At 46.4% G+C, this 71,654-nt stretch overlaps 5 protein-coding genes across 5 annotated transcripts in view; 2 read left to right on the top strand and 3 right to left on the bottom strand.

The window, feature by feature from the left end:
• LOC136514148 (uncharacterized) overlaps nt 1-343 on the bottom strand; it is a 3,099-nt gene extending 2,756 nt beyond the window's left edge. Inside the window, exon 1 of the mRNA XM_066508145.1 lies at nt 1-343. This exon is cut by the window's left edge and continues 66 nt beyond it. Within this exon, the coding sequence (XP_066364242.1) occupies nt 1-289 (289 nt within the window). The 5' untranslated portion in view covers nt 290-343.
• Nucleotides 344-30,484: 30,141 nt separating this feature from the next.
• Nucleotides 30,485-31,882, bottom strand: LOC136510279 (putative cysteine-rich receptor-like protein kinase 9). Its single transcript, XM_066504789.1, has 2 exons — nt 31,803-31,882; nt 30,485-30,815 (listed from the first exon to the last, which is right to left on the bottom strand). The coding sequence occupies exons 1-2, from the start codon at nt 31,880-31,882 to the stop codon at nt 30,485-30,487; spliced, it is 411 nt and encodes a 136-aa protein (XP_066360886.1).
• Nucleotides 31,883-35,566: 3,684 nt separating this feature from the next.
• On the top strand, nt 35,567-39,840 carry LOC136514144 (replication protein A 70 kDa DNA-binding subunit C-like). Its single transcript, XM_066508136.1, has 2 exons — nt 35,567-35,924; nt 37,024-39,840. The coding sequence occupies exons 1-2, from the start codon at nt 35,638-35,640 to the stop codon at nt 39,494-39,496; spliced, it is 2,760 nt and encodes a 919-aa protein (XP_066364233.1). The 5' UTR covers nt 35,567-35,637; the 3' UTR covers nt 39,497-39,840.
• A 271-nt stretch (nt 39,841-40,111) lies between these two features.
• LOC136514147 (uncharacterized) lies at nt 40,112-42,607 on the top strand. The gene is made up of 5 exons (XM_066508144.1): nt 40,112-40,207; nt 40,384-40,424; nt 40,541-40,615; nt 41,955-42,059; nt 42,155-42,607. The coding sequence occupies exons 2-5, from the start codon at nt 40,407-40,409 to the stop codon at nt 42,269-42,271; spliced, it is 315 nt and encodes a 104-aa protein (XP_066364241.1). The 5' UTR covers nt 40,112-40,207; nt 40,384-40,406; the 3' UTR covers nt 42,272-42,607.
• A 1,851-nt stretch (nt 42,608-44,458) lies between these two features.
• LOC136510046 (mitochondrial import inner membrane translocase subunit TIM9-like) lies at nt 44,459-45,158 on the bottom strand. The gene is made up of 2 exons (XM_066504621.1): nt 45,022-45,158; nt 44,459-44,870 (listed from the first exon to the last, which is right to left on the bottom strand). The coding sequence occupies exons 1-2, from the start codon at nt 45,114-45,116 to the stop codon at nt 44,672-44,674; spliced, it is 294 nt and encodes a 97-aa protein (XP_066360718.1). The 5' UTR covers nt 45,117-45,158; the 3' UTR covers nt 44,459-44,671.
• Nucleotides 45,159-71,654: the final 26,496 nt, after the last annotated feature.

A 71,654-nucleotide genomic window follows, 5' to 3' on the forward strand; every position in this document is an offset into this window, starting at 1 on the left:
CCTGCTTGGGATCGTAGTCGAGGATGCGCTCCTTGGCTTCCTTATCACGAGCGGCAAGCGCCGGGCCATACTGAATCTGAAGCTTATCAAGCCTCTGCCGCCACTCCTCCTTCTTATTCACCTCAACAACATCATCATCGTCCTCCTCCTCATCATCAAAATCCTCCTCATCATCGTCATCATCCAGCGCCTCCACAATGATCTGGTGCGCCATCAGCCTCACCCTCAACGCATTTGCCGTTCGCTCAGACTCGGTCTCGCCTAAAGATTTCACGACGGGGTCCGCCATCGATTCGCCGCCGCCGATGGGGGAAGGAAGGTGAGGCTAGGGTTTCGTGAGTGGGGAAATCGATTCGATCGATCCGATCCGCCGGATTCACGACCATTATATAAAGGTTTTTGTTTTTATAAACGCCATTACAATTTTGCAAATTTGAAGATACATAGTTACAATTCACATATTTAAAAAATTATTATTATAATTTCATATCTCTCTTGTTCATGACATTTTTCTACACTTATATCGTATATGGACCCATTGTCATACAGATACGTGTACAACGTTAAGTCCCCGCCTCCTCTCCGTTAGAACAGGCCCACCCGCGGCGGACTGCGCGCAAGCGGAGCGGTGGCCTACGCTATCGCCCGTGGCGGCGTCCCTGTTCCTGTCCCTTCCCTTCGCCCGCGCCATGGCCGGAGCCGATGCCATGGCCGCTTTCTTCGATACCGAGCTCGCACGCGCCATGCCGCAGCCGAGCTTGCCCGGCGGCGTCCCCGTCCTAGCGTTGGAGGACGTGCACACGTCAATGGGGCCAAGGTTGCCGAACGGCAGCTCCCGCGGGTCCCCGGCACGGACGCGGAGCAGCCGTGGAAGACGGTGCCGTAGACGTGGAGCGAGAGCCGCCGCTCCGCCTCGCGCGCAAGCCTGTGTCAACGCTGCTCCCGCTCGACCTCCGCAACGTCCGCGGCGATCCGGAGCGACTGCTAGATGCGCGCGAAGCTGTCGTCAAGCTCGTACATGGAGAAGGCGAACGCCTCCTCATCCGTCCCGCTGCGCCGTAGAGCTCCTCCACAACGCCATCCACGGCCGAATCATGGAAGGTAAACTAGCAAAACGCCCCGTGCCCTATGTTCGTTTCTGTTCCGCGATGAATAGCTGCAGCGTGGCTTCTCTCTGCAGTGAGCTGTGCTTTGCCTTGCGCTCATGGTTTGCTTGCGAGCTAATGGATTGGCCGTCAAGGATGCTCTCCCTTTTCGCAGTTCGTGGTCACCTACTGCCACTGACTGTTGGATTATCCGTTAGACTGGTCTGAATAGTGAATATACATGGGGAGTATTGCTTACTTTGCGTTAAAAACGAAAGAACCAAAAAAATGAATTAATTTTGATAGTCCAATGACATCGAAAAGGAGCAGCAGATTTTTGAGACAAAACAGAGCAAACTGGAAACCTTGTGAAGATCTTGTGCACTGCGCTCCGCTCTGGCTCGTCGCGTGTTGCTGAACTTTAGCGTCAACGACCTCCGGCGACACTGCCCTGTCGTCCGCGAGCACGAGTTACTGCTGCTGGTGCTGCGCGGCGCCGGCGTTCCGCGCCACGAGCTCGGCAAGGCGTCGTTGGACAGGTACCTGTACCACAGTACCACTACGAGCGCTGGACGGCCAACCACACGACGCTGCAGGAAGGTGTTCAAGGGCCTGACCGAGGCGCGTGGTTCTTCTCGCAGGGCCACGACGCCGACGCGAGTTCACGGAGGCAGCTGCTGGCGAGCGCCGCCGCTCCGCCTCGCACGCAGGCCTGCCCGGGCGAGCGCCGCCGCTCCGCCTTGGCCTGGTCGACGTAGGACTCCGACAGCTTTTTGGACTGCACGGCCGCCACCACTACCGGAGACTGTGTAGTTACCGAGTGCCCCGACAATTATCGAGTGTCAAAAGTCGGGGCAGTCGGAAAACAGTACTTACCGAGTGTCAACACTCGGAAAACATAAACACCCGGTAGTCGACCGCTTTACCGAGTCAGCACACTCCGTAAATTCAGACACTCGGTAAAACTACAAGTTTACCGAAGGGGCGCACTCGGTAAAAATAGCCACTCGGTATTGAGGTGACATGTTTACCGAGTGTTATGAGCATACACTCGGCAAACATCACGGTAACAACAGCTCCGCCCATCAAGCGCTCATAGCAAATAAAAAAGACCGAAAATGTTTACCGAGTGTCACACTCGGTAGAAGTATTTGCACTCGGTAATAATAAAGTTTTACCGAGTGTAAGTGCACAACACTCGGTAAACACTATCTTTTACCGAGTGTATTGGCGCAACACTCGTAAAATTCAACCAAATTTCTTGTTTTTCCCTTCATTCTTTTTCCTCTATCCACATATGATATTTAGTACTCCATTCCAAAATATGGTGTTTATTTCGATTTATTTACTATATTTCACAAAATTTTCATTCTTTATGAAAATTAGGTACATATCGTGTAAATTTAATTGTAATAATTAAAATCGAACTCGATAAATCACGAGATTGGAAGAATTAACATTGAAGCATACATCTATGTTATAGAAAATTTTTCATAACGTTTCGGAAGTATTTTTACATTCGTCGCTGCCGAACCGGTACATCTCCCAAAGAGACGCTAAACATTCACAATGACGAGTAGGATTTCTATTAAGAGTGAAATTCAACATTATGATTTGAACTTGGAATTTTTTAGATAGTAAATAGATGACATGAAATAGTTCATGTGAAAGTTTGGTGAATTTTAGGATTAAATTGGCATTTTTTCTTTTTTGTTTTGCATGAAATAATGGATACTTTTACCGAGTGTGACCTCAAACACTCGGTAAAGGTTAGCCACGGCCCACCTGTCTGCCACAGTGGGCTGCCATGCTTCTGTTTACCGAGTGCCGTAGATCTGGGCACTCGGTAAACAGAAGCATTCACCACTTAGCCGTTTCTCCCTCAAATCGTGCACAGACACACACACACCGCACACGCCCACGCATCCCCGCCGCACCGCCGCCGTCCACCGCGCTAGCGCCTCCCCGCCGTCGCCGGCGCCTCCCCGCCGTCCCCCGCACTTGCGCCCGCGCCTCCCCGCGCCCGCGCGCTCCACGCCGTCGCCGGCGCCTCCCCACCGCCACGTCCGCCTCCTCCCCTCCACGCCGTCGCCAGCGCCTCCCCGCTGTCGCCGGCGCCTCCCCACCGTCGCAGCCGCCTCCTCCCCTCCACCACCGCCGCCACCAGGCGGTCCCCCACAGCCGCCGCCACCGGGGGAGGGCGGTCACCCGCCGCCACCGCGGGACTGCATCAGTGAGTACTAGCGCCTCTCCTTACTGAATATTGTACGTCCTGACCATGCAAGGTCCTCAGTTTCCACATGTTTTCTTTCTTATAATCGTCAGACGTATTTATTTTGCTGGTGCTCCAAATTGGTGATTTGCTGGTTCTGATTTCACCGCGGCTGATAGAGTTGCAATCAGTAACATGATTATGCAAACGGGAAACGACTTTGGTGGTGAATTTTGGGGAAAACCTGTTCGCTGGGAGTCAGGGTGTCCTTATGATTTGCTGCTAACATAGTTAAGCATTGTTAAGCATTACGGAGAGCACATGTTTTCAGATGTTTTGCATAGTTAAGCATTAAAAAATTTCAGATGTTTTGCACTCTTACTGTGGTCCCAATGTAAATTAATTTCTAGAATCACTTTAAGTTAAACTATCTAAGTTTAGCTAACTTGATAGAATAGGTGCTTTTTTATTTTCTATAAATTTAGTTAAATTTAAATTACTCTTAACTTAAGATAACTCTAGAAGTTGATTTGATTTGGGAGAGCACATGTTTTCGGTTAATTATTTCCTGATGCCTGATGAAGTGATGATGCTCTCCCCTGTGTACTATAGACCTGCTGAACCTAAAACCGGGCTCGCCTCCCAAAGTTTAGCATTACGGAGGGAGTAGGCCATTGCTTGCACGCCCACTTTCTTGCTTTTACCTCTCAAATCCTCAGCTCCTGGTGTATGTGTGTTTGTGTCAACTCAAATGTGGAGAGATCATGCATGTTTGCAAGAGGAGAGAGAAAGCAGCAAATTAGAGAGAGAGAGAGAGAGAGATGAAGTTAATAAGGAAATAAACAAAGTGAGTTCTTATTTTCTCTTCGATCAGCGTTGCCCGTTGCCCCATTGCAGGGTGCAGCAGCCATGGGTGGGGCCCCTAAAGCAGTCCTCTCTCTCTCTCTACCACTTTAGCATATCCTGCATTATTCATCTCTCTCTGCAGTGCCTGGGCTAGCCGTCCGCTGCCATCTTTTATCAGAGTGGGGAGAGTGGAGAATGTGGAGGCATGCATGGCACAGGACCGGCCTGCTGCAGCTGGTTAGTAGTAGTATGTTTGTGTGTGTCGATGATCCCCGACCGGGCACGGCCAGCTTTGCAAGAATAGCACAGCGGTCTGCTGAACCTGATGAAGTGATTGATCAACTCAAATGGACGGCATTAATTCCCGGCCGGTCTGCAATTTCAGCGCCAAAATTATGTGTGTGCTGGCGCGCCTCACCTCATGATCATGCGTGCATGCATGTCAGATCGAACTGTGTTTGATCAATGCATAGGGCTATATAAGGCAAGCATTCCATTGCCTTTCTCCATCTCATCGAGTCATCCATCTATCCATCCTCCAAACATGGCTGCGGCACTTGGGGGCCTTCTCCCCGGCGTCTGCGCCGTGCTGATGGTAATCGCCGTCGCAAGCGCTGCCTCCAGCGAGGCCTCCTCGGTGGTCGTCGGCCTCGCCAAATGCGCCGACTGCACCAGGAAGAACATGAAGGCCGAGGCGGCAGTGATTCGGTCAGAAGAAGCTAGCTAGCTGCTGCTGCTACTGACTGTCTTCTGATCGATCTCCTCAAAGGAGAAGCGGCAGTTTTTACCCTTTAGTGCTGCGACACCGATAATAATTTTTATAAGCATACATGTTTATATATTGGTTGCCTTTCTGTCCAAAATATATGGAAATTATCCAATCTTTTGTTAATTTTTTCCACATGATCCAGTCCAAGTTTCTCATGCTATCAACAAGTATGTACCTATCCCATCAACATGTATTCCACTTGCTAAATATATCACTCTTGTTGTCCAAAATCTTTGAACAATCTATTCATTAGTAACTAGGGCTTGTCATCGGTGATTTGTTTGTGGTAGTGTCATGCCATGTGACCTATAGTTCTACGACAGAACCTAGCGCCCCTTTGTGTGCTAACCACATGGTTGTGCTGCTAGGCGCGCGCTGGTGCTTGGGTATATGGTTGAGACACGCTACAAAACCTGCTGATGCTCTACCTCAATCTTCGATAAATCTTGCTAGTGATGTTTGTGGCTACAAAAAAATTGGTTCCATGTATTCCTCCATCTACAAGTGACATAGCGGCCTTTCAACCTTAGGTAAAATCTCATCATCCAATCTAGCAAACATCTTTTATGTGAATCGACCAAGAACATGAATGTCTCTTTATCATCTCATATGGTTTTTCTCTAGCACTACTACTCTATTGCTCTAAACTACAATATCGTCTATATGTTAGGATGGATGACCGTCAGTGGATGTACACGGGCTATCAGAAGAGGGGTCAATACACAAATGAATGGATTGAGAAGGCCAATGATTTCATGACGAAGGCATTTGCAAACGGACGGCGACATGCCTGGTGTCCCTGTAGGAAGTGTAAGAACAAGGCAATGAAAACATATGAGGAGATGACTAAAGATCTTGTCAACAATGGATTTGTAGAGAACTATATCCGGTGGACCATGCATGGTGAACGCCATCGTGCGAGAGAAGAGGTCGTGAGACAACGGATCGAGGAGTTTGATTCTGAAGCCAGGGTGGCAGAAATGTTAAATGACCATGACATGGCTTTCGATGAAGGAAGTGCAGAGCAGGAGCCAGAGCAAACTGCAAAGGCGTTTTACGCCATGTTGGATGCGGCACAACAACCCCTTCACGGGCACACCAATGTTTCTAAACTGGATGCCATTGCACGTCTAATGGCTGTGAAGTCCCAGTTTAGCTAGAGTAGAGAATCCTTCGATCAACTGTTGATAGTAGTTGGCACCCTACTTCCGGATGATCACGTTCTGCCAAAGAACACGTATGAGTCAAATAAAATCCTTCGGCGCAAAGATCCTGAGGTACCTTCCTTTCATACCGAGGATCCAACAGCTTTTCATGAGCGAGGAATCCGCAAAACAGATGACGTGGCACAAAACTGGACGCCGATACACTGACAAGATGATACATCCGGTCCGATGGTGAATCATGGAAAAGCTTCGATCGGAAGCATACCGACAAAGCTGACGAGGCTCGTAATGTACGCATTGCACTGGCAACTGATGGGTTCAATCCTTATGGAATGGGTTCTTCACCATACACATGTTGGCCCGTATTCGTCATCCCTCTCAACCTTCCACCTGGCGTCGCCTTTCAACGGCAAAATATTTTCTTGTCACTTATAATTCCAGGACACCCGGGGGCTAATATGAGTGTGTACATGGAGCCTTTGATAGACGATTTGGTCCGTGCATGGGACGAAGGGGTAGTGACATACGACCGATTCACAAAGACAAACTTCAGAATGCATATTTGGTACCATTATTCCATGCATGACTTCCTGGCTTATGGGTTATTTTGTGGCTGGTGTGTTCACACGAAGATGCCATGCCTGATATGCAAGTCAGCTGTGGAGTTCTTTCGGTTGGAGAAGGGGGGCAAGTTTTCTTCGTTTGACAAACATCGACAATTCCTCCCTCTTGACCACCCATTCAGGAGAGACAAGAAGAACTTTCGAAAAGGTGTCATAGTGGAAGACTCTGCACCGGAAATGATGACAGGTGCCTAGGTTCTTGAGATGTTAGATGGTCTTGTGGTCGACAATGAAAAGGGGGGCTTCGTGGGATACGGAAAAGAGCATGCCTGGACACACAAGTCGTGCTTGTGGAAGCTTCCTTACTTTAAGGACCTCCTTCTTCCACATAACATTGATGTAATGCACACTGAAAAGAATTTCGCCGAGGCGGTCCTTCACACAATCATGGACTGGGAAAAGTCAAAGGACAATGTCAAGGCTAGATTGGATCAAGCAACGCTGTGCGATAGACCAAAGCTAAACATGTTGCCTCCCTTACGCGGGAAGTCATGGAAGAAGCCTAAGGCCGACTTCGTCCTAATGAGGGCCCAAAAGAAAGAAGTTCTTCAATGGTTCCAATCGTTGATGTTCTCTGACGGGTATGCAGCGAATTGGAGGAGGGGTGTGAACTTAAGTACCATGCGAATCACAGGGCTCAAGAGTCATGATTACCACATATGGATTGAGTGCCTTCTTCCGGTGATGGTTCGTGGCTATTTCCTTGATCACATCTGGCGAGTGATGGCAGAGTTGAGCATGTTCTTCCGCAAGCTATGTGCTAAGGAGATATCTCGGACCGAGATTGAAGAAATGGAAAGAATGGCCCCGGTGTTGCTCTGCAAGTTGGAGAAGATCTTTCCCCCCGGCTTCTTCAATCCGATGCAACATTTGCTCTTGCACCTACCATATGAGGCAAAAATGGGGGGCCCTATGCATGCCCGTTGGTGCTATCCAATTGAGCGATGCCTAAAGGTTCTTAGAACAAAATGCAAAAATAAATGCAAAATTGAAGCTTCCTGTGCAGAGGCATCCATTGTGGAGGAGGTGTCATACTTCACAACAAGATACTATGCCGACAACCTTCCTAACGTGCATAATCCACCCCCTCGTTACAATGCTGCCGACAATCAGTCGACCCTCAGCCTTTTTCGAGGGCAACTCGGAAGTGCAAGTGAACCTACCTTGAAGATGTTGAGCCTAGAAGAGTGGCGCTCTATCCAGCTGTATGTGTTGCGGAACCATGAAGAGGTTGGCCCGTACATTGCGTAAGTTTTACACAAACTTGTTTCTTTTCTTGTCAATATTTCGCATGCACCCATCCAACCCTCTTGTTAACGGCCGTTACAGCAAATTTGTTCTCCTCTACCATCGTCCATCACGGAGGGAACCCACCGAAGTGGAAGTTGAAACCCTTCTAAGACATGGCGCGGGAGAACGAAATCCCACTTTTATTTGTTGGTTCAAGGAGGAGGTACTGTTCAATTTCATTTGTTGTTTGTACTTAACTCTCAACTCGACAAATATATAATGAATCATCCTACTTGAACTAGCAGGCCAAAACTGACGTGTCTATGAGTGCCGAGTTGAGGCAAGTTGCCAATGGATTTGAATTTAGGGTCAAGTCATTCTCTGTGTACGATGTCAATGGATATCGCTTTCACACAACTCGGCATGAGCAGAGTCGGCCGAATCGAAGAACCACAAATACCGGTGTTTTCACGCCAGGCACAGATGGGTTGGACTACTATGGAATAATTGAAGAAATATACAAACTCAAGTTTCCTGGTTGTGTACCTCTTCGTCCTGTCATATTCAAATGCCATTGGTTTGATCCCAAAGAAGTGATAAAGACCCCTAAGCTTGGGTTAGTCGAAGTTCTAAAGTCATCCGTCTTGCTAGGAGACGACGTGTACATTGTGGCCCAACAGGCCACGCAAGTTTATTATCTCTCATACCCGTGCCAAACCAAAGACCGTCTTAAGGCGTATGATGTTGTGTACAAGGTATCGCCGCATGGTAAAGTACCCGTCCCAAACGATGATGATTATAACATCGATGCAAACACATATGACGGAGAGTTCTTTTAAGAAGAAGGATTAGAAGGGAGTTTTGAGATTGTCTTAGATGTAGATCTCGCAATGGAAGTAGACAATGATACGGTCATTGTTGACGGGGATGATGGAGAGGAGGTTCACAACGCGAAGGACTTGTTATTACTTGAGCAACACCATTCAGGCAGTGTCGCTAGTGATGAGACTTTGAGAGACGATCATAATTACGTCGACAATAGCGATGATGAGATTTTTGGCCCACCTATTGATGATCTTGATGATTATTTCTAGTACATGTAAGATCTGTAGTACTTATGGCAATTTTATACATGTATGATACATTTACTTATTTTGCATCTCTTTTATACATGTATGATACATTTACTTATTTTGCATCTCTTTTTATACATGTATGATACATTTACTTATTTTGCATCTCTTTTATACATGTATGATACATTTACTTTTGTATATGCGTACTGATAGTTTATTCCTTTTGTTGCAGGTGATTGATGGTGGGCGGTGGAATCAGGAAGATTAGGTCGGTTATGACCTTACTGGCTGGTGGCGAGGGGTCCAGCCAGGGTGGAGGAGGAGGGCGTGCACAGACTGAGGGTGGAGGGCATGCCCAGGGAGGAGAAGGAGGACGACGACAAGGGCGTGCCCAGGGAGGTGGAGCCCAGGGTGGAGGAGGAGCCCAGGGTGGAGGAGGAGGGCGGCGACGACGAGGGCGTCGAGAGCCGACACCTCCTCCACAGGACGACGACGACGAGTTCGTAGCGGCCACAGAGGAGGATGAGGAGGAGGAGGAGACCAGGGAGGAGATAGCGGAGGCGGTGGAGGAGGCACGGAGGGAGGATGAGGCCGAGCGGGCTGAGCGCGAGGAGGATGCCGACTTGCTGGTAGAGGAAAATGGGGTGCCTACGGTTTGGCTGCGAGGGTCGTCGCGCCTCCCAGACTTACCCATACAGAGACGGCCAGTGATTTGACCCTCCTGAAGGGTCGAGATGGCGGACTAGAGGGGGGGTGAATAGTCTTTTCTAAAAATAATCGCGTTGGCTAACCGAAATAAGTGAGGAATTAAAACTACCGGTCTAGCCAAGACTACACCCCTCTATCTATGTTCACTAGCACCTTGCAATGATACTAATTAAGCAACAAAGGTGCCGGGCTAGCTAGAGCTCTCCTAAACAATTCTAGGAGCAAGGTCACACAAACCTATGCCACTAGTACTTTAAGCAACAAGAGAGCTCCTACACATGCTAGTAAGCAAAAGCACAAAGCTAACGATGCTCACTAGCAATGCTCAATAACAAGGCAACCAATGCCTAATTAGAGAGCGCAAATACTTAGCTACACAAACTAAGCAATGTGACTAACAAGGTTACTAAAACCAAATTAGCCACGCAAGGGAGCTACTTCTATGCTACACAAGCAAGAAGGTAATTAGCAAGCTACACAAGCTATCTAATTACGAGAGCAACTACACAAGCTTAATATGTATATAAGTAATTGCAAGCTTGTGTAATGGGGATGCAAACCAACGGGAAGAACAAGGTTGACACGATGATTTTTCTCCTGAGGTTCACGTGTTTGCCAACACGCTAGTCCCCGTTGTGTCGACCGCTCACTTGGTAGTTCGGCGGCTAATTAGCATCACCCGCTAAGCCCGCACGTCAGGCGCCGCAAGAACCTACCCCTTGAGTGAGGGTAGCTCAATGACACGCTTTACTAGAGTTGCTCTTCGCGGCTCCCGCGGGGTGAGCACAAGTACCCCTCATAAGCTCTTCTCCGGAGCCCCGCACAAGCTTCTTGCGAACTTTGACGGAGACCACCACCAAGCCGTCTAGGAGGTGGCAACCTCCAAGAGTAACAAGCACCACCGGCTTGCAACTCGATCACCTAGTGCCACTCGATGCAACCTCACGATGCAATCGCACTAGAATCACTCACTCACACAATCGAATGATCACTATCAAGTATATGTGTGATGGAGGGCTTCCAAGCACTCACAAGCATGGACACTAAGTCCCTTGAGGTGCTCAGACCTAGCCATGGCCGAAGGCCACTTCTATTTATAGCCCCAAGGGCTAAACTAGCCGTTACCCCTTCACTGGGCAACGGTCAGGCCGACCGGACGCTCCGGTCGTGTTGACCGGACGCTGGACCTTAGCGTCCGGTCGCCCGCAGACGACCACGTGTCTAGATTCCAACGGTCACTTGACCTGACCGGACGCAGCAGCTTCAACTGACCGGACGCTGGACCCTCAGCGTCCGGTCGTTTCCAGTAAGCTCCCGAGCATGACCGGACGCATCCGGTCGAACGCGATCGGATGCAGCTAGCGTCCGGTCACACTCCAACTACTGCGTCACCGTACGTCAGCCTGACCGGACGCAGCCAGCCAGCGTCCGGTGCTTTCAGACCCAGTGTCCGGTCAGTTGACCGACGCCAGCGTCTTCGCGACCACCAAGCGTACACCATCATGTGTATGTGTGTTAGCATTTTCACAATCATTTCCCAAAGGATGTTAGCCACTCAACTTGCCACACCACTCGATCCTAGCGACAAATGCAAAGTTAGATCACTCGAGTGGCACTAGATGACCAATATGCAAACAAGTTTGCCCCTCTTGATAGTACGGTCATCTATCCTAAACCCGGTCATAAACTTCTCTACACACCTATGATCGGTGAAATGAAATGCCCTAGGTTATACCTTTGCCTTGCGCATTCCATTCCATCTCCTTCGATGTCGATGCAACACATGCACCAACACGATCAATAATGATATGATCCACTTCATATCATCACATGATCATATTGGTTCATCGATCTTGACTCTACTTGCTCTTCACCGTTGCCATCGTCCATCGGCGCCAAGTCTTGCTCAAGCTTCACCGCCACACGGTCCATCACTCCAAAGCCTTCGACTTGCCCTTCACGCTTGCAACCGGTCCATCAAGCTAAGTCTTGTCTTGATCTTCTCCACCTTGATCACATGACTCAATGTCATGTCTCATGTGCATTTAAGCTCCTTCATCATCACATGTGTGAGCTTTGCAACATCTCCAAGCCATTTTCACCTTCATGGCATATGTTGCTCACACACATGTACCTGTGGACTAATCACCTGTGTATCTCACATAAACACAATTAGTCCACCTAGGTTGTCACTCAATTACCAAAACCAAACAAGGACCTTTCACCTCCGGAACTAAGTAAGTAATTTTTGCATGTTAACACTACTTCACAGGTTTTTAAGTTATAACAGAAACTAATATTCAATCTCAATAACTTTGTGCAGGGATTGGGAAATGGTGATCCCAGGGAGTCACTCTCGCCGAGTAAATGGGATCCTGGGTCTTCTGTGCAGGGCAAACTACCCCGGGATGGTGAGGATCGATGGTGTTGTGCAGCCCGCCATGAAGTGGTCCCACTGGCACGCCGCCAGCGATCAGACTGATCGAGCTGGCAGGTGTTATAACAGCAAGGCCGACCAGGTGATGAAAGAGCTATGGGTACGTGTTCATCGCACTATGCTGATAATAACATCACATTAATTGTATATTACTGACTGTATTTGCTTGTAGGATTACTACACCTTGGCGGAGGGAGTATGTAGGGAGGATGCGGATGACGTGGTGAACAGAGTCTGTGTTCACCGAGTGTAGGACCTCTTCTACGAGACAAAGCTCCTGTGTAGAAGAATTTACCATGCCCGTAGAGGACACAGAGTCACCAGAGCGCAGGCATAGCACCTGCCCCTGACTAAGGAGCAATACTTGATGGTAAACATGAGATTACATCGTCTGCGATTAATTGCACTAAAATTGATTTATGATTTGTCATGTGCTCGTGTACGTGCAGGTGCCTCCTGCTTGGTGTGCGGGGATGGACAACTGTTGGGAGGCCATTGTGGACAAGTGGTTGAGTGAGGAGTACGAGCAATATCACGCCGTACGCTCACGTTGCCGTGCGATGATGTAGGGTTCCTCGCACAAACAAGGCCCCACTACCCTCAAGGAATATGCAGCCAGATATGTACGCGGATTTCATTTCGTTGTTGCTATGCTAACTTCTGAATGCATAATATCTTATTGTTGTGCTTCTTCCTGCAGACACGGTTCCACCCCGGCCAGGAGTGCGCCTCGTTCAAGGCATATGCCTTGGCACACAAGGGCAAGGCAAAGGACCCCGACCTCATCTACAACCCGGAGGACCCACCCGAGGCATACAGCAACCCGAGCGTGCACAGGCGCCTCAGCGAGTACACGGCGATGGCGAGAGATATCCATGGGTCAGAATTTGATCCGAGCACCGCTGACCTCGAGGGTGACATCGTCATGAGGTTGGGACCAGGTAAGCCACACGGGCGGTACTATATGGGCAACATCACCATAGACACGGCCAACACTCAGACACTCGCCCAGATTAGAGCCCGGAGCACGAGTTCGAGTCCGGCCATACGCCCACGCTCACAGCCCCAGGTGGTAGCACTCCAGGTTAGTTCTGTTGCATTCGTTGTCCATTCATTTTCTACTCGTTCTTTATTTGCATTCTAACTATGTGATAAATAATTGTAGGCCCAGATTGAAGCCCTGCAGGAGTCACAGCAGGCCTCACAGAGCCAGCTTTAGGCCCTCGAGCTGTCGCACCAGGCCGAGTTGGCACAGGAGAGGGCGCGAGTGCAGGCCCAGCTTGAGGCCTTCGAGCAGGCGCACAAGGACTGGTACGAGTACATGGCCCGTTTTTCTCAGAGCATGGGCCAGCCTCCACCGCCTCCGCCGCCGCCGATGATACCGTTGGTGCCTCCACCTCCGCGCGACGGCACTCCTATGAGTCACTTAGATGCACTCTTCACTTTCGTGTCATATAGAGCTACCTTCGACTTATACCTTAGTTTGACCTACCACAGCTTAGACCTTAGAATTTGCTTTGATCCAGATAACTCACATGTGCAATCTCATTCTAGGGACCTTCTACAGCTAGATCGAACAACGATATGCAGGGTGATCAAGACCTAGACTTGACTCCGTTTCTCCGCAGGCCTCCGACCATGTGACAGGCCATCCGACCTTGTTTGATAGTTTTGTATGTTGAACTGTGGACTTGGTTGAACTTTGTGGACTTTGGACATATGTTGATGGTGTTTGTGGACTTTGCATGGTGCTTGTCGACATATGTTGGTTATTGTGAGTGGATGTGACATTTGTGGACATATATGTGATATATATTGCCTATCTGTCATGTTATTATAATTTTCTGTGATTTTGTTGCTTATTGTGACTGGATATGCACTGAAACAAACAAAAAAAAATTCTGTGGACATATTTTACCGAGTGTAGCACTCGATAAAACAGAGATTCTGTCAGTTTTACCGAGTGTAGCACTCGGTAAAACAGCGAACAGAACCAAATTGGTTCTGATTCTGTGAATTTTGCCGAGTGTGCCATTTTTTACCGAGTGCCGCGTCCCCACTCGGAAATATTTGACTACTTTTTACCGAGTGGGAACACTCGGTAAACATTATTCCTGAAGTTTATTTGCGGAATTGTTTTAATCATGAAAATGGTTATTCTTTACCGAGTGTTAGGAGCTACACTCGGTAAACATTATTCAAAAAATTTATTTGCGGAATTGTTTTAATCACAAAGTGCTAATTTATTTACCGAGTGCTGCTAGTGACACTCGGTAAAGGTCGCCGTTAACGGTCAGTTTGGAGGCTGACGACCGTCAAGTCATAATTGTTTACCGAGTGTCATTGTAGCACTCGGTAACTCTCTGCTCCGAGTGCGCCGATATTAGACACTCGGTAAAATAACTTCACCGAGTCGTTGTTTGCCGAGTCCACTTTACCGAGTGTGGCACTTGGTAAACAGTTTGCCGAGTGTGTAGCACTATTTGCCGAGTGTTACTCACACTCGGTAAATACACAGTATCCCGTAGTGCACCGTGTGCTGCGCCAGGAAGTTGCCGGCCATGTGGCGCGGCGGGCAAGCTCGGCTCCGGCCATGACGCGGGCGAGGGGACGGAGACACCGCTGGGCAAGCTAGGCTCGGGCCATGGCCACAGCAAGGGTGGGCTCTGGCCATGGCGCAGGCGAGAGGACGGGAACGGGGACGCCGCCGGGGACGATGGCGCAGGCCGCCGCTCCGCTCGCACGCAATTTGCCGCGGGCGGGCCTGTTCTAACGGAGAGGACGCGAGGTCTTAACGTTGTACACATCTTTTATCTGACAATGGATCCATGTACGGGAGAAGCGTAGAAAATGACATGGACAGGGGAGACAAGGAATTATAATGACAGTTTTACAAATAGACGAATTGTAGTGATGTATCTCAAAACTTTCAAAATTATAAAGGCGTGAATCCAAAAATCCCTTATATAAATAAAATCGTTGAAGAGAACGGGCTCTGGGCTCTGGGCTCTGGGCTGATCGGTGAAAGAACGGCCTGGTCCAGATTTCCACGCAGATCTGTTAGTGAAGTCAGCTCAGCCCATGGCCCATGCCCACGAGCAGGCTTGGCCCACGGGACAGGTTTTTGCATAAGAAATAGGTACATGATCTGCCCACGGGACAGGTTTTTTGTTTGCATAATACTACTACATAGAGAACACCTATGGCTTAACTAACAATAAAATAATTATTATTGAGTTGAGGCATAAAAATAGTTCTTATGCAAAAAATAATAATTACAATACCCTAAAAAGCATTACATTCAGAAATATAAGCCACCGCGTGCTCGCGGGTGCGCGCCTATGGCCAACGTGGGCACCGGCCACGGGCCTCTGGCCGTTGTGCTGCTGGCCGTGGGGAGGCCGCCTTCCTGGGCTCGTGGATGATGGAAACCGGGTGAAAGCCCTGCCCGATGATGCAATGCAATGCAATGCACAATATATATATATATATATATATATATATATATATATATATATATATATATATATATATATATATATATATATATATATATATATATATATATATAACTACTGTTCTGCAGCTGGTCATAGAATAACTTATTCTGTGGCCACTTTGAGTTACGATAATTACCATGCTAATTTACGAGATTACATGAACTCCTTACTAAGTGATTTACTATAACATTATCGTAAATATCACCGTAAGCTGTAGTAACACGAGTATCGTAAATACATATTCATGTTATCGTAAATTGGGACAAATATTATTGTAAATCAAGGTGGCTATAGAATAAGTTATTTTATGGCCAGCTGCAGAATAGCCTTACCCTTATATATATATATATATATATATATATATATATATATATATATATATATATATATATATATATATATAAAGAGAGAGAGAGAGAGCACCTATACATTTAGCAAGTTTAAAATCTGACCAGAAAATCTGATCTTATAAATACATAAACTTATTTGGAAATAATTCCCAATAAGTTCAAGCACCTACGGTGGATTTTACTCTAATAATTATTATGGCAACGAACTACTCCAGCCATTCTCTTTTTATAGGACGTGCATACCTTAAAGTGATAGTGTTCTTTGTTGGATCTAGTACCTGTTGTTGAATGCCAAATTCAGGTAATTTTCTTCCCTTAATCCATTAACAGTATTACTTTCATTTGTACGACCATACTGCATTTGAACGATCCATTGAGTGGTAAAGAAAATATTTAAACAATTGTTCTCTCAATAGAAAAGAGCACGAGAGTTAAATCAGTTTTATACGTGTTGTTATTAAATGAATCATGGTTGGATTCCCACATGCACACCTATCGAGAGTTACTAAACTTTAAAAATTTTGATCAATATTTTAGCTAACAATTTTAATTATTATACTATACATTTAATAAGGTTAGATTGGTAATTAAACGTACTATGCGACTATCAAAAAAATTATAACAAATATACAAATAATATAATATAAATAAATGGTAAAAAACTCAAAGTGTAGTTTGGGTCGCCCCTAATAAGTACTCGGCTGGCCCAACGGACAAATATATGAACGAATTTTTTAAAAAAATAATATTTTATTAATGATTAATTGTAAATGTAGCATTGATTAAAAAAATTGCTACCTAGACCTGTCGGCTTCTGGAACGCCGACAGGCACAGTGCCTGAGCGGACTGCCTCGTAGACCATATCGGGCCCCCGTCCTCAGTGGGGCGCTCCCGCTTGCCGCCAATGGCTAGCCGACTGGTGGTGTGCCTGCCTCTGCGTGCTCGGCGCACAGCTCTCCTTCCTTAAACTGCACTGCATATTTCGGCAGAGCATTTCGCATGCGGACTGCAGTTTCGCGAGCTTCTCTCGGTACGTGTGTTTCTTCGTATATTTACCGAGGACCTAGAAAAAACAAATTATTTGTGCCATAAGAAATGCTCGGATATCTTCACTTCTTTCGTGCCATAAGAAGATCCTTTTTGCCAGGATTTCGTACCGTTAGTCCATAGACAATAGGAGGAGGATTCATGTGAGCTGCACCAAAATTTGTGGCGTTTATCCGTGCTCTGGCCATTTTTTTTCCTGGCGGAAATGGAAGAAGCCAGATTGGCCATGGCCCCCAGAAGCAATCACTGCCGCAACAAGAAACCGTACGGCACCAGCACCACACGCAATCCACATGGGCTGGACCACACACACGCACCATCAAAGTAAGATACTGCCGCTAGAAAGCAGTCGAAGCCTCGAAGGAGAAGGAGCAGCAAGCCAAGTAATCTACTCCTGCTCCACTGATCTACTACTCCTCGGATTAGACAAACCCAAGCAGGCGAGCTGCTGAGCCTACCACTGCTAAAGTGGCATGGCACGGAGGGAAGCGCGACGAAAAGATGTGCTCGATCAAAAATTGTAAATGTAGCATTGATCAAAAAATTTTGCAGATCTTGCAACCTAGACCTATCGGCTTCTGGAGCGCCGGCAGGTACATATCGGCAGTCAAGAAGCCGACAAGTCTCTCCGATAGGTCCGCCGTCCTCGGAGGGCCGCTCGCGCTTGCCGCTGATGGCGAGCACGTTGCCCTCCTCCACCCGGACCCTGACGTCGGAGAGGCTGACCCCGGGCATGTCGACGGCCAGGACGATCGGCCCGGACGGCAGCTCCTTGACGTCCATGGGCGTACGTGTTGGCCATGGCCCGGCAGTCGCGCACGTAGGCACGCGTCGTCGCGTTCAGCTATCGCTCCAGCTCGTCGGGCAGGTCCATCAGCTGCTGCACCGCCGCCGAGAACGCCGGGTCGCCGAAGACGCTGAGCATGAGCTCCATTGCTTGCTCCTCGCTTAAGCTTGGGTTTGCTGATCAACAACGGCCAGTGACTCGAGAGCGGCGGCGGCCCGCCGTCACGTGAAGGCACCTCGCTCCCGTCCTGGCTGTGCGAGCACGACACTACACCACAACACCAAGATTAGCGATGGACGGTCTGACGCTAAAAGCGGCTACAGCGACAGATAGTTTGACGCTAAAAAGTTATAGCGACAGACTTCTGCAGACGCTGTAAGTCCTGTCGCTAAAAATCTTTAGCGTCAGACAGTACTTTTAGCGTCAGACAGTCTGTTGCCCTGAATTTTTTTCGCGACAGATAGTTTGCTGCTACTCTTTAGCGACAGATAGCCTGCCAGTACTCTATAGCGACAGACAATTTGAAGTTACAAATGTTTTTAGCGACAGATGGTTTGACGAGATCATTTAAATGCATTTAAAAAAATAAAAGGCCATTTGATTGCAAATTAATACAAAAGTAACATCATTGTGCACATTTATCATACAAATAGATTCATTCATGAACCTGAAACATAGATCCATGATCAGATAAAGTTACTATGCTTTAGTATGATGTATTATTACAAAAGTAGGAATTACTCTATTTTAGATGCATATAAACACTGCTTTCAAAAGAAGCAAAGTTACGTGCCTGTAAAAATTGTAAACCTGCACAATCAACAAGTCTATACTCTTTCACTACAGGATATAAATATTATTAATTTCGTCTAAGTAGTTGACTAGATGAAAAGCAAGGATGGCTTGTCATCCATATGGGAACTCGGAATGAAGTTATCCTCAGACCTATTTGGATAACTCAAAGAAGGCGGATGATGAGTATTATGTGGTGCATAGATGCTACTGGAGCTTCCAGCATGAGGATAGCCAGAATAGGATGCAAGCATGGTTCCAGGAGCATCACTGTGCTGAATATGAGATTGCCCAGTGTGACTTGAGGATGGAATGTCATTTGGTCTTATTGGTGCGCCCCCATAACCTGATGATAGAGCTCCATTCGCTGCATCAGTTCTAGAATGCATAAATAACTTTGGACCTGGCATAACAGGGGTGCAATTGGATGAGTTCACAATAATTGAAATGTACAATAAGCAATAAGTTAGTATGTTTGTGGAAGTCCATATACCAAAAGGCTGTGGTTCACTCTGGAACCTGTTCACATGATCCATCCTGGAGGCATGTATGTTATTATGATGATGTCCCGCCGTAACACATGAACAGAGGGATTTGATTTTGCTTAACCTGGAAAATTATAGGCTCGGCATTAGTATTCTAGAAAAACAAATTGCAGATGCAAATATACATGTAGATTTAGAAAAGAAAATGTAATATAGAGAGAATCACAAATACTTAAGACTTCCAGAACAAATTAAAAAGGATCATTCAAACCTTAGAACCACAAGATGTGAGATTACAATCACACAGGCTAGAGCTGCCAGTGCCAAAACCCCAAAGATTCCATCATATCCAGTGTCTCTTATTTAACTTTGGTACAACACTCACAACACAAATGAAATCCTCGTCATATCCAAGACGACTAGAAACCATGCCAACATAATTAACTAAGTAAACATAAAACGTTTTGACCACAGTATTTAGTTTACAAAATTAAACTAGAGAAGGCATCATCATCGTACTTGCATAATAGTCTACTACAAAATAAAATATATAGGGTGGAAACCTGACTTTTAGACCTCAATACAAGAATCAGAAACTTTTATAGCTTTGGTGATGGCGGTAACTGGGCCTGGTAGTAATGATAGAGCATAGGATTTTCCCATATGATGAATAGTTCAAAATTCTAACCTTTTGAAAACAACAAAATACTACTCTCTAATGTTTGGTCACCAAGCAGCTAGAGGATACCTATGTTATGCCAATAATGTACATGCAAGTTGAAGAGAACCTTTATGTATACATCATGTCATTATGGTGCCTGGCACTAACAAATTTTACCTTCCGTAAAGGTTTATTTGCACTCAAATAATGGAAGATGAAAGAAACAAAAAAAAACAATCAGAAATGCAGCACGGTCAATTAAAGGATTGGAGAATATTTATTGCTGTATTGTTGTTCATGAACAGTATAAAAGAGGATGTTTGTTTGAAGATAACAAAGAGGCTAGTAGATATATAAATCGATAGTTTGATACTGCACCATTAAAAATGATTACATTTAACAGGCTTTATACAAGATAATTACAAGCAGCATATCAAGGCTGCATTGTCTTCTCTCCAAGTAATAGAAAATACTAGATAAGCAGCTATACAATCCATTGATATTAGGATCAAATTACAGATGATATTTTAATAGTTCAGTGTCAAGTATAAAATCCTAATACCTAACCTACAAAGACACTAGCCTTACAACATTAATTCAGTAAAGCAATATACACCAGGACTCTGTACAACACCAGGTGAAAGGACCAATTTTAAAAGGCAAAGAACCTATTGACAGCATCTGCAACAACAGGAATACAGTAATAGCCAAAGAAGTTGAAACAGTGTTCAACTAAATTATATGGCAGCACTTATCAAACAGTACAGTTCATATTACATTCTATTGAACATAAGAAGATTGGCCAGAATCTTCTAATTCTTTACATGGAATGAAAAGCCCGTCAAACGAGCTTAGTCATGGGAAGAGAACCTAATAATAAATTGTACATAATTCTGTTAAACAGAAAGGAAATGGACATATAAGGCAGAAAGTATGGCACTAGCTATCAGCTCCAGAAGCCCCAGGAAATATGAAGGCAGGTAGATATAGCACTAGCATTTCAGGTACACACATGCCCATGTAAGAATAACAGATGCACACACAAGATTGCTAAAGGTTCCTCCTCGAAATTGTTGTCCTTTTGTTCGTCTTATGAATAAATGCATCTTGTTTCCAACATCATCAATTCACCTATTTTCAACTAGCATCTTTCTCCTTCCAACAACATTGAATAGCTATCTGCAAATGGCATCCTCTCAGTGTGATCAAAAGAATTGTTACTTCATGGGCCAAGCTACCCTCGCCGTAGCCAATTCTACATGGTAAGCTGATTTTTTACTTGGAAAGGATCTACAGATCAACTAATTTGATATGAAACAACTGTTTAAGTTCCTTCTCCCACATTTACGCCAACCTAAATCTACCATCCAAAATCAGGACTAGTGGGTGATCATGCTGCTCCAGCCAATATTTCCACAAACCTCAATATTTCTCTCCCTATAAGTTAACAGTGGGCCATGAAATTACCCTTCTCGCCTGGAAAAGAAAAGTCTCAGCAATGAAGGACAAAGTAACAAAACTCATGTCTGACTCTTGACTCTGGCTGCATAGAGTGACCGAACTGAACTTGACAGAAACAGATAGCAGCCAACTAAAGTTGGTGATCATTACGTTGTCAACAAGAATTTGTTAACAAAAGAACACACAAACTAGCTACTGATTCCAACCAAAGCTGCACATAGTTGCACGTGTGATGCAGCCTCAGAATTGCTACCATACATACATACATTCAGAACTAACAATTTCTAATAAATAGCTAGGAACATAACCGCTGCACATAGCTTAATGTATTACGTCTGCATTGTGTATCTCCTACTTAGAAATTAGGAGGGCAATTTCAGAAGGAAAAGAAAATGATGAATTTGCACATTGCTCCTAATGAACTAATTGAATCCGACTGAATCTCCGAGAGTTTCATGGACTGGGACTTACTTGTTGACTCTGATCTTGAACCAGGCGTCGGCGCACTGCCTGTGGGCGCTGTCGCTCCACCGTCGAAGCGCTCCTGCTTGCGCGCTCCGGGTGGCGTGGTCAGCTTTGGGGGCGGCGTGCTCCAGGGGGCGGCGTTGTCCACCGTCGCGTACTCCAGGGACGGGGATTCTCGATCCGCCGGCACCGGACGGAGGGGAAGGACAGCATGGGCAGGGGACTGACCAGGCAGTACTTGGCGTGCCACTGCGCGGGGTCCGCGCCGGCGAAGCCGCTGGCCGGTGCGCCCAGGCCGCAGCGAAACAGGAGGTGGGCAGGGCGGGCGAGCTACAGGAGATTGCGAGCGGGAGCTAGAGGGCGGGGCGAGCTAGGGCGGGGGATTTGGGGGTGCGCGAGGCGCTGTCGGGGCGGAGGGCTGGGCGGTGCTCTGTCGCGCATAACAGGCGGAGCGGGGAGCAGTGAGGGCGAGCGGCGTGGAGATTGGGCGGCGGCCCGCGGGAGGGTAAAGAACAGGCGGTGGCGCTCTTGGATTTGGGATCCGGGGGACGAGTCTAGGGTTTGTCACTGTAGGCCAAAAAAATGCGAACGAACTGCTTATGGAGACAGGGCGCGTGAGTTGGGCGTGGGGCTCATTTTTTTAGCGTCAGACAGATCAACGCTATATCTGGTTTTAGCGACAGACGGGCTAATGCTAAACATGAACATCTATAGCGACAGACAACAAATCGCTAAATGAGGATTTAGCGTCAGATGGTCTCTGAGTTATCTTTAGCGTCAGATCATCCATCGCCAAATATAATTTTTAGCGTCAGATGTCTGACGGTGAAGCGATGTTGTGGTGTAGTGCGACGAGAAGCTCCTGGAGTCGTCGTCCCCGGCGACCACCAACGACGTCATCGTCACGCCGAACGGCAGCAGAACGCACACGAGCATCAAACGAGCACGTACTATACATGGCACATGCACTGATGCACGCAGGCACGCATGCATCATAGCATCAGCCCTTTGCATGAGCACGTACCGCGCTCCGCACCCACGTGCCCGCGACGGCTTCAATCTGCTGGACCCGATCGCCGTCGTCGTCCCGTGCACCGTACCACCTCCGCGCTCGTCGTGTCTGGCGCGCGCACCATCAACTCGATAGCATTCGTGGTTGGCATCGCCATCATCGCGTTCGTGCTGGCCGCGGGGTTCTCGCACTTCGACCCCGCCAGCCTCACGCTGTCTTCTTCCCCTTCGGCTCTGCTGGCGCCTTCTGCGCCACGGCCATCGTGTACTGGTCCTGCACAGGGTTCGACATGGTGGCCACCATGACCGAGGAGGCCAAGAACCCCGGCCGCGACGTGCCGTTGGGCCTCATCTCGTCTATGTTGGTTATCACCCTCGTCTACTGTGCCATGCTCCCTGGTGCTCGTGGGGATGCAGCGGTATAGCGACATTGACGCCAACGCTGCAACGCGGCCTACTCGGTGGCGTTTTTTGGCGTCCGGGATGAAGTGGGCGCGTACGTGCTCCTGGGCCTCCTACACGTGGTGCTCGTCGTGGCCGCCACGGACACGAACTCCCCTCCGCATGGCGATGGCGGTGCACAGCGGCTCTGGCAGCGCGCAGACGGCAGTGTCCGGGTGCTACGCGGGCCCGCTGTTCGACACGGTGATGGGCTCAGGGGCTGGGCCTGTCGCTATGCTGGCAGGTGGCGACGGGCGCGTAGCATCCGACCCCGTTCGTGGTTGCCCGCGGGCGCAGCAGCTTACGAGGTGTGCGTGGTCAGTCAGGCCTTGCGCAGTTGAACTGAGGAGACACATGCGTAAAAACACGAATCTAAAACCGGTTTATATATATATATGCATATATATATAGAACTACTGTTCTACGGCTGGCTATAAAATAACTTATTCTGTGGCCACTTTGAGTTACGATAATTACTATGCTAATTCATGAGATTATAGTAACTTCTTACTATGTGATTACAATAACGTTACGGCAAATATCCTCATGTGTTATAGTAACACAACTATCGTAAATATGTATTCATTTTATCGTAAATTAGTATATAAAATTATCGTAAATGGAGGTGGCTACAGAATAGTTTATTCTGTAGCTGGCTACTGAATATACTCTCTCTCTCTCTCTCTCTCTCTCTCTCTCTATATATATATATATATATATATATATATATATATATATATATATATATATATATATATAGGACGAGGGTAAAATACACCTGGGTGCATTCTGTGTAGCAAATGCACCCGACCGCGAGAGCGAGCGGTGAGACGTGCGGAGCGCGGTGAGCGAGAGACGTACCGGCCCGGACCAGACTCCACGCGTACTACACAGCAGGTGGTCCTCGCATTAATAAACTCCACGTTCGTGCATGCAAAAAATAGATGGAGGCAACCAACCATGTGATGCCACATCATAGGTTAACCCACCAACCATCCAATAATCCAAGAAGCGCATGCACGTACCAACTGAGCTTTGTGCGTTGTGTGCCGATGGGTCCTGCATAGGCCGGTTGGAATCTGGTTGAGTAGGCCAGTTACGCCTGCCTTGGACGGCTAGTTGCAACTCCGTTTGTATACCAGTTGCAACTTAGACCGTCAGCCGATTGCAACTTCCGTCGTACACAAATTGGAACTCTGGTGTTAGACTAGTTGCGACTCGTGTGATAAGCCAGTTGCAGTCCGGTTGGGTAGGCCAGTTGCAACTCCACTGGACGGCTGGTTGCAGCTCCGTTTGTATACCAGTTGCTACATAGTTGCAACCCAGTTGCTACATAGTTGCAATCATTAACGCACAAAGTTATAACTAGTAGCAACTCGGTAGTATACGGAGTTGCAATCAGTAACACACAGAGATGCAACTCGTTGTAAAAATAATAAAATATATCCATTGGATCTAATTTTGTTATGCACATTTTTTTGAGTAAGATGCAGCAAATGGTTTGTTAATTGGGGTTACAGTTTAAGAGAAAATTTATTTCAAAGAATCTAACCCACAAAAGATTCCATCCCCGCATGCATGCAGTTTGGTGGGATTTGTATGCAACGTGGCTACGCATGGTAGGTGTATGATACAAATTAACTAGGACGCACGCATGACATTTTTCGGGGTGACAGTTCGCGTGCGGGAGGCGCGCTCGGATAGTGGGCTAATTCGGCCGGTTGCACGGACTAGGCGCACCGGTTGGCCTGGGTGAATTCTATGCACAGAATGCACCTAGGTGCAATATAGCAAAACAATATATATATATATATATATACATGTCTGCACATGCTTAATGAAATAATTGTTTTCCCCCATTATATAATATATATAGAAATGATGTACCATGCACATGTCTCCAAATAAATATAGAACTCCTACATAAATATACCATGCACTATATTAAAGAAACATATATATAATGTGTGTGTGTATATATATATGCTAAGTAAACTTAAACATTTTGCAATCATTTTGCACCCTGCTTGTTGGCACATAATTTTTTAACGATATATTATTAACTCTCATCAAGATCGAACTAATATTGCTAACAAAGGTCTAGAAAATTACAAATGTTTAAGGTTACGTGGAAATGATGTATAAACAAAAATAAAATCCATCATTATTATTCTTAATCTAAAAACCCACATACTTCATCAGCTACATTATTAACAATGAAAGATCAGAAGATGAAGTTGCTAACCTTTGAAAAGTCAGAAAATGGATTAGATTGAAGATCTTCAAAAGAAGCCAATAGCAAGAATGGATAAAGTTGCTAACCGGCGGCCGAGAGCAAGAACTTCAAGCAAGAAGCCAAGAACACACGCACAAGGCAAGACTGTCCTGGAATAAAGCAGTATATATAGTGGGGACATTTAGTCCCGGCTGGACCCACTAACCGGGATAAAAAAAGTTGTAGTCCCGGTTTGGTGGCTCCAACCGGGATTAAAGGGCGACCTTTAGTCCTGGTTTAAGCAACAAATCGGGACTAAAGGTCCGTCCTGTAAAAGTCTGCTGCGCTAGCCGTTGGGCACGGGATTTTAGTCTCAGTTGGAGCCATCAACCAGGACTAATTCTCCTATTACTCCCAGGCCCAATCCTGGCCGAGACTAAAGCCAAACATGGAAAGTCTGTTATCTACTAGTATGTTTAGAAAAAAGGAACTACACGATAAAATAACATTTTAGTCTAATAGAACTGTACTAAATAAGAATTGTACAGGATAAAATAACATGTTTAATTTCCTTGATCACTGCAGAGATCATGAAATCAAAGCTGGGTGGCTTTTAGAACCTTCTATACGCATATATAGTTGAGGGCTTTGAGGCAAGGACCAGCATCAATCCATCATCGAGCCCTTATGTAGGCACTGTGGATTCTAGAAAACCTCGGCCACCACCGTGGATTCTAGAAAACCTCGGCCACTGTTTAAGAATTCGGTTGATATTTTTGAAATTTTTGTTCAATAAAATAGGTATATTTCTGTTATATATCCGAATTACCGAAATATATTGGTGGGTCCCAATTTTTTCAAACGATGTGTTAAAATACTGCTAAAAAACTATAGAAAATACTACATGCCGAGGAGGTGATTAGCCGGGGTTGACAGAAACTGCACGATATAATGCCCACAGCAAAATTTTCCAATTAAAAATGGGCAACTTCAAGGCAATTTTCAAGTGTCGAAAATAGCAAAAGGAACGGGATGTAGCCAACATGGCCATCGATGTTGTGTCCTATAATTTGCATCTGATCATATGCATATATACTGTATCTATCTATAAGAACAAAGCTACTGACGATGAACTCCTTCCTCCACCATTAATTCCAAGCTGGTATTTCCTTTGGTGCATGCGGTGCTTGATCCCGGCCGCCTCACACTCCTGGAGCCAAGCCGCAATGGCACGACTGGCGTCAAAAGGCGCAACGGCCCTACGCAGCGGCGGAGGAAAAGGCTCAATGGCCCTACGCAGCGGCGGAGGAAAAGGCTCCCTACGCGGCGGCGGAGCAGCCGGCGGCGCTGGCGCGTCCTCACGGGATGATGATGTGCGATCCTCACGGCGGCGCTGGCGCGTCCTCACGGGATAAGGGTGGCAGCGCCTCTTCTGCTTCCTTGTGCGGCTGCGCTCGGCGACCGCGTCGGCGATGGACATGCCGACGAAGAACGCCCCGGCCATGACGACCATGCCGCTGAAGACGGCGGTCCGGCTCTGGCGGGACGTCCACGTCCTCGAAGGTTGCCGTCAAGTAGCAGGATGTCGGGCTGTCGGCGAGCGTTATCTCGCCGGTGGCATAGACGAGGGCCTGGCGGCGCGCGCGGCCAGGCCGGCGGCGAAAGCGAGGCCGCGCAGCACCAGCTGCAGCCGGGATCTCCCTGCTACCCTTGCGGCGGCTGCCTGCATGATCAATGTTGGAGCGATACGAGAGATTCAGTGCAGATATTGAGATATGATGTCCGTGTTTGTTGCCCTGTTGCTGCTGGAAGCGATCGATCGATGATATATAAACTCCAAGATTGGCCTGGTTGCCGTTTCGGACAGATAAAGACCGAGCATATCTATATGAAGTCTCCGTTTCGGTAATTTGGTTATGTTGTTGCACAAAACCTAGCTATATCTCTTGCAAATTCCGTCCCGGCCTGTCCGGACATGATGGCAGCGCTGTCTATTCGGAGTCAACCATGATAAACCCTACTGCTTGCGAACATGCATGTTGGCAGCCCTAGTCTTTTCAGCGCCGGGCGTTGGAAACGGCCGCTCCGGCGCCGCGCCAGAGCGCAGCACGCGTCAGATCTGGTCGCCAAGGAAGAAGTGTCCGGGTCGCCCGTGCTAACCATCAACGGGTACTCCCTGACCAACAAGAGTCGCCACATTCACTGCCGCTACTACAGAAAACATTTTGAGGTATGGTTAAAATGATGTCTGTAGAGGTGGACGGGAGAACCGTTCCTGCTTTCATAGGTAGAAATATCGTGATTGCAAGCCGTCTCTGCAAATCCCTTTTTAGGCAGGCGATGCCATCAACCGCTCCCCAAAAGAAATGTGATTGATAGCATCTGCTGTCCCTAGAAATCAAATAAAAAAAATAAATGCTTTGGCTGGCCGCGCCACCGGCTCACCGCGCGTTGCTGCTCTACTCCCCGCATCGTGCCGCTCACTTGCGCGCAGCCACTCCGCTCCCCGTGCCACACCACTCGGCCCCCGTGCCGCTTGCCTACGCTGTCACTACAAAAATGCTGTTGATCCGTGACAGATCAAATCCGTCACAAAAAGGCCATCCGTGACGGATTTTTTTCTATCATATATCGAGCGTCACGGATTGGCTGCGAGCCATCCGTGACGGATTTCGGCTGATTTCGACCGTCACGGATGATCTCGAAGCCCACTCAACCCACTCTGGGCCAGGCTGAGCCCGGTAATCTGTGATGATTTTTTCCGTCACGGATGGCTGCCACTTAGGATATTTTTCCGTCACGGATTTGCATCGCCACGTATGTGCCATGTGTTCGCTAAGGTGGAAGCTGACGTGTCATCGGTGCCACGTAGGATTTAGCCTAGGTCATTTGTGGCCCAATTCGGGTTTCCAGGAGCTTTCGGCCCATTTTTACGTCCAAATTTTTTTTGGGCCGATCTTGTTTTTTGTTGGCCTTTTTTCGGCCTTTTAGTTTTTTAGCGGTGTTTTTTCGGCCTTTTACTGCACATACAGCCCAGTTCAAATTGGGCTGCTTCCAGATTTCAGCCCAGCTCAAATTGGGCCGCAACCAGATTTCAGCCCAGCTCAAATTGGCCGTTTCCAGATTTAGCAAAATACAAATAATTCATCCATAATTTCAGCAAAACTAATTACCAATCATCATTAATTAACACCCGTTCTCATCATCATTACTTAACACATGTACTCATCACACAAATATTACAGGTCATCAAATTACAACTGTTCACATCTCATACATCATAATTAGGACCTGTCCACAAGCACATGACAGTAATTAACAGCCAATCCAGCACATGTCCAAGGTATTGGCCACTCCGGCATCAAAGTCTTCATCACAACAAAAGGAGCTGATAACTAGCTCAGCAACAGCAGAAATGGCACTTTGCCCACTACAGCACCATAGCCAAGCAGCAGCAGCAGCAGAAATGATGTAACAAAAAAGCAACAATGTTGCCAAGAGACCCAGACCATCTTACCCAGTTGGCTGGACGGCGGCGGGAGCCCGCATCAGCTCTCCCTCCGTCGTGACGATGAAGTCCAGGCTCTCGAAGCGCACGCGCGCTCCCGAGACCCAGCTGATGCCGTGGCTGGTCATCCGAAGCCTGATGGGGACGTTGAGACGCGCAAAAGGCCCCTACTTGGCGCGCCAACTGTCGGTGTTTTGAGTTACCAACTAGTAAATTTTTAGATTGTGCGTCTGGCTCGAATGGTATGCTTAGAGGACACAAGATTTATACTAGTTCGGGCAGAATGTCCCTACGTCCAGTTTGTCACTGCTGCTTATGTTACTAGCAGCGAAAGTTTGTAGTAGGGGTTACAAACAGGCGAGAGAGGGAGATGGTCCCAAGTCTCTGTGTGTGTGTGAGTGCTGCTAAGGCGTGTTAGGGTCGTGTTCAGACATGCCCTTCATGGGGCGTTCTGCTTCCCCTTTTATAGACGAAGAGGAAGAGCAGGTTACAGAGAGAAAGAAGGAGAAAAGTCAAGGAGAAGAAAGCCTCCAGGCCCGCCGGGTCCTTCTTCTCTTTTATGCGGGTCCCGTCGACGCTGAAGATGGTGACAGGGATGGCTCCACGTCGGGCTCCTGTTCACCGCTGGTGCCACTCCCCGACGTCATCAGATGGTCGTGGTGTCCCATCCCGTCCCGGCGGACGACGCAGCGAACCGACGTGCCGGTCAGCGGCCGTACGGGGAGTAGGCAGCACAGTAACCACGCATCCGTCACTGTTTGCGGTGTGAATCCCCGGGAGTGACATGTCGTGGCCATGGGTCACGTCAAGACGTGCCTGCTCCCTGCCTGGTGCCAGAAGTTTGACCTTGGGTTGTACCTTCTGACCCGTAGTGGTTGGCGGCGGTACGGGCTTCCATCGGGCGAGACGGGAGCCGCGCTTGAGGGGTCGGGCGAGGTGGAGCCCCTTACCCAGTAATCGGGCGAGGCGGAGCCCGTACCCCAGCGGTCGGACAAGGCGGAGCCCATGCTCCAGGGGTCGGCCGAGGCGGGACCCGCCCCTCAGCGGTCGGGCGAGGCGGAACCTGCGCACCTAGGGCGGTTGGAGCTGTAGCCGCGCACTTGATTGCTCAGGTGAATCAGTGCTGATGACCGTTAGCTCCTCCTCTTCGGGTACCCTAATATTGGTCCCCAACAATAAGAGAAGAAGACCCGGAACGATTTGCTGAGATCTTATAAGGGGTTCACTGGCAGTAGTTTGTCTTCGAGCTGAAAGTCAAGGAAGAGACCTGTAACGATGAGCAGCGTGTCAAGTGCAGCATTATGAGAGCGGAGAAGCTGGATCCAGCAAGACAGAGCATGCTAACCTCCAGCAATGCTAACCTCCAGCTAGACAGAGCAAGCTACAGATCCAGCATGCTAGCCTCCAGCAATGTGGGTGCCACAGGCTTTGCACAGTCGAACTGGATGCCTACTCCACCATCAGCTTCATCCGATGGTTGTGATTTCAATGGTGGCTTTGGCTTCTTGGGTCAGTCGGCAGTGAGGGGAGCCTCACCGTGTTTCAAATGCAACCAGCTTGGGCACTGATCTAAGAACTGCTTTGTCTGAGGCACTTTATTGCCTTGGCTCATCCCGGAGGTTGCTGGAAAAACCTATCAGACCAAGTAGTTCTATGAAGGTTGTCGTAGCTAGAGAGGAAGTCGCGGTCGGAGAAACGGAACAGGCACTGATCGTAGTACACCGTCGCGTCTCTGGATCCAACGCACATGGTGGACAAAGCGAGGTTGAGCACCAACGCGAGGCACAAAACGCACTGGTCGCCAAGGAAGTCCCTGCGGCAGAGCACGAGCCCGTACGCCGTGTACGGGGCGTCGCCGAACGCCCGCAACGCGAAGCCCGATGCCTTTGCGTTCCCTAGCAGCTCGTAGGACAGCTTGGCGAGGTTGGCTTGGAACGTGCTGTTGGACCGCGTCGAGTTACAGTAGCCGTACGTGCACTACCAGAGGCGGCTTCTTTGCCGAGTGGGACGATATACACTCGGCAAAGGGTGCTCGGTAAACAGTTTATCGATAAAGACCTATTTGCCGAGTGCATTTTATCGGGCACTCGGCAAAGGCTTTGCCGAGTGCCAATCCGACACTCGGCAAAGAAAAGTGGCCGTGACGGCGAGCGCCACCGTGACGGTGGCTTTGTCGAGTGTCAAGGTCAAGCACTCGGCAAAGGTCGCCGCTTTGCCGAGCGCTGTTGACTCAGACACTCGGCAAAGGTGGCTACTCTGCCGAGTGCTGCCGGCAACACACTCGGCAAACAGGCGACCTTTGCCGAGTGCAATGGCCTTTGCACTCGGCAAAGCATGTTCCCAGGTAGTTCCCAGATAGTCACTTTGCCGAGTGTCGTGACCAATGCACTTGGCAAAGTGACTGAAAACAGCATTTTTATTTGTTTTTTACATTCCATCCAAACAAACAGAAGATATATATAACAAACATCACCAACATCACATATATATCATCAACAGCACATATATATCACCAACACCACATATATATCACAAATATCACATGTCTCACAATATATCACAAATAAGTTCACAAGTAATCCAAGTGCTCCATCATCTTCAACCACAATTGCAAATAGAAGTACCATTAACAACCACAAGTATCATCACTGATTTGATGAAGGATTCGCTGAAGCATGAGGATCATTCGATGCCGCCAATTGATTCTGCACAAAGGAGAAGAGATTGCATGTGTGAGACAAGATAAATATATACCATACATGAATAAAACTTTCATACTCCACTAGGTTTGACCGTAAGCATGAACATACAAACTAAAACATTTATACTCACAGGAGTAGAATTTTGAGGAGGTGGAGGTGGAGGTGGAGCGAATAGCGAAGGTGGCGGAAGTACACCCGTAGCGGCGCCAAGACTTTGCATGTACTGAAGAATCTCCGCCATCCTCTGCTGCTCGGCCTCCCGCTCGGCCCGCTCAGCCTCCCGTTCGGACTCCACCCTCTCCATCTTCGCCTACATCTGCTCCCGTATCCTCCTCTCTTGTTCCAGCTGGGCCTACAATATATTCACCCCAATATTACAATAATGCAAAGAAAAGGTATAAAAAACCAATGAACGACGAATAAACTAGGAATAACCTCGAGTGCCTCCACCCGGTGGTGTGAAGTGTCCTGCCGAGGTCGTATGGCTAGGCTCCTGCTCGTGTTGCTTGCTCGAATCTGGGAGAGACTGGGAGTAGCGGCCGAGTCGATTGCGCCGTCGCCAATCCAGTACCCCCCATGCTTCTTGCCTCCTCCCACCCTCATGACGACTTCTCCATCAAGGTCCTCGGTGCTTGGATCGTACTGTGGCCCATGAACCTCCCTTGCCATCAATGTGTACTCACTGAGGCGGTTGTGGATGGTCGCATTGTTGTACGCCTCGGACCCGTCCTCCGGGTTGTAGTCGATGTCGAATGTCGCCTTGCCCTTGTGGGCCATAGCAAATGCCTAGAAGATGGAGCAACGCTGGCCACCATGTGACGCCGACTACGAGAAAAACAGCAAGATGATTAGAAATCATGCAGAATTGAGCGTTAGAATAAATAAATGAATTTGCGTACCCATGTTTCTGCATATCCACTAAGGCTGCGGCTGCCTTGATGGTGTGCTACACCTGGCATCATCAAACGTCGCTCCCGGCACAAGTTGTGCGTCTCCTCCCACTCGCGTGAGCACCACTTGTCCACCATCTGTTCCCAGCACTAGGGATGCGCGGCACACCAATAAGGAATCATCTACAGGCCATCAAGTACATGACATATCAGAAGATGAAATTAAGCCTACTTAATCTCAAAAGGAATCAGTATTAATGTTCTGTATTTACCTGTAGGTACTGGTCCCGGGTCAGCGTCATGCTCCTTGCGTCCCTTTTGGTGACCTTCGTTCCAAGGACGGTCCCGTGGTAAGTTACGACAGCCTGGATGCGCGCCTCGTAATGCATGTCCACGACAAGTTTTTTGTAGCATTTGGTAGCCACCGCATCCGCCCTGACCTCATGTCCGTCCTGGCATCTAAAGAAATTCTGCATACAAACACGATATATCTATTCATTATTTCAAGAATGTCCAATGAATGCGATGTATTGAGCAATGTAGTGCGAGGAGGACTTACCCACAGCTCTTGCTTCACCCGCTCCGCCTTGTTGTTGAATACCCTTGGGGCCCGATCTGCAGCATCGGGGGCGGTGGCGTAGTGGTCAAACGAGTAGGCCGGCCCCGTCACTCCGGCGCACTCAACCAGGTCAGGGAAGTGCTCCTTGCACAGAAGACCGAGGATGCCATTGACCTGGCGTATGTGACCACCTCCACTCGCCACAATCGTTCAGTTCCTGCCCAAGTGATTAAGAAAAATTATTAGTTTCTATTTTGATTTTCAACATATCATATAAAGTAGTGATAATATCTAAAATTACTTACTTTTCCCCTTCGGGTCGAATCAGCGGGCGTCTCTCACGAGGTATCGGTCGCTGAGGGAGGCTCGCGGGACCTCGCAAGTAGACGCTCGACGAACTAGAGGAAGCGGAACCCCGTGCTGTCGCCTCCTCCTCGGCGTCCTCCTGCGCCTCCTCGGCGTCCTCATAGGGCACCTGCTCCTCCTCCTCCTCACGCGACAGGGCGGCAGGCGACGGCTCCCTCCTGCGGCTGCTTTTCCTCCTTCTCCCACCGCCCACCATCTTTTTGTAGTGTGCAAATGCTGAGATTCATGGGAATAATTCCTGAGTTGATCCACAGTATTTCAATAGATAGCAGTTTTGACTAGAACTTATATATGTAGCATTCGTATCACTCCATAGATCGAAATCTAACTACAACATACCGAATCTAGTACTGAACGCGACTGAATCTAGTATGCATATTTTCCAGCATGATGACTGGTGATGATAACATTGTATATTCTGTTCCATGCACACGCATGTGCGGAGGGAACTAGCTGCAGATGACGGCCATGGCTCATGGACGTGTCATCACAGACCCGGCTTTGATGCGATGCCATTGGAAGATCGGTTCTTCTGCTTGCAGTGACGACGATGGTGACACACGCGAGAGCACTCCAAGGCCACTCACCATGGATAACTGTTTACTAATTCTTTTTGGATGATCTTGTCCTTGTACTGAAGATGACAGGTTAATTAATTAAATCCAAAAGGTATATATCTCCACAACACGAGCTAAAGCTTTGAACATGGCCCCTTCTTGTTTACAGCTAGCTGGAGCATGCATGGCCCCCTTCTTTGTTACAGGTGGAGCAAGGATCATGGTCTTTTGATATCTTCAGAAAAGGGGGTGAAAAAGAAAAGGATACCAACGAGCTGAGTCATGCATGCGCAGGATCAACATGGGAGCGGATTGGAAAGTGTCATGTTCTGACTACAACGAATTAATTTCTACATCCTAAAAAAACAAAGAGAAAAAGGGATAGCACTAGTGTTAAAAGCAAAAATCTCTGGATGACAGGAAGCTGCTACTTGCATATATGGGATGGATCGGATGATCGGCAGTCTTGCTTTTTGAGGTTGCTACTTTTCCTTTCCTTCCGCGTTGAGATCAGTAGCTTTATTTGGCTGGCAAGATAGCTTTTTTGCGATTTGATGGTGCTGCTGCCTGCTAAACTGGTCGATCAAATGGTCCATGCTAATTACACGGATTTCATTTCATTTATGGAATCGTGTAGGATTACGTTCAACTAATACGGAACTACTTTTTTTTTTCCAAGCAATACAGAAGTCAAGAAGTGATTTGGGACACAGGGGGATTACTTTATAAAAAATTCACATTGCTGAGAAACTCCAGCAGTCTTCTACACTGTGTCTCATGTTGGTTTAGAAGATTCCCCTAATTAAAACCATTTTAGCATGTACAGAGAACTACTGCAGCCGACTACCTATTGCTTCCTCTGTATTTCTTCATTTCCTTCCATTTCCATTCCCTTTTGCATACACATCCATTCTAAATTCCACGACATAAGTCCAAATTTGTAAAGAGGTATTGTTAATAGGTAGAGCATAAACTGGTGAAAATAGAAGAATTCATCTCATGTCATTTTGAGCTATAATTATCTTTGTAAAAATTCCACAAGTTCTTGAGTTGTCAGGTACTAGCATGCATCAACTAATAACTACTCCATCCGTCAAAAAAAAAAAGCAAGACACACTATAGGATTTGTAGGACATGTTAGTGGTCAAGCAAAATGAATCAAAGGATCAGACCAGAGCTGGTGCCGAGGACAATCCGCGCAACGTCCACCACTGTAGCTTTCCTGTAGCACCACATCGTGAAATCATGAACTAATTAGGTTTAAAAAAATCGTCTCGCAAAGTACTCGTAATCTGTGTAATTAATTATTTTTTTAGTTTATATTTAATACTACATGCATATGTCCAAATATACAATATAATAGGGACTAAACTTTAAAGAGGAACTAAACAAGACCTTACATATTTTTTTTTAGATAAGATTTAAATCCCAAGATTACATTCTTGGGCTGTACGATAGGCTCCAGCCCACAAAAAAGGGGGGCATTTCCGTCTTTTCGCGTCCAAAATTTTTCTCTCTCCCTCCACTCGTTCAGTTTCCCTCTCGGCGGAACCGCCGCCCGCCCCCTCAAATTCCCGCTAACCCTCGCCCCTCCCCCCTCCAAATCGAATCGCCCCCTCTCCTCTCCATTCCCCCCGCTCCTCTCGCCTCCCTTCCGCCGCAAGATTCACCCAGGTTCGCCAGCGCGATGGCAGCGCAGCTGACGCCCGGCGCGGTGGCGGCGATCTCGGAGCACGCCGACGGCGGCAACGGGACGTTGCAGCCGGTGCTGCAGGTGGTGGACGTGCGGATAGTCTCCAACGTCAAGAGCCCCACCAACCACGAGCGCTTCCGGATGCTGCTCTCCGACGGCGTCCACACGATGCAGTCCATGCTCGCCACCGCCGAGAACGTGCTCATCCACAACGGCTCCATCCAGAAGGGCTCCATCATCAACCTCCACGAGTTCACCTGCAGCACCATCCAGAACCACAGGTGAGGATTCATTAGTTAATAGTCCTGCCCCGCGCTCGGTTCCCCGCTCCATCCCAGATTCGAATCTCGCAGATTTGTATTATTTTGTTGCGTTCCTAGTAGTAGTAGAAAGGCTGAATCTTGGTTTGCTTCCCGCACGGTTCAGTGATGTAAAACATGCAGGGTATTAGGCTCGTGCCATATCGTTAGGGGCGACATTTCCGTACAAGATTTGCGGCTACCGCTTTGGAAAGATAGATTGGGATTCGGTGGTGGTAGAAAATGGTATTTGGGCGATGTGGTACTAAGGTTTATGGTCATTCCAGTCCAGACTCACGGATGTCTTGTTGATTGTTTTTTTTCCCACTATCTTTAGATTAGCCTCGGACTAGGTTAACTTCACTGCAATGGAGTCCAGCCAGTTCTATTCTTGTTTCTATTAAGGTTGTTGTGCTTCTCTGCATGTGTTTTTTTTAACCCTTTGATCCCTACAATGCACATTGATGTTATTTTCCCTTTGTCATTAGCAATTTTCCAATTTCCACTGAAAGAAAACCATCAAACAGGCAATGGTTAACATGCAGAGTTTCTTTGGTTCTGTATAAACTTTCTATACTGTTGATGATGATCCTTAGTGCAGTGAAAGGGTGCTGTAGTTTTGTGCTATCCTGAAAGCTCTTATTCTGGCATCCATGTCAAATCAGTGAAACTGTCACAACACATTCTGTTGTGACCATTCAAATAATTCTTAAGTAGCTCTTTTAAGATACGACAGAGTCTGAACCTTGTATACTCTTGTGGGAGTTACTAAAGTATGCACAATTATAGATTTCTAATGAATTACCATACATCAATAGAATCTGAATCTACTGATTATGTATGCTGGATTTTAAGATCTGAAGTGGGTTAATGTTGCTTCATGAATGTTTCAAGAATCGTTGTTTCCCCAACTTCTTTGGTTCTATAACTTGAGTCAATTCTTGGAAATACCTATTTCTGTTAGAGCTGACTGGGCATCTCATAAAGAGAAGAATATCATATTTGAATGTTAGTTTGTTCACACCTTTTTGTGGCTTGCCTCTTATCAGTTGAGTTGACCATGCCTTTATCTTTTGTTCAGGATCATTATTATTATCAAACTTGATGTTCTGCAAAGCGAGTGCGCCATAATTGGAGACCCCAAAGCCTATGATGTGAGAATCCAACCTAATGAGCAGGGCACCAACTTTGCGGCCAATGCTGCTCAAGCTAATACCGGAACATATTCCAGCGGCCCTGGTATGCTGGGATCTTCTGCTGCCCCAAGGCCATTGCAAGATGCTAATAATGTACCATACGGATCTTCTGCTGCTCCAAGGCCAGTGCAAGATGCTAACAATGTACCATACGGATCTTCTCCTGCTCCAAGGCCAGTGCAAGATGCTAATAATGTACCATACGGTGGATCCTATGGTGGTTATCAGGGTACGGTGGGCCCTCCAATTGGTCGTGCAGTAGAATCTGTTCCCAATGTGGCATCTGGTGTCTCTTATGGTACAACTTCAGCACATAATAATACAATGAATGTGGGCATGGTGCAGTCAAACTTGCAGCAGCCTTCACTGAACTCTCACCAGAACCGAAGGTTTGCAGTTCCTTCCATGGCTGGTGGCAGTGGTGCTCCTGGGAATACATACGGCCAACCTGCACAGTCCTTTTATCAGCAACCGCCTCCAGGGCATATGAATAGAACCCCTGTGTCTAAGAATGATGCAAGTCGTCTTGTCCCAGTGGCTCATTTGAACCCCTACCAAAACACATGGACAATCAAGGCTAGGGTGACTGCAAAGACTGATCTCAGGCACTACAACAACAACAAAGGTGCTGGAAAAGTCTTCTCCTTTGATCTCCTTGATGGACAGGGTGGAGAAATCCGTGCAACATGCTTCAATGCGCAGGCTGATCAGTTTTTTGACCTCATTGAGGTTGATAAGGTGTACCTGATATCTAAAGGGTCGGTGAAATCTGCAAGGAAGCAGTTTAACTCTTTGAACCACGAGTATGAAATAACTCTGGATTTCAAATCATCTATCGAAGTTTGTGTTGATGATGATAGCAACATCCCTAGGCAGCAGTATAATTTCCGGCAGATAAGCGAAATTGAGAACCTTGAGGCAGGTGCTATTGTGGACTTGATTGGAATTGTTACATCAGTTGACCCTTCTGCCACAATAATCCGAAAAGTTGGTGGCTTGGAAGCCCAGAAAAGAACTCTTCAACTGAAAGACATGTCTGGTCGAAGCGTAGAAATTACCTTATGGGGGAAGTTCTGTGATGCTGAAGGCCAGCAGCTGCAGTTGCAGTGCGATTCTGGTTTGAATCCTGTTCTAGCTTTGAAAGGTGCCCGGGTTACTGAATTCAGTGGTAGATCTGTGAACACAATCGGCTCAACTCAGTTAAAAATAGACCCAGAATTTCCTGAGGCTGAGAGTCTGCGGCGATGGTATGCAACTGAAGGGAAGACAGCTGCTTGTGTTTCTTTGTCAGGGGTAAGTATGGGCAGGACTGATGTCAGGAAAGCAGTGGCTCAGATCAAGGATGAAGATCTGGGGCGATCAGAGAAGCCAGACTTTATCACTGTTAAAGGTGCAATTTCACATCTGATCACTGATAATTTTTGTTATCCTGCTTGCACCATGGAGGTGAATGGTAGGGTGTGCAACAAAAAGGTAATAAATAATGGTGATGGGACATGGCAATGTGACAAATGCGACCAGAGCTTACCAAAATGCGAGTATAGATACTTGCTGCAGTGCCAGATCCAGGACCACACTGGGGTCACCTATGCTACTGCATTCCAAGAGGCTGGTATCGAGATCGTTGGCCACAGCGCCTACGAGCTCTACAACATAAGAGAAGAAGACCCAGAACGATTTGCTGAGATCTTACAGGGGGTTCGCTGGCAGCAGTTTCTCTTCAAGCTGAAAGTCAAGGAAGAGACCTTTAACGATGAGCAGCGTGTCAAGTGCAGCATTACGAGAGCGGAGAAGCTGGATCCAGCAAAAGAGTGTTCTTACCTTCTGGGGGTAATCAATGGCCTATTGCAGGATGATACTGGCTCACCTTCTGAGGCGCAAGGTGCCATGGCCTATAATTATAATGCTGGTCTCAGCAACACTGGCGCTGGACGAAGCGTGCCAATCTCCAACAGTGCCTACACCACCAATATGAGTGGTCCAATGTATGGGGAGTCTGCGAACCAGTTCGCGCAGCAAGCAAACACGTATATCGGGGCGCCCACTCCAGTGTCGGTGACAGGGAATGTGCAGACCTGCATGTCTTGCGGGTCAAGTGGGCACAACGCGCAGAACTGCCCTGCAGGCATGTACAGGCAGCAGCCTGGTGTGAAAACGGCAAGCTCCTACGGCTCTTCGCAGCCTCGTAACGCTGGCCCCAGACCGTGTTTCAAATGCAATCAGATCGGGCACTTTGCTAGCTCTTGCCCACTGCTGGCCCCTGCCCCCCAGCAGCAGCAGCAGCAGTATCGGAGCGGTGGCGCTTTGTCAGGTGGTTATGGTCAGCAGCAGCCCTATCTTGGGGCTACCAACTACTGAAAGTAAGTATACATCGGATCAGGCGTGATATTGGTTTTGCTTTAGATGCCTGTCCTGAATGGCATCGCTGCGTCTATCTATGTAGTGTAGATACAGAATGTTCCTTTGTGTTTGTGTGTGAAGTTGGAACCATGTATCTCGGTACCTCTAAATGTTTTTCGTCTTATATATGGTGTGGTAAATCCACGTTGCTGTGTCAGTTCTGTTGAATTCGTGGTTTGTCCAGCTTAATTAACTCACTGTATGGTGGTTGTAAATTAATGCAACTCATCTTTAGATTGTCAGCAGTTCATTTTCGCTCCAGGTTCATCTTATCTTCTGTGTACTCAAGTTAATTTTCTTCTGTCTTTATGTTTTTTATCCCCGACATATATGATTGATTTTTGGCGATACAAACATTGTTTTGAGAGGCGAAACAAATACCATGGAGCTGCACATTTTTTTTAAAGAAGCTGCACAAGGCGAAATAAGGAATATGTTTCTAAGCCGGGCCCAATCCATCACAGCCCATCCGCCAATTATGGCTTGAAACTGCACAAGGCCAAAACAATATGTTCCTGGGCCGGCCCAACCCAGCGCCATTGTGATAAAATCGCTGCCAGTTCGTCTTCCTCCAGAAAAACCCTCTCCTCGTGTCCGCCCAGCCTAGGGTTCTTCCTTCCCGACGCGCCGCCGCCATCTCGCCTCTCCGACTCGCCTCTGCCCGCCCAGGTAATTTCCGGGTTTCGGAGTGTAGATCCATGCGGGCCACTTAGAACTTTTAGCCCGCCAACGATAGGAACCAGCATACTCGTAGAGTTTTTTTTTGTTACCCTATATATGGATCTGAGAACTGTGTTTCGTTCGAGCGAAGTAGTTAGTGACTTCGTGTTTAATTCCATGTGCAGATTGACGGCTCCACTTGCATCCCATGGCGGAAGAAACCAATGTAAGCTGAAAAAAATTACTGCATCCCCCTCCCCCGGATGTTGCTCTCTTCTTTCTGGTGCCGTGAATTAATTGTGATTTGGTACTTGTGGTTTTCCTTTTCCTTTGTCGAAACAGGTAAAGAAGGAGGAAGAGGAGTTCAGCACCGGTCCTCTCTCAGTGCTCATGATGAGCGTCAAGAATAATACCCAGGTTGGTAGATTTCCTCTGGAAAATTCAGTGTCTTCTTCGCAGTCTGTCTACATTGACTTTACTTCTCAAGTATGAAAATATGTATGTGCTGGTGTTTTTGTTGTATAATCTGGTACCATGATGTGGATTATAGTTATGCAATGTGCCTGCTGTCCAGCTGTGTCAATATGGTTAACCTTAGTTGGCTGCCTCCTGCTCTTGGTAGTCCTGGAACTTAGATCCATTGTTAGGTTATATTTGACCATAGTTTTTGTGTATCAGAAGGGCAGGCCTGGTGCAGTGGTGAGAGCTGTCTCACTGAGTCACCAGGTCGTGGGTTCGAAGCAGCCTCTCCGCAGATTTGCGTGGGGAAGGCTTGCCTCGGTTTTTCCCCTTCTCCAGACCCCACTCATGTGGGAGCCTCCGGCACTGGGTCTGCCCTTTATAGTTTTTGTGTATCCTCCATCCAACTTATGATTGTTTGTGTTGTATTTGAACCTTCTATTTATTGGCTGAGACAAGTATAGTTCTGTGCAGCAGCCTGAAGCTCCTGCTTCACCAAATCATATGGCTAGTAATCTTCTTAGCTAAGACATGTTTATTAGCTGTGGTTCCCAATTGTTTACTAAACATGTCCCTCAGCTGTGATTCTAACACTATTTTAGTCCGTGGAAGTGATGCACTAGTGTGTAGTCGGTGTTGTATTCTTGTTCACTTAACTGTGATGTGCACATGTTTCTTACCTTCCAGTGCATGGAAGTAATGCAGTGGTCTTGGTAGCCTGTATTGTATCGCACCATAATTTGGCAGTTTTGACTATAATTGCTAGTACCTATCTGTCATAGGTTTCTGTATCTATACTATCTATTTTTCTGCATTATTGCTACGGTTCATTTATAATTTTTTAGTCATTTCCATCATCAAAGTTGAATTAATTTGCCAGGAACTGTTTTCTGAGTGGCACTAGTGATTTATATAAGCTGATTTGTTTGATGTTAGCTCCATTCAGCCAAAATAAAAAATTTGTCATGCATCCTTATTTCTTTCATAAATTGCAAAAGTAAGATTTACTATTTTTGTACTAACTGAATTGCTTGCTTAGTTGCTGTCAACTGCCAGACAATCATCTTTCCTTGGTCCATATTTTTACCACCCATTTTATCTAAAAATGTCCATGTATAAACCTAAGCCATCGTTTCCTGTAGTGTGATCGCTATGTCATTGTTACTTAACTGATATATCTTTGTTTCTCTCATGTATCACATATTATGTGTCCGGTGTCAGGTTGCATACTGCTGACTGCAGATAGTGCTTTTCAACTGCTCCTTGTTCTGATAATGCATTGTCTCTTATGTCTTAGGTTCTTATCAACTGCCGGAACAACAAGAAGCTGCTTGGTCGCGTGAGAGCCTTTGATCGGCATTGCAACATGGTTCTCGAGAATGTTAGGGAGATGTGGACTGAGGTATGTTGAACGGTCGCTTACCTTTTGTAAAGTTTCCCTTGCTTGAACTGATGTGTTCATTAATCATTTGTGAACACATTTTACCTGTGTTACAGGTGCCAAAGACCGGTAAAGGCAAGAAGAAGGCTCTTCCGGTGAACAAAGACAGGTTCATAAGCAAGATGTTCCTCCGTGGGGATTCGGTCATCATTGTTCTCAGGAACCCGAACTGAGTATCTTGTACACGTGGAGAGTCTATTTGCTACTACGCTGCTATTGAGTAGTATGTATGCCAGATGCTCAAAACATGGGAGTGTAAGACACGACATTTCCTGAACCAGAATTCGCTATGTGTATGTTGATGGTGGAGGATTTAACTTAAAGGCAGGATGCTAGGACTTGGTTTTACCTCTTGTAGCCTACTTGAACTGGATGTTTCTTTGAAGTAGTAACAAACCCCGCTGCATGAATCATTGGTTCCAATCTGTGAGTCGAGTTGTTAATGGCACACTGACTGCCAGATGTATGCTTGGTTATTTGTGTGCAATAGTAACTACCGCTAGCTTGTCCCTTTGCTTGTGAAAGTTGAAAGGTTACTGAGGGGCCACACACAACCTTCACGGTCGAATGACACTATTTTTTGTACAATGGACAGTTCAAGTGGGTAACTCATGATCAGCAAATTATTTGTGACCTATAACTGGCGTAGAATTGGAAAAAAGAACACTTAGAATTGGAAAAAAGACACTGAAACAAGTCAGGGCGTAAGGAACGATAATGTTGGAAGACGGGTTTTTGCTGTTATAGATCGTTCCTTTGGCTTCTTGCATGAATACACGAAGAGCCTCAGAAGCAAACCAGTCAATTGCATTAACCAGGGTCCAGAGTTAACACATACAAAAAGAAAGAAAGAAAAACCCTTGACATGTATACAATGAAAAGAAGCTCTTATATAATTGATGATGCAACGAGGAACATAGTTTTTAAACATGAACAGTTTGAAAGTTTTAAATAACTGAAAAAGGAGATGGAATTGTAGCTTTTATGAGCACTGCTACAAATAATCTTCAGAGAGCAAAGCACTTAAGAATCATGTTCGTGTCATGTGATTTGAAAACTCTGAAGTGCACTTCTTCAAAATCTAACCTTTACATCTGCCTCTCCCAAGTCTCAACTTCATTCAGTTGTGGCGTTGGCCACATTACTCTGATCAATAACATTTTTTTGAATAAGACAAATCCTTGTCTCATCAACACCTTTCAGGGGAGAAAGGACATTCAGGAATAGATAATTAGAGATACCAGGAGTCAGGAAATAACCGATGAATCTTATGCCAGGCCTTGTGAGTGAAAAAACCAAAGCTTGGTTGCATTGATGTTTGTTCACCAACACATTTCAGCAATCATTTCGGATGGAAAATTCACGTGTATATCAAGGCAGCATGCTAAGTTCAGATGAAATAACAAATTTCATCTAGCAAAGGAAAACACAATACATGGATGTTCTGCATCCAAAAGAAACAAGAGAAGGCTTTTGTTGCACATTTACTCATCATCAGTAAAGCATATGAAGAACCCCAACATTTGGTCCCTGCTCGCTGGCCTGAGGGTCCAGGGGTGGAATGTAGCAAAGGATGTGGAAATTGCAGCTGCACCTCTTGGTGAGGCATCAAATGAGTTAAATTACTGCTGCATTTGGAACAATGAATCTCTTGAGCAAGCACCGCTAAAACAGCTGGCAAAATTGTCAGATGTAGTCTGCTGGCTCAACTATTACAACCGTGCTTCTGAGAACACTGCTCTCATTAAAAGGCTTATTTTCACCCACATTGCATACACGTACTCCAAAAGAATGAGCATTAAGAATATTCTTTGTGCTTACATTCAGAGTGTTAGCCCATTAACTAGTAAGATCTAATCTCTTAGCAGATACTACTGTGAACTAATGATGGCCTCTTTTAGATCAGGAGTATCATAAGGCTGTTATTTGTGATTTTCTGTGCACAACCTGACAGTACTAGCCTGGTTGGGCATGGACTTCACAAGGCACAGCATTTGGTAATATGACTACTGTAGGAATCAGAATGACACTGAAAATGTCCGTTAACACTCCTACTTATCTTACAGGCATTGAGTCCCAAACCATTGTTGCCAATAAAAGTCTGCAACTAAGGATTATACTATATAATGGGGGTCATTGTCATTACTTTTTCTGTAGTTGTGGTTGCTACATTACTCTGATCAAACACATTGAGCAAACTGAGCTGGATTGCAGTGATGTTGTACAAGATGATAACCAAAGCTGAACATAAACCATCACATGAGAAATGAGATACAGTAAGAGCCTTTTCGCATATCCATATCAAGGTAATAGTAATACTCATTCAGAGAGGAAAAATCAGGACATGAAGAATTCATGCATTCATTCATCAAAATTCCAAATTTGCAGTGTGTGAGAGTATAGATCACTCCTGGCCTTGCATTTCCTTCCTAACAACTGCTACGCTCGTTAGTCTTACGGCGTCGTGTTTCCTTTCCATGGATCATCACAAGGTAAAGTAAAACTAAGCTACACTTACAGAAGAAGTGAAGCAAAGAAGTAACTGTCGAGAAGAGCATGGGTGGATCAACCGATCAATCGTCGAATGCTGCCGACGACGAGGAGGAGTCGGCGAGGTGGGGGAAGCGCGCGGCGGTGGCGGTGGAGAGGAGGAGGTACTTGCGGACGCAGGAGCGGACGCACTCCTCCTCGCGCTTGCCAAGCGCCCGGCGGTAGAAGGAGACGACGCAGTCGGAGAAGCAGCGGTGCGAGAGCCAGCTGTACAGATGCATCCTGCAACGAGGGTGGGGGGAGGGAGGGAGGAGTCGTCACTCGTCAGCCACAACTCACGAGCAAGGAAGGGGAGCAGATGGAGCAGCCGCCCTCTGCCACCTCCTCGAAGGAAAGAGAAGTAGAGATCGAGCAAGGGAGGAGGAGGGCGTACGCGTCTCGGGTCTGTAGGCCGTCGGCGATGGTGTCCAAGCGCGCCTGGTCCTGCTCGTCGTCGCCGGCGGCCGTGGCGGCGGCGGCGGCGTCCATGATTCAGCTGCGTGTTTCTTTCTTGGAGGAGGAGGACTGGAAGGGAGACAAGGGTAAAGCAAACAAGACAGTCACACAGAGCCTACTAGAACAGAATGCGGCGGCCCATGGGGCTCTTTGGGCCGGCCCGTTCTGGAAAGGGGAGAGTCCGAAAAATACTTGTGCCGATTTTTCATTTATATATTTTTCTATATTTGTTTTTTTTTGAAAAAGTAAGTTTTCTATATTTGCTACGAGTATATTTAATTTTTGCAAAAAAGGTCTAAGGGCATCTCTAGGATTTTGGTATAATTTACTTGCTAAACTAATAGATCTAGCAAGTTAACATAAGAAAATAGCAACCTTAAATTTAGTTCTTCTCCAATAGTCTCTAATAATAACTTTCTAAACGATTTTGCATTGGGAACCCTAAACTATGTCTAACTAACTAAATCTTTTTAATGGTTTTTTAATCTCTTACTGCTTTCTCATATGAAATCCTTTATTTTCTTAATTACTCATACGTTTAATTTACTTTGATTTGATCTCCTGAGAAAAAGATCGAAGCGGGCGCAGATACAGACTTACAGAAGCTTATGAATTGGAGAGCATATTTGACAATTTTTTATTTTAAGGAGCTCTTTTATCAAAGTGTTGGATTGGAGGACACTTTTTTTTAAAAAAATCAAAATGGAAAGGCATTTACAAATTAAAATTTCTAGAGATTCTGTAAGTAAAAAAATCGGTAATGCTATCTATCGAGCGTCCGTCTGGCCGGATGGGATGGACCCGCCTACCCCTCATCCTTTCGCCTTGCGCGCCATGCGCCTCGTGCCTTGCGCGCCCCACCCACACCTCGTGCATCGCACCCCACCCGCACCTCGCGCGCGTGGGCTGCTCTCGCCTCGCGTCGCCTGCGCCTCACGCTGTGCACAACCGAGGTTCAACCTCCATATCGTGGCATCGAGCTCCGTGCCAGCATCAAGCTCCGTGTCAACGAGTGTCTATTGGGGGACAGCAAGTAGATGAACACATGTTGAAGCTGTATGTTTTATGCGTTTAGATGTATGTTGCATATGTGTCATCTAGATGTTGCAAAAGTAGATCTGTTGTTGCATATGTTGCAATTACTATACACGTATGTTGCAAATGTATGTTTTAAATGTTTTAGCTATTTCAAACGTATGTTGCAAGTGTTTTATTTGGATATTGCATATGTTGCACTGGCTATACATGTATGTTGCAAGTCTGTGTTTTAAATATTTCAGCTGTTTCAAACGTAGGTTGCAAGTATTTTATTTGGATGTTGCATATGTTGCAATGCTCATACACATATGTTGCAAACGTATATTGCAAGTGTTTTATCTGGATGTTGCATATGCTGCAGTGCCCATACACATATGTTGCAAACATATGTTGTAAATGGTTCATCTGTTTCAGACGTATGTTGCAGCAAATGCTTTATGTTACAAGTGTTTCATGAGCAGGCGTGGCAAGGGGTGCTGGCGAAGGTGGTCCCCTTGGGCGCAGCGGTCCCCGCATGCGCGCAGGAAGTGAAGCGGGCGCGGTAGCAGGCGCAGAGCACAAAGGTGTATCCATGGGCATGGCAGCAGGCGCGGAGCACGAAGCTAAATCCATGGACGAGCAGTAGGCGCAGAGGACGAGGCGAAGCAGAGCATGAAGCTGCATGGGCAGACAACATGCGCGGAGCACGAGGCGAATCGGAGTACGAAGCTACATCCATAGGCGCCCTGAAGGTATCATTATTGAAAACAGGCGGGCAACAGGCGTGGACGTCCGAACGGATGCCGCGTCCGAACATCCGGACGCTACTCTCTGTGTTAAAAAAATGTAAAGAGATATACTTTTGCCACCCATTGAGTGATCAAGGTAGATTATTACAGGTGGTTTCTATATGTGATAGTGCACCAAGCATTACTCATTTGCTATTTGCGGATGATTCACAGCTTCTTCTCAAGGTAAACCAACGGAATGCAGATCATCCCAAATATGTGCTGCAACTTCATGAGGAGTGCTCGGGTCAGATCATAAGTACATCGATCAAATTGAGTTGCGGAAGGTCGCTTTGCTCTGCACGTAGGCTTTTTGTTTTTTTATTTAATCCACAACGAATAACTAGGGGCCATAAAAAAATATTATGGTCTTCCAAGTAGATGTTAAAATTTAAGTACGACCCATTTCACCTGTATCTGGTATCACAACTTTTGCTGTTTTAAAATTACTAAAGTTAACATTCTTCCTAAACTGATATGTTTGAGTTTTCGATTGATCAGCTGCTTAGCCCGAAAATAAATTTTTAACAATTCAGGAAGAATAGTATAAATTTATAATTAAAAAAACAATATTTTATCATGTTGCAAAGAAAAATTCAAGAGCACATTTGTCTTGGTTTTCCATGGTGCAAAGCAAACAGCCCCCCCCCCCCCCCCCCCCCCCCCTCGTAGAAGAATGCACACAACACTTTGTGTAATATATCCTTTTGATCACTTTTTGTTTTTTAAACACTTTATAATGTATTTTAGCTCTTCTCATTTATTTACATATATATAATTAGTAGGGGAAACCCTCCTGTTTATTATACCTTAAAAAAGAAAGAGGGACTATGTATATAGGCAAATATTTAGGGCCAGAGTCCGGTGATATATATTAGTTGTGAGCCGAAGGGAAATGTTTTATTCACCATAACTTTGATGAGCACGTACCCATACATGATTACATTGACCAAGGAAAAGGAAATTGTATGATGAAGCAATGACATCCAAAATAACCAAAATCAATGCAAATGAAATTAGACAAATAATATTAAATTATATTCGTAGAACATAAAAAAAAACCAACCTTCACACAGGAAACAAGTTTTAATGATAATAGCACGTACATATATAAGGCCGGTCTTAGAGGGAGTTTCCCAAAACAAACTGATGGTCTCCTCTATGTGTGCGACGAATGATGATTGACACATTTATCGAGAGGCTTTAAGCTTTTGGTGGTGCTAGCATGTTGTTTATATGTGTGCATACTATGTTTTTGCTAACCAGAAGGTATTAGAGGAAGATGTATCTTGGCTCATGATGTGTGGGTGTATGGATGCGATATGATGGTCAGCAGATGCATTGTGAAGGACAGGCTAGGCACGACACCGATGGACTATGCATGTGGTAGTGTAGGGCGAGCTGGTGGTTTGACGCGTACAGATCGATATTGCTTGGTGATGGACAGGACGAAGCTTGGCACACTAAAGGGACTGTCCAGTCCAGAAAGTCATTGATGGAGATCCATGTTGCTTAGAGGAAGAGTACTAGAAGACATATGGACAAAAGGATGATGAACATGGCGTCATCCAAGTCAAGGAGGAGGACGATAACGCCATGACACTTGGTGGACACCAGGCACGGGTCTACGCCAGGATGATGAAGATGGAGAAGGTAAAGTCAAGGAGAAAGGTGAAGGTGTTGGGGGCATGCATCAGCCTCGGTGAGTCAAACCTCATGGGGGTGTGCAAGATGTTTTTTTTGCTAGTTTAGTCCTCAATACTGGGTATGGATGGTTTGGTGGTTTATGCCTCAAAACCACATGTGACGAGTTGACTGCTTTGGGCCTCGAAACCAAGGGTGATGGGTCAGAAGATGTGTGATGTCATCATAAAGCTTGCATCAACAAAGTGAAATCATAAAGGCGTTGGGTCCATCGCACCGACAAAAATCTAGACAGTTTTACCCCTAGGTATTTGGACGGAGTGCTTTATATAATTACACTTTAGAAACAACCAAGTGCCATATAGTGGGCATGGATAGTTGTGGGGAACACACCCTGGGGATTAGTCTCTAATTTGAGTGGTTGAGAGTTTTGCTTTGCATAAGAGAGAGAGAGAGAGAGAGAGAGAGAGAGAGAGAGAGAGAGAGAGAGAGAGAGAGAGAGAGAGAGAGCAAAAGAGGCGAGGCTTTTGTCCTTTTAGTTTCTTTACCATACAAAGTTTTGGTTTGCTACGATTCGCTTGTACCCCAACATCTAGATCTATTCCAAGTTTTGATTTTGTGCTCCAATGTGTCTATCTCCCTCAATTCATAAGTTCTTACCTTTTTTTAGAATTTTGAAGCCATTTTTATAGCCTTTGTCTCTTGATTTGATTTTGTTTTGGGCTAGATTTGTTTATGGGTTTAGGTATTAGCATACATGAGAAAGATATCTTGGTCATCAGTTATCCAATTGTAACACCCTCGGTGTTACACCGCAAATCATTTACTAAAACACTTCATGAGCATCATATTTATGTGGTAACACATGAGATGAAATGTGTAGATGAAACATTGCAACTGAAACGACAAAAAAAATGCAAAACGAAAAGTTCCTTCGCGATTCGTATCATTATCAAGTAGGGTTGTAAAGCAAATTTTATTGAACAAAAATGCTATAGAACATGTATGTGACATTTAAATGAAGTTTGAAATATGAACTTTGTAGATGACAATGAAGTACTTGGTATTGAAAAATAATATTGCCAAGTAGTAGTTTCAATACCTTAGAAATGCAATTTGAAATAGAATTCAACTCAACACTTAGAAAATTTCTAAGCTTGTGGACAGCTAGACATTGCCTTGTTTAGCAATTTATTTTGCAAGATTGGGTTAAGAGGTGGTGCTGTGTTTAGCTCGGTTTAGTAGTCCAATATACCACCTTAAGTATAGGGAAGATGGATTGGTTGTAAGGTCAACCGTTTAGCCGTTTTGAGTGCTTTAAATCCGTGCACAGCATGTTTTCGGGCTGCTTTTCCGGCTAGATGCGATCACCATGCCAAGCGGCCTTGACGTCGTGGCGCTCGGTGCGTGCCGTGCGCACGTGGCCACGCGCTGGAGGGCCGGAGCTGCCCGCGGCTTGGCCGCTCTGGCTGCACCGCTTGCCGCACCTCATTGGCCGCCTCGAGCTGCTGCCGTGCGGAGTCTCGGCTGCCCGACTCGTCACGTCACATTGCCCCACCGCCTGCTGCCGTTGCTGCGCGATGCTGCTGCTCTCTGTACCCGTGCCATGACAACGCCGCTGCCGCTGTCGTTGCATCGCCACGCTGCGCGCCTGCCCACTGCGTTGTGCTGCGCCGCTGGCCCGCCTAGACGCTGCGTGCACAAGGCCGAACCGCCGTCGCCATGCCATTTATGGCACTGCTGTGCGCGGGCCACGCCGACCTCAAGCGCGTGCCGTCGGCTAGTGCCGGCTGTGGGTCATTTCGGTTGCGCCACCGGCATCACGCCAAGGCGCACATGCTAGCTACTAACCGCGTCCCCACCGCCTCCTATTCTCTCGCTTCTCCCTTGTCCGCCTCTCTGTGTCCAACCACCTCTGCTTCCGCCGTCGAGTCACGGTCACCGTGAGCCAGAGAGCTAGCACCTCTCATCAATCCCTCATGCCCGTGTCTCCGCCTTTATGTCCTCTTGCCGACCGCCCCCTCCCCGTTTTGATTGCGGCATAGCCGAGCTCCAATTTTGGAGCTTTGCTCCCGCCACCGTGCCATTAAGACCCGACCCACCTGCACCGTGGCCAGCCCCTCCTCAACGTCTCGAGCCGAATTGGCTGCACCACTAGCCCCGCCTAGAAACCTCCTCGTCGTGCGCACCTAAGTCATATCTCTACCATTGCCTCCTCGCCTCTGGCATGGCCGTGTCACTATGGTTCACTGTCGAGCTTGCCACGCGCACGTGGCCAGGCTCGCTCGGGGCATCTTCGGCCGAGACGACACCTCGGTTAGGTCACTGGTGAGTTGTCATTGCTCACCCACTACCCCTACTACCTTATTAATATTGTAGCTCACCGAAACACTATCGCCATTGCCGTAGGGTGCCTGCTATCGTGGAGAGGTCCTCCTACGGTGCCCCGGCTCGTGCAACTGCCGCCCATCGCCTCACATTGACCCCTTGGTGAGATTCAACCTCTTAGCTAGGTTAGCATGGGTCCTGGGTGGTCGGCGTAGTTGCCAGTGCCACTGCTCGCTGTGCTAGAGCGTGCGGGGTGGATCGAGGACCTCTCCATTGTAAATTGGAGAAATTGTGAGGACCATTGTGCATAGATGTTGTCTCTAGGAATAGTAATGTGGACTGCGGTTTATTTTGTTTGAAGTCCAAGGACTTTTCTGCAAGTGCGCTAGCACGTGCGTGGGCTCCCCGTCATGGGATGCCTCCGCGTGTGGGCCGCGCCCGAGTGGGCCGCGTTGGGCCAGAATTGGTTTATCTTTTTCGTAGAGAATTAGAAATAGCTTTATATTTCTATTTAAGAACCAATTTTGTGTAATTAATCTAAAATCGTGTAGATGTTCAAAAATTGTGAAATAAATTTTGTTAGGCTCCTAAAATTATGCTCTATGTGTTGGTGTATTTATTTTGTGCATATATATGTTGACCTTAGGAGCCATTAAATTAATTAAGGATGCTTAATATTATTAGTCTAAATATTGTAGGAACTATTGTGGCAAAATGATGATAGCTTTAGCTTTGAAAATTTTATAATAGCTTTAATGTATTATTGTGTGCTCCCTGTAATTTTTGTAGCCCTAGAATAGTCATTAGCACTAGGATGGTTAGGTGCTCCTTGTTGTAATATAAGTTAAATCGCTAATAAGAATAAGACGACATTTTGGTTGCTAAGTTAATACTTGTTAGATGAATCCATACCTGTTTTGGTGGAAATGATAGGTAGTTAGTATCTTAGCCATTAGAGCTAGCTTAGTAGCTTAATAGATGTATTCTTAGTTTAAGAGCTGCTGTTGCTAAAATACTAAGTGCTTGCATCATCATTGCATACATGTAGAGAACGCGTTGGTGGAGTTCGAGACCGCTGGAGAGCAGGAGTACGAGGAGGTGATCGAGGAGTACGAGGAGGAGGTCTTCGTATATGAGGAAGCCTCAGAGCCACCGGCGACTGACATAGCTGACAACCCGCTTGCCCAAGGCAAGCCCTGGTGCATAACCCTTATTTTGAATAATCACTGTATATGTATGAGATGTGCATTTACGTTACAAGTGTTATATTAGAACTACATGCATAGATACTTTTACCTATGAGTCCTACTAGTATAGGTCAAGTAACTGCTATGCTTAGGATCTTCGGTAGCGTGAGTAACCTGTCGTTACTCACAATAGGTGATTATTATTATCACTCTCTTAATAAAATGGTGAAAAGGAAAATGGAGACTGGGCAGGAATAAGGTATGGGTATTGGTGGGTGTAATAGGTTGTGTCCTACGGCCAACAGGATATGGCTTGGTTACACTGTTTCTCTATCAGTGTCGGTTAAAGACCGTCCATTGCTGTGGATGGTAGTCAGGTCATAGACTTATTATCCTGAGCACATACTTGCTTATGGGAGCGGGAAGGCTCATTGCTCTCTTATTGTGGGTTCCGGCTCTTTCCGGACTGGCCGATTAGAGGTAGGGATGGTGGAGGTCTAAGCACCACACTGAGTCTAGGACTTAGGTGTGGGGGCTTGGAGTCCAAGTTTGGACAGGGACCTGGACCCCTTGATAGGAGAGTGGTGGGTTGGTCTTGCTTGTGCCTGGGGTGCAAGCAGGGCATGTGTTTTGGAGTACCCAGCTGGGATACATTGGTTCGCGAATCACCGTGTGATACAATACGACTTGGCTATGGTCTAGCACCGTAGTATGAACTAGAAGATGAAAGATGATGAATGGATCTGATTGCTCAACTCTTGTTTGAAAGTAGAACAGGTGCTTACATAGAATAGTTTGCTAATGAACTAATCATAACTGCTAATAAAACACATACATAAGGATTCACTATTAGTAATGCTTTTTTGCCAAAAGGAAACCCAACAAACCATAAAGCCTATCATATCCTTAGAGTCGGGAAATTATTCTCACTAGTCGGGTAAGTCTTGCGAGTACATTGTATACTTAGGGTTTATTTACCCCTATTGCAAGTGCAGCTTGAGGAGTGGCTTTGTGTGGAGGATTCTACTGGTGGGCACAGATGGATCATTGTATCTTATCGTTAGATGTTTATTTCAATTCCGCTATTTAAATTCTACACTTTGAACTTGGTATTGTAATAAATTATTTCTAAGAACCCTTGTTGTATGAAATAGACTAAGTATTATAAACTCGTTCTTATTATTGGATCCTGGATGTAAAATTGTGGATGGTTCGAGTTCTCCCTTGGGATGTGCTCGACAGGAACTGCTAGAGGTAACCCACTTTCGGGGTGCTTAGTGTCTAGAGGGAGACAAGCGTCTTCGAAAGTGTGTTATTTCGGACGGTTATGCCACACCAATCTCCTCCAATATTGGTTTCCCCCAAATTTTTTTTCCATTCTCCAGGGTTTCATGAGTTTTGCAAAACTAGAGCTAAAATCTTGATATTTTGGGGCTTATTGGTTGGAAAGGATTGTTCATGATGTAGGGATGCCATGCTTAAAATTTGGTTTCAATCATATTTCATTGGCAAAATTAGCTACAAGACATGAAGAGTGAAGTCATGTGGCAAGCGAACATCGAAAAAAGTTCAATTGGCCCGCGAACACTTTGAAAATTTGTTAATTTGCCTATTTAAATAATATTTTTTGAATAGAGAAAGATGATGAAATATTAATTTTGCCTTTTTTCTTCTTTCTCCATGCCCTTCTTCCCTTCAGTCTTCCACTGCCTGCCTCTGCAATTCGGCATGCGGCCACACGCGAGGTGCATAGCTTATCTCGGCACGACGTTAGAGAGAGTGGGGCAAGGTGGAGGTGGCTCCAGACAATGGTGGGCACCCAGGATACGGTAGGTGGCGAGAGCTTGGCGATTGCACGTGGCGGCGGGCACAGGGATGTGTAGGGCCAGGGATGCTGCCAGTGGCGCTTTGCGAAGCAACTAGGCCGGCAACACATGGTGTCTACAAGACGGCAACGGCACATAACGAGACAGCGTGGGCAGCAAGGCATTGAGCCGCAACGCGGCTGAAGGACACAAGGCGGTGGCATGCGTGTCGGTTGGCAAAGGAGCCATGGACCCACCTCTCCGTCTTTCTCTTGTTCCCTACATCCTATGTCTCCACCTTCCTCTCTTTCCTACATTCTATGCTACCATTTTCCTACAACCATCGAATATTATTTGTCTGTAGATAATTCGTGAACTCTCCTAATAGGTACAACCTAAAAACTTATGACAGTAGTGAGCCGGTCCATTATCCAAGTATGCGTAGAGCAAGAACGGTGGTTTCATTACATTCCAAAACTTTGGATGACAAATCCGTACTGCATCATGGTGCGTCCTGAGCCCGAGCCTAGTCATGTCACACTATGGCTCGGCTCGGGTCCTTTGTCTCTCAATTTCACAATAGATACACCACAAAGCTAACTATTTGAGTTAAGTCAACACTTGATCAAAATTACATACGGAACTATTTGATTAGAATTATATACGGAACTAAAACTCGGACCCGCAGCTCGAACCTGGACCACACCTCCTGGTTGGCGAATGAGAGCACAGACCAGAGCTACTTCCTAGTTAATCCCCCAACCCCACCAACATTTACCTTCTTCCTCTCCCCCTGGTCGTCCCTCGTCATTGAGCCACTCCCACTCTTCACTGAGCCACTGAGGCTCCAACCATGCCCGCCTCCACCTCCGTCGCCCTCACTCGCTCCCGCGGTTCTTGTCGCCTCTCCCGTCGCTGGCGCCGGTGTCCCTCCCAACGCTGCCGCGGCTCTGGTCGCCCCTCCACACTAGGACTCAAGTAAGTTCCTGAAGGAGCAATGGCCGCCGGCCCGCCACACTAGAATTTTTTTTAATTTTAACCCTTTTTTGAATATAATTTTAAATCTAACACTGTCGGATTTTTTTAAAACTAACACTTTTGGCCGCGCCTATTGCCCTGGCATGGCCAAATGCCTGTGCTGCGCCATGCATGGTGGCGCGGCAGAGGGCTGATGTGGCGAGGGCCGGACTGGGGGACCGATGACGTGGCTGGTCCTGCCGCGCCACCGACCTTGGCGCGGCAGTGCCGCGCCCTGATCCGTGGCGCGGCTGGACCAAATATATACCGCGTGCGAGACCGCCCGCCCGCACGCACCCCTGCCCACCCGCCCGCCCGCCGCCGCCAGCGCCCTGCCAGCGGCCGCACGCGCCCGCGCCCGCCCGGCCCGGCCTCGGCCGCTCGCCCACGCCGCGCAGCGCCCTAGCCGGCCACGCCATGAACGCCGGCGCGTCAAGGCCGCCCGCTCTAAGGTACCTCCATCTCGATTTCATATTTTTTTATTATTATCTAGTATAGTTAGGATTTTTTTTATTCCTAAGGTACCCCACGTACCCTCGCAATCCTCGAGCGGTCGGCGCAGAAGCAAAAGAGTTGATGATGGTCTGCTAGTGCTAGCATTTGTAGGAGCATCTAGGGCCATCGAGGCTATTTTCATTGAGTATTAGTGTCATTGTGATATCTTAGAACGACTATTGTTATGTGACAGAGGAAGTACCCCTTCCGTCCTAAATAAATGCACAACGAACGACTATTGTTATGTGATGGAGAACGACTATTGTTATCTCCTAATAGCTTACTAATATTTATGATACATAATAGGTACTAATAAACTTATTAGGAGATACAAATATTGATACCGTTGTTTTTAGTTTTGATAAACTTAAACATATTTGTCATCGAAGATGTCATCGAAGATGTGTACGACGTCACCACTAGGGATGACACACAGCTACAGAGAGCCCCGCTTCAAAGATACGTGGTAAGATACTTGAATGGTACAATTTGTTATCCTTTCGGTATTAAGTATGTGTACTAAAACTGTCCAACCGCGTTTCTGTACCCAGGCGACATAATTGTCAAGGCTGTCCAACAAAGCAGCGTTCCGGCTTCACGAGTCTAGAGGGCAGGGGCCAGGCGTTCTCACGGCTTTTGTGGAGGTAAACATAAACTTGTCCGTTTCAAAAATATTTCTTTAGTGTATATGCGTTTGGGTAATGAACTAACTTTAATGTCTATTTATGCAGAAGGTGAAGAAGAGATGCAGGAAGCTAGCTCAGAAGCTGAGCTGCATGGACACTCCTTATGAGGAACCGCTACTCTCGGCGCGGTCGGGTGGCACGTCTTCAGCCTCTTTGAGGACACCAGCCGGCTCTTCTCAGCCGATGACAGGTGCCACTTCCGCGGTACGTACACCACCACATCATAGCGCTGGGAAGGACCCTGTAACCGAGGACGAGGAGGAGGACGATGACGGCGACGACGAACCCCCGGGCTTCCGCGGACAGCACGACCAGTGGGACGAATGGCCGCTGGACAAGATCGGCATGTCTCAGCTACGTGGTGCCCCGCTTGGCAGCCAAGGAGCCTCACATGTACTAACAAAGATAGTTTGTTTCAATACGTAGGATCCATGAACTAACGATCATAAAGAATTATAAGTAATCGTGCGTATCATATACCTACAGGGTACGAGCCGTACGCACCGTCGATGCGACCATACCGATGTTGGCTACACTCTCAATGTGTTGCCAACAAATCCAAAGAGACAGAGGCGTCCGAGGGATCCTTACACTCCTGGGTCTTAGTTTGTTAGGTCAAACGAATATTGGCATCCGAAACTTGCGGGGTTATTTGGTTATGTTATCTCAAACTTATGTCAAAACAATGAATATGTTATGTGGCAGCTTGTCAACTTGCTTCTTATTCGTTTCTTTGAGTCGCGGCAGCACTGCCGGCGAGATTAAGTACCAACTAGTTCGGGAACTGGCAGTCCCGGCGTATCTGGACGCTGATGGCAATTTTTCGTAATCGATTAGTTAAAATAGTGCATAACCGTATTATGCAAGACGAAAAATTAATCATTGGCTTATTAAATTTTCTATTTGGACGTGAAAAAAACTCAACAAAAGACGGGCGCGACGCGTTTCGATTCAACCATCCAGGTACCACGAGTGGGCGGTGGGCGCAGCGGCCATGTGGTGTGGCTGCTCGGGCGGTATATTTGGTCCAGCTGTGCTACGGAACAGGGCGCGGCATTGCCGTGCCAAGGTCGGTGGCGCGGCAGGACCAGCCACGTCATCGGTCCCCCAGTCCGGCCCTCGCCACTCAGCCCTCTACCGCGCCACCATGCATGGCGCGGCACAGGCATTTGGCCGCGCCATGGCAATAGGCACGGCCAAAAGTGTTAGTTTAAAAAAAATCCAACAATGTTAGATTTAAAATTACATTAAAAAAAGAGTTAAAATTAAAAAAAAAATCCCACAGGACTCAAGTGGCGCTCAGGGGCAGAGCCAAGGGGGGCTCAGGGGCGGAGCCAATTGGGGGGCTAGTATAGGGGCCATATGCCCCCCCCCCCCCCCCCCCCCCCCAACATTACAACAATTGTTTTATTTAGTATATAAATTAATTATCTGCCACCCCTTCCACTCTCCTCACCACAGCGCGACCCATCCCCACTCTTGATCCCCATCCTCTCCTCGTCGCACTGCCTCCTATCACATCCTCCATATAAAAGGAGTACCAGGCAGAGAACACAATACACACACGCACAAGTGCACATCTAAGCCCGCGAGGAAGAGCGCCAATGGAGGCTTTAGCAGCTTTGACCATCATCTGGCTCGCCGGGCTGCTGCTCACGGCCGGCGGCCGTGGCCCGTCGGAGCCGCCCACGGCGGCACGACACCATTGGCGCCCCCGGCAGGGCTGACGCTGCCCCCGCCAGCGACCCCGACGGCGACCACATGCCACTGCGAGTGCAAGACAATGACGGCTAAAATGTCCCTCATGGACAAGATCGTGCTGGCCTGCGGCAGTAGCGACAATTTTGCTACTCGTGTCCAATTGGCTCCGTTGCACGGCAGCCTGTCTGCGATGCTGGAACCCAGAGCTGCCTGGGACAGGGGTGGAGCCAGCGGGCGGCGCCACCGTGGCTGCCGGAAACCGTCAGGAGGCCGCGGCGAGCGCGCTGGAGACGACGGCCGCGGTCCTAGAGACCACGGCCGGCTTGGGCCGCGGCGTGGTCGTTTGACGAGAGCCGCTGGATTGAAGCGACCGGGTCCACGCAGTTCGTTGTATTTCCTTGTTCCTTTTATTTCCTGTATGTATTGTTCTCAAGCTGTTCGGTGTGTAACCTCGAGAGTCCGAGGACTAGCTAGTCGTTGCTGCAATTGTTTTACTTAGTATATACATTAATTATCTGTATTTATAGGGTCTAGTATAGGGGCCATGGCCCCCCTAAGATTACAACAATTGTTTTACTTAGTATATAAATTAATTATCTGTAGTTATATATTAGAAAGATATGATAAAAAATTCTTGTCATATATACATATAGTTGTCTTCTAAAAACAAAATCAGACATAATATAATTAGAATTTTTTATTTCTCTAAACTTATTTGCCTACTAATTATCTATATTTATATTAGAAAGATACGATAAAAAGTGCTTGTCATATATACATATTGATGTCTTCTAAAAACAAAATCACACAAAATATAATTAGAATAATTTTTTTTGATTTCTCTAAACTTGTTTTCCTATCATATTAGGAGTATATTTTATAGAACGCGTACTTAACTGGTAATAATAATTTGGTGGTTATTACTACTTTATCGTCATCAAGCTTATTCAATGACACATTTATTATATATTGACTCTCTTTTTACTCTGAAATTATAGCACAGGCACAAACACTCAAATACTCAAATACATACATTATTCACCCATACAAACAAACACACGTCCTACCCTGGCCACTATAAACACCTTGTCCTACCCCACTATAAGTGCCTCGTCCTACCCCACTATAAGCACCTCTGAAATACTAAGTTAGTAGGTTTAGGAATTCATAAGACACCACATGCGTCTCGCTGTTGACAGACACGGTCGCCTACCACAAGATGAATAACATTGTTAAATCATCAAATATTAAAATAAATCTAGGAAAATAGGAGTAACTGGCTAACTACATCGATGACTAACTCGGGTGGTCATATTCCATCACAAAAACCTAAACAAATGAGCTACGCTCACTTCATATATATCAAAACTTTTTGACCGCCCACATATGTATAATTCCTGACTCTGTGGCGCTGGCATCCCATCGGATGTTATTTGTTTTGATTGCTGTCTGATTCTATCTTTCATCGTCCTGTTCGTTTGGGCTTGTTTGGCTTATAAGCCATGGTTGAAAGTACTGTTGGCTGGTTTGGTGTGAAAGAAAAATACTGTTCGTTAGCTGATAAGCCATGGCTTATAAGCCAAATACGACCGAGCGAACAGGCTGCATATATTCCCCCTCCAACTATTGCCATTCCGTTCCTTATATATGCAAATGTCAAGTGCATTGAGAAGCATGACAAAGAACATAGAAGAAGACAATAGCAACAAATGCACGTGCAGATTCAGGCTTCCGTACGATTTGCGTGATATATCATGTACCTTTGTTTGCTGAAAAGAATTAAGCTATCAAATTGTCCCAAAGGGGATGATGCAACCTTTTGTGCAATTTTTTTATATGGGCTATAGCAAAATTGTTCGTATGAAACTTGTGGAAGCTAACATTGTCCAGTATAAAATTAAGTTCAAGATCATACTGAAACATTATACTAGATTGCTAAAAAAATAGTAATAATACAACACATGTCCGTACTTGCATTATATTATAGTGATGCATGTGTTTTCCATTGCAGCACACGGGCATAATTCTAGTAATAAAAAAAGGAAAAAGAAATCTGAACCAGAACTCGGGGGACAAAATGAAAAGAGAAAAAAAAACGAGAAAGAAAAAGAAATCTGAACTAGTCGGAATCGGAACCCCCCGACGGGAAGGCGATGGACGAGACTAAGCGGATGGAACCTAAAATTGGGCGGACCAAGAAAATTGCGTAAAAGAGGCGTTGTATCACACTCGGATTCGGATAGGAGAAAAACACGGCTGGTGGTCCTGCGTGACGGTTCAAGTCACAAGTACTCCGTATTAGGAGTAGTATACGTACCGGCCTTGTCGATCAGACTTGCATTGGAGAAGAAGAAAAGAAGCAGATGGATCAGTTGAAGGTTGACGAGGAGGATAGGGAGGTGGCTGCTGCTGCTGCTGCGGCGGCGGCGGCAGCTCAACTCTGTCTCAGCAAGGAAGAGGAGCTGGTGTTCTTGTGGAAGGCTCGGGTGCTCACTTACCCAGAAGACATCTTACCCTCCAACACCATCGTTGAGAGCCGCTTGATCCAGGGATACGCACGTTCAGTCCTATTCGTACCGTCATCAGGTGCCAAATTTCCTTCTCCCGCCGCCGCCGCCGCCGCCGCCATTTCGTGTATCGCCGAGGAGGCTGAAGTAACTGAGCATTGAACTTCTCAAGCACGGCCCTGAACCTACCGGTGATATGGTCCTCCAGAGCAGCGTGATCCGCATGTGCGCCCTCAGCCTTTTTGTGCACCTACTACAAGTACAAGTACAAGTACAAGGGTGCCACACCAAGAAGCTGCCGCCGCCGCCGCTGCGACGGCGATGGCGAGCATCACGAGAGAGTGCAGCGTGATCTGTGACTGGGTAAAGAGAGAGAAGAATCTCATCACATCCGCCGCTGCAACTCGTGAGGTTGAGGAATGCTGCTCTATCCGCGTCAGAGCTTTGGATATCATGCTCACCATTCTCACTGACTCGTCCTTTTCTTCTTCTCCTTCTCAGTCGTCGGCCTTGGAGTGGCTGTTTACTGCCGCAATGAAGGGGAGTTCAGAGGATTTGTTCAGGTCCACGAAGGAGCATGCTGTGATCAGCTGCACGGCCGACGACGGCGGCGAGGACAGGAACAGGATGAGTTTGGAAATTTGGGCGGAATACATGGAAGATGCCGATTGTGGAAGCGATTTCCCGCCGCTTGGGATCGTCAGGTACCCGGATCTGTTGGCGAAAACATGGGGTTGGGACAGGCTGGTGCCATTCCAGGATTCTATCGACCTCGAGTGGTCTGTGTACTGCAGCTACCTTCACCAGAATATGATACCGGCGTTGCTCCGGTGGAAGATGAGAAAAGTAGGATCGCCGCGACAGATAAGAGCAAGAAGAGGAGGATGGAAGATGGGAACGGCGATGCAGATGACAAGGAGTTTGGCAGCTGCCAGAAAAGAAGTAAAGTCCAATCTGAAAACAAAGAGCCCTTAATCTCGATGGTACTTGAGAAATTTGAGGAGGCGCGAACCTGGTGTTCAGTGCGAGCCAAATGTTTTAGGCAAGTGATTACTGGATGTTGAGTTCCCAGTTCACATATTAATTAGAGGAAAATAATAAGTAAAATGTATTAGAAGAAGCTACTCTTGTTTTTCCGGAACTTTTCTCTCCTTTTTCTTATATAATAAAAAAAGATATTCAGCCAATTTCGCGTGGTGTGATGTCGTTGAACTCTCGTCCAGCACGTTGGGCCACGGAATACAAACGACTAACCGCTACACGGCATCACTATTACAGCGTCCATAGCAGGGACATAGGTTGACAACCAAAATTGTCAAAGATTTGGTAAAATTGTCAAAATGCTGAATCAACTTCATCATCGTGTTCCTCTCGTTCAGATGATAGAAAAGCACATGTAGAACATCTAATTTGAAGTCCCAAGATGGAAATTATAGCTTCAAGAAGATCAACCCCGTAGAAAACGGCTAGGCCGGGTTTCCCAGACTAATCCGAGTTTAGAGTTATATTTTGGCATGATTTTTAATTAGTTTTGGCCTCCCACGAGATAAAACCATCCCATCCTGTATATATGTAAAGGGCCATGTCCAATTCAGACAAATCTAATCGAACTAATCAATCTACAACTCTATTTTTTTTTCATGTCTCGCCTTTGCCTTACTCTTTCAACCACATGTTGCTGATCCTCTCTTGATCTGACAACAAACGGTGGTGCCCTAGGTTTGTTGGCCGGGCAACCCGCTGACATCCTCGCCTGATGGGGGTTCCTCCTGGGTGGGAACTTCAATGGATCCTTTGCTAGTTTGTCTGAAAACTAGCCGTTCTTTGTCATGTAGACGTGTGTTCTGTTCAGTTGCCATTCTTCTACAGTAACTTGCAGCTGCAGCTGCTGCATGCACCAGTGAGATGATGACCACATTAGAAAACAGTGACAAGTGCAGCCGTTGCTGCTAAAAAAACAAGCAGCCGAACACTCTCAGTGATAGTTATCTTTTGCGAGTTTGCACATAAACCTAGCTGTTCTTCACCACATAAATGTGAAAGTTACCCCTTCCTAGGTGAAATCTAGGAAACCCGGTTAGGTCGGGTTGCAAAGTTGACTAGGCTAGGTTCAGGTCGGTTAGGCCGGGTTCCAAACTCATATAGGCTGAGTTTCGCAGGCAGCACCAGTGAAGTATTGTTTCGTGATCCGAGCACTCAAGCTCTTTGAAGTGTGAGACCAACTTTACGTCAACAACGGTGAGTGGGCCCCTTTGGTCTTTGGGCCTAGGGTGGTTGCTCCGCTTGAACCTAGGGCTAGGCCTAAGCTTGCTTGTTTTAGATGATAGTAAAGAGATCTATTTAAACGTTAATTTCATGATTAACAAAAATCTATACAAGATTAATCAAAATCTATACAAGATTAATCAATCAAACTTTTCAAATTAATAGCTCGATGCCCTAGCATGGTTAGATTTCAGACAGACCAAAACAAGTCTAAATTTGTGAACAACAAATCAATCTAAAAAAATAGGCATGCAAAATATAGTTGAAGAGCCGAGCTAGGAAACAATGTTACCAACATGTTGATATGAGATAATTAATCTTTATTACTCTGATGTGTTCACAAGATGCATCACACAAACATCCATACAAATGCTGGGACTGCATAAAGGAGACATCCCATTCAGTGACATGGAATTGTGAACGTCTCTAATGTATGATTAGAGACGCGTGTACAAAAAACACATCTCTGACTAGTTATCACGCATAGAGACATGTCAAGAAGACACGTCTCTAGATGAGGGCAATTATTAGAGATACTTTTTAATAAAACATGTTTGTGATATAAGAACCTTGGTCCCAAAAAAATTATCAACCTCAATGAATTGACAAATCAATGCTGGAGTCTCCTGCCACTCCCACCTCCCTTCCCCCCTCTCTCGCCTCCTCTCCCATCCCTTATCTCTCTCGTCCTCATCTCCTCCTCTATTGTCCATCCTCTGTTGTCGCCACCTTTGTCTCTCGTTTCCTCTGCCGCCCCTCCTCCTCCTCTGGTGCCATCTCTCTCTCTCTCTCTCTCTCTCTCTCTCTCTCTCTCTCTCTCGTCTCCCTATGTCTCTCCCATCAGTCTACCACATTGTCTCCCACCTGCCACAATGGTACAAACCGAGCAAGTTGTGGATATATCTTTTCTTTATGTACTTGGCAACAATGGTACAAACCGAGCAAGCACTATATATATGGAAAAAAAATAATGCATAATGTACTGGGAGGGTTGATTCCTTTAATTGTGAGCATTTGATTTCAAGTACTAGGTTGTCTTAAAGGTTGTGAACGTATAAATGTATGATATCATTGTACTATGATGTAAGAGGGTTGTTAATTACTCCCTCTGTCATGTTCTATAGTGCATACAAGCACTCAAAACTTATACCCAAATGTAAGAGATTTTAGAGACAAAAGTATAGTTTTGCATTAAATAGTAGTATAAATTTAGTAGGTGGTATTATATCACTGTTTGTCATTTATCAACCAATCAGTCATCAATCATGCTGGTAATAGTGTCTGATTAGGAAATGAAGCGAGGGCACGTGTGTCTTTTTGCATTCTCTTGAATATAGTATATTGGACAGAAGGAGTAACTATAAGGTCGAGCCACTGGTCATATATGCATTATGTTCCGTTGCATGTGGCAACATGGAAAATGAGAAACTTTGTCACTGAAGCACCCTATGAAACTTTTTGAGCTTTATTATTTAATTACATCACGTTATTACATTTCATTGTTTATTACGACATGCGAGCGCGGATTTGGTTCATCTGTCAATTCCAATGTTTGGTCAGTTGCATCATCGGTTCTCAACTGGATGGGGCTGATCGAAACGATCGACGTGCCTGCGGTGGTTGATGAACTCGAAGGCTGTTCCGATGGCGCCGCCAGTGATGGCAGCCTTGATCACCTGCTGCGTGTAAACATTGCATCCATGGCTAGTTGTAGCTGGTGGCGGCAGAGACAGTTGCACCAGCCAAGGCGCCTCCAATCATCGCATTCTTCTGCACGACGATAATCAATCGAATTGGATTAATTAATTAATACCAGAAACAACAACAATACAATGAAAACACTAGGGTATATTCGTATGTATTGGCGTAATTACCCAGTCAGAGCAACCGCGCATCAATTCCACTCCAAACTCAAGGGTCTCAAAAGCTCCAGCAGCAGCCCCTGCGTTATATTTGATTTCATTTGTGAAACAAACAAACATCTGATCGACCAGCGAGAGTGCATAGCCAAAGCAGGCTTCATGCATATGCAAACGGTTAACTGAGTTTGAAAAAAATTATTACCCCAGTATGCACCCTCCTTGCAAATCTTCTTCAGCTGCATACGTAGAAACATGTTCAAGCAAAGATTAATTAAAGCATGCTGTTTTACTATGGCATGCGATGTAAATAGAAAGTCTAATGATAGATCCCCTACCAACTGAATTTTCACATACAAGTTTTATGTTGGTGTTATGACTTCACCAAAGATGACATAGCTTTTGACAAACAAATTACCAAAATCATGCATGCAGGTACATACTCTGCCAACCAAAAGGGGTTTACTAGATTATTTTTTGTCTACATTCTTTTGGTAGGGTAATGAACATAAGAAAAAATTGTCTTGCAAAATGCAACATCCTATGCCAACCTAATGACCAAGGAGTCGAAGGATTGATGAGCTAAGAATGAAGAACCTCTATTGAGCAAATGGCTCTTCAAGCTTCTCAAGAAGGATGGCACCTGGCAGCATTTACTACATAATAAATATCTATTGTATCTAAACCTTTAGTGCAAGTTTATTGGAAACCAGGTGACTCACATTTCTGGTCCAGTCTCTTATGAAGGTGAAGTAGGAGTTACTTTGTTTTGGATCATTCGCAGTTCAAGATAGATCATAGGTGAGGTTCTTGTAGGAGGACAAATGGCTGGGAAGTGTCACACTAAAGTATTAGTGTCATAGACTTAATAATACAACAAGACCCAAATTTATCACCATTTCAGATGTCCTTGATTCCTCTTCCTCCCGTACAAACCTTTCATGACTGCAGAGATCTCATTGGCCAAAAAAAAAAATAGCATATGGAATCATTTGGTGTCACGTGCATGATGTGTTCACTGGAATCCACAATTCTACACCCAGAGGGCCAAGGCAATTCTCAATGAAATCAAACTACCAAGTTATGGTCTGACATCCCCAATGGTGAGAAGTCTATGCAAACTAAAGGCCCCTATAAAGATTAAGATTTTCAATGGTACCAACATATATAGGGGAGTTGTTTTGAAAAAAGAGAGTAACTTATAAAGGAAACAGGCAAGGGAACATGGTATGTTCTTTTTTCATAGAGATAATACAATTCATGGACTTGTTTTTTGAATGTCGAGTTGCTCGAGCGATTTAGAACACAACTAAAATGGCCTTAGGGACTAATAAAATCTCATAGCATATTTACATATGTTCGGTAGTTGGTTAATGGCTTTAACCAAAGATGTGAAACCACTAGTGTTGCCAGGTATAGCAACTACATGTTTGTCCATTTGGTTAAGCATGAATGATTTGGTTTTTGCAATGGAAAGAAAAAACAACTTCTCCTTTAGTTTGCAAGTTATCTTTGCATTTACCCATTGGATCTATAAACCATAATTCAAAAGCCAGACTTACACGATTTGGTTGTTGGAGGCTTCACAACAATTGGTGTTATTGGCTATAAACCTTTTTTCTTAGGCACATAGTAGCGGTCTAGTATATGGATTGCTAGTCAGAAGAGCGTGCATGATCTCTTTTGCTTTTTAGGAATTGCGTGTCTTGTTAGGTAGAGGCTAGAAGCATCTCTTAAGACTTTGTATTAACTTGATGTATTATTCTTAGAAATTTTAATAAAATTCTCCATTATCAAAACAAAGGTATTAGCTTTATTTTTTGTTGTTGCCAATCTAAAGGAGTTGCTAATAAGGGCACATACCTACAAGCGACCACTTTTCAATCTCTTTCCCTAAATATTTTTCTCAGTTGAGAAAACAACTCCTCGATCCATCAAAGTAAGGGGAGAAAAACTCATCCCCTTTCCCTCTCATCGTGTATCGGCAGCAGTGTCAAAGGAAGCAGCCTTGTCGGGTAGTGACCACACCGAGCCCTAGCGCCATGCCGCCATGCCAGCAGGGGAGCGGGCGCCATGCCGAGCGGGGGAGCAGGGAGATCGAGTCAGATGGGGAGCGCCGTCGCTGAAAAAAGACACGAGAAAGAGAAGTGCTGTCATGAGAAGAGACGGGGAGGAAAGAGAAGAGAAGCAATTGACACGTTGGGCCATACCTAAAGAGATAGGACTTTCTCAATCTGCTGCCGCAACAAATCTCTGTCCCATCTAGTTTCGTTTTTTTCCCCAATCTCCTATATGAACATTTTAGGAAAATAGAATGTTCAATCTACTGAAGATGCATGCTCTTATAGCACGGGCCCAATTCATTGCTAACCGTCTGTAAAAAAAAAAGTTGGGGCGCTAGTAAAGATGGGTTTCTGTGCCTGATGCTACCTCTTGATTTTAAAACTATGCATATACTTTTCAAAAAATGGAAACTCGAGACATAAATAATATAATTAATATGTAACCAAAGTTAAAAACAATGCATACCTGAACGCCCAAGTTTATGCCTGGAAACACCCTCTGCAAAGAAAAAAGGGAGTTTGTGAAATTAATCAAACAAGAACCGGATCAAAATGTTGATGATGAGCATTGAGCAGAGCACAGCACACTATGACAATGGTGCATCAAGAGAGGAAACAACATAAGGACAATGTTTAGATACAAGGGCTCATTGTTAGCTAGCTAAAAATTACCTCTAGCGCTTCCAAACATAATAGCTCATAGGTGTTCTACTAGTTGTTACTAATTTGGGTTAATTTTTATTTTAGCTCCAACTAGCAACTAGCTCTAGCGATCCAAATCGACTGAAACATTAGGACGACAAAACTAAACTTTTTTTTTGCGAAGGGAAGGGGGACTTATATTAAATCTTGGCATAATACATCCCCAAATTACCCATGAAAAATATTTGAAATAAAAAGTACATAACATTCTATCCAGATTCTTTCATCTTCTTTTTCCCAATGGCATCCCTCGAACGCCGGAGCCAAAGTGCAGTGCTTATGCCGAATCCAACGATCAACCCAAAAACATTGGCCGAAAGATCCAACGCTTTGGAACCAGTCCAAAACGCATCTAAATCGCTGAAAGAATATTGGCAGCCGCATCGTCGGGTACGACATAAGCTGCAGATTCATCACCTCACGACCCTGATTTCCTCTCCGCGACCATCGACGATGAGATCAATGACTCAAAGTCGCTGTCCTCGTAGGGGGCTCCCAGAACCACCCCCTTCCCTTACAAATTGGCCGTCGGCCGATGAAATCGACACCTACAACGGCGATCTCGTCGTGGCAATCACCGAAATCATCGCAGGACACACGATCCCGACTGAAAATCATCTGATTTCGCCACAAATTTATTTAGACTAAACTCTAAACAAACTTTTTTATGACTAAACTCTACACAAACTGAAACTAAAAATTGTGGAGAAGAGAGATGGTCCCCTCTCCTTCTTACCTATGGCAGACGCAGAGAGAGAAGGAGAGGGGCCCTAGGTGGAGGCGTGGCAACAGCGAGGCCCTAGGACGAGGAGCAAGGGCGGCGGAGGCTCCTGACCCTAGGGGGCGTTAATTGAACGACCATAACATTTCAGTAACGACTACATTCGAGTTGACAAAACTAAACTTGCTTTATATATGTCGATAATGATAAGATTTTTTTTTTTAAAAAGAACGAACCTTTACCGAGGCAGTCGACTGTGTCCTCGGCGGCGACCTTGCAAGCGGCGACGGCGCCAACGACGACGACACTGCGGAGCGCACGGATGGCCACATCTAAAGGCTTGGCCGGTAGATCTCGAGGCACAACTGAAGGCTTCGTCGACGTATCTTCATAGAAACTATGGCATTTTGTAGAGACTGAATTAAAAAATTACAATAATTATTGAGATCATATAAAAATGCTCTCCAGTCTCCACGTACGTACGTCTGTCGTCTCCAGCTCCAGTGCCAAGATTTACCGTCAGGGCTTACAACGTAGCTGATGTCGTAGTGGCCCGAGCTCGACACGGGGCTCCAGTCCATCTTCTTCGTCACCTCCGCCCGGTTCCCTTCCCACTTGGCCGCAGGCCCAAATCTGGCTCTGTTGCTCTTGCTCATCTCTCTCTGTCTGTCTCTTTATTTCTCAATGCCAAAGAAATTAAGGAGAAGCTAGCTATGAGGACGACAAATGGAGATGCAATTTGGGGACCGTAAGTACCTCTACCTTATATACGCTTGAGTACGTAGTTCTCTGTGAAGTAGCTAGTGCAGATAGATGCTGCATGCCTAAAAGCAAGGAACTTTCTTCTTCTTGTTTCTTTCTCTTGGAGACAAGACAGGCAAGGAACTTGGAATAGGTTTACTACGCAGAGAGGCAAGGAACTTTAGTTTCTTCTTCTTTCTTTGCTTCTTCTTCTTCTTCTTCTTTCCATCTATCCTTTCCTCCCTCAAACTCTACTCCATTCCCTCCTATGTCTCTCATCACACACAAACACAAAACCTACTGTGATGGTTCCCATCGTAAAATTTAAACTCAACTCTATCTAGTTCCCGTGTGGATTGCGTTGATTGATGATACCAAATACCAAAGCAAAGCCAAAGTCAAGACACGTTCGTTGCTTGCAGCATTAGAACTTCATCCGCCAAAAAACAAAAACAACAAAAAAAATCAAGTACCTTGCTTCTGCTTGCCTCGATCAGTATAACCTGCAATGCAATGAGGTAATCGCAAAGGAAGACGACAAAGAGATCCAGTAAGAAATGCCTGGGAGGTAGGTAGCATTTGGGCCCACGGTTTTCATTCGGCACGCAGCCTGGCCCGTTTAAGAAAACGCTTTACCTCCAAAGCCTGCTTCCTCGCGTGTGGTGGTACTGTGGTGTACACACACCCGTTTCTTCAGAAAAAAATTGGAAATAATTTGTTTACAAAAATGGAAATAATTGCCAAATCAATCCAATGACTACCAAGCATGGAAGTTTAGAGAGTTCAGATGAAGCTGTTGAAGTCCCAGGCTTTTTTTTTTAATTTGCCCAAAGAAACTTTGTTAGAGAGCTGAATTAAAAATTTCTTGGAGATGCTCTTGTTTAAATGGATAAAATAAAACCATGAATTCCTTGACAAAAGAGCTCACCTATCTATACTTTGTCTAAAAACCGGCAGTGAAAACCGAAAAAGAAAGCATGTCTATAGCTTAATTAAGTAATCAAAACAAAAATAAGAAGCATATATAGACTTGCCACACGGTGTGCCCTTGCATTGGCGCGCGCGAATTCTGCCTATGATAGGGATGTGTCTATTCATCCTCACTCACCTCCAATTCAGACTAGGTCGTCTTCGTGCAGTGTAAATCGACTTAATTTCTATGTGCTTGCCCTACATGTCGCGTGGTTGTACTCAAAACTTTTTTACACATGCAGTATAACAACTAATTAACAAGCAACAATCCTACGTATTAAGAAAAAACAAATGCGGAAATAAAAATATAAATAAAATAAATGTATATAATTTAATTCCAAGGGAAAGTAAAAATGGGATTGAAAAGAAGAAGAAAAGAAGCAAACAAGAAAAGTTTGAAGAAAGAGGAAATTATTTTTTTGGCCCTGAAAAAAGTGCCTCTAATTTCTTGGCTCTTTTTTGGTTGAACTTGTTTATTTTGCCCAGGATCGAGTTTTTGTTTGGTTTCTTGAACGGACGCAAAAATACAAAAATAGCCTTACCCCTTGAGCGGGCGACGACTCCAGCCCCCTTTGGCACGGCTTATCCAAAATGGCTTCACCGGTGAAGCCAAAAGCCGGTGAAACCAGAAAAACTGACTTTTCCCGGCTTCTAGTTCATTTTAACCCCGGCTTACAAAAACAGCTTCACGCTATAGTGCCTCGATTTGCGCAAAATGGATGAAGCCGAAGCCGGCGTAGCCGGGCAGGTGACCTCCCTCTTTCAGTCTTTCCCGTACCCCTTCGAGCCGGTCGTGATTTAGGCGTCGGGCACCCAAACCCTAACCGCCGGCGATGGAGAAGGACCGGCTCCGACTAGGTCCCGCCGGGAGATATGCAACTGCGCCGGCGCCAGATCCACCACCATCGCGGCAGAGCAGGGCGGCCCGGCTGGTGTCGGGGCTGGCCACCGGCCAGCGCGAGGCAGGGCGCCGCGGGTGGTGCGGCGGACACTGCGAGATGAGCACGTGCCCGCACGGGGAGAAGTCGTTGTTGTGGGCATCCTCGGACGACAGCACCAGCACGGGAACGCCGCCGCCTCGACGACCAGCTCGGTCATCGAGGATACGGACCATCTATTCTTCCGCTGAGATGGAAGAGAAACCAGCGCCGGCCGCACGATGTGGACGAGGCCAGCACGGTGCCCGTGTCCCGCCGCTCGCCGGACATGCCGAGTTGCCGACGTCGTGCAGCGGGTTGCCGGACATGCCGACGCCGTGCAGCGGGAAGGCCAAGGTCGACGTGTTCACGTTGCCGCTCGGGGACATGGAGGTGGAGCATAGCGTGTTATAGAGGCAGATCATGGAGATGTACGTACATGAAGAGCATGCAGCAGTTCAGCGCGTGTGAGAGATAGCTAGATAGGAATTGGGGGAAATTGGAGTAGGATTGGGGAAGAAGAAAGAACAGAGAGAGACAGAGACAGAGTTGGGGACGACGGATCGGAGGAATGATTAGCTGGGTTCAGAATTCTGTTACAAAACGTGATGTCCTTCACCTCTCCCACTCAATCTCGCGCATGCAAGCGCCTAGCTGGCCTACTGGGTGCACTCGTCCCCCGCGTAGCGCATGTTCGCCCTCCTGGGCCTTGATCCCCTGGGCTGGCAGCTGGAGATCGATGGCCGCTCGAGCTGTTGTCGGACCATCTACAGGCTTGTTCTTCAGAGTTGGCGCTGCTGACATCCCTCCTCCCTTGGATCACTGCTTGTCCCCAAGCAGTGGCGCGCGGAAACTCCTGGCGAATGGCTTCATAATCTTCCCAAGCGGCCAATGTGCTTGGTAAATTGTTCCACTTGATCAGTACTTGCTGCACAGTATGATTGCCACGGCGGACGGCACGCGTCTGGAGGACCTGCTCAGGGGTGAGCCGTAAGGCAAAGTCTGATGGCAATGTTGGGGTTACCTGATTGGAGGCACCGACAGTCTTCTTGAGTTGGGAAACATGAAAGACCGGGTGCACAGCAGAATGGGGAGGCAAGTCAAGCTTGTAAGCCACAGAACCAATGCGCTCAAGGATGCCGAACGCCCCGAAGAA

This window comes from Miscanthus floridulus, chromosome 16, assembly GCF_019320115.1.
Source record: "Miscanthus floridulus cultivar M001 chromosome 16, ASM1932011v1, whole genome shotgun sequence".
Lineage (NCBI taxonomy): Eukaryota > Viridiplantae > Streptophyta > Magnoliopsida > Poales > Poaceae > Miscanthus > Miscanthus floridulus.

Excerpts from the sequence above, each read along its gene's own strand:
- LOC136510279 (XM_066504789.1), bottom strand. The coding sequence starts at position 31,882 with ATGGAGAGGGTGGAGTCCGAACGGGAGGCTGAGCGGGCCGAGCGGGAG. Across the intron at positions 30,816-31,802 it reads AGGATGGCGGAGATTCTTCA|CACGTTCCAAGCCAACCTCG; the intron begins GTACATGCAAAG and ends GCGGTCCAACAG.
- LOC136514144 (XM_066508136.1), top strand. The coding sequence starts at position 35,638 with ATGGCAGCGCAGCTGACGCCCGGCGCGGTGGCGGCGATCTCGGAGCAC. Across the intron at positions 35,925-37,023 it reads AGCACCATCCAGAACCACAG|GATCATTATTATTATCAAAC; the intron begins GTGAGGATTCAT and ends TCTTTTGTTCAG.
- LOC136514147 (XM_066508144.1), top strand. Across the intron at positions 40,616-41,954 it reads GCGTCAAGAATAATACCCAG|GTTCTTATCAACTGCCGGAA; the intron begins GTTGGTAGATTT and ends CTTATGTCTTAG. Across the intron at positions 42,060-42,154 it reads TTAGGGAGATGTGGACTGAG|GTGCCAAAGACCGGTAAAGG; the intron begins GTATGTTGAACG and ends CCTGTGTTACAG.
- LOC136510046 (XM_066504621.1), bottom strand. The coding sequence starts at position 45,116 with ATGGACGCCGCCGCCGCCGCCACGGCCGCCGGCGACGACGAGCAGGAC. Across the intron at positions 44,871-45,021 it reads GGCCTACAGACCCGAGACGC|GATGCATCTGTACAGCTGGC; the intron begins GTACGCCCTCCT and ends CCCTCGTTGCAG.